A 67,224-nucleotide genomic window follows, 5' to 3' on the forward strand; every position below is an offset into this window, starting at 1 on the left:
GAGAGGCTTCTTCCGTCTGGCCACTCTACCATAAAGGCCTGATTGGTGGAGTGCTGCAGAGATGGTTGTCCTTCTCCACAGAGGAACTCTGGAGCTCTGTCAGAGTGACCTTCGGGTTCCCTGACCAAGGCCCTTCTCCCCTGATTGCTCAGTTTGGCCGGGTGGCCAGCTCTAGGAAGAGTCTTGGTGGTTCTAAACTTCTTCCATTTTTAGAATGATTGATGCCGCTGTGTTCTTTGGGAGCTTCAGTGCTGCAGAAATGTTTTGGTACACTTCCCCAGATCTGTGCCTCGACACAATCATGTCTGGGAGCTCTACGGACAATACCTTTGACCTCATGGCTTGGTTTTTGCTCTGATATGCCCTGTCAACTGTGGGACCTTATATAGACAGGTGTGTGCCTTTCCAAATCATGTCCAAACAATAGAATTTACCACAGGTGGACTCCAATCAAGTTGTAGAAACATCAAGGATTATCATTGGAAACAGGATAAACCTAAGCTCGATTTCGAGTCTCATAGCAAAAGGGTCTGAATACTTATGCAAATAAGGCATTTTTTAAATTATTTTTTTACAAATAATTACACCTGTTTTCGCTTTTTCATTATGGTGTATTGTGTGTAGATTGATGATGAAAAAAATATGGAACTGTAACGGAACAAAATGTGGAAAAAGTGAAGGGGTCTGAATTCTATCCGAATGCAATGTATGATTGTTTTTTTATGAGTCTCTCCCTTCTCATGTAAAGCTGAACTTTATGAGATACCCTGTAAGAGCTCTTGTGCACAAGCCCCTCCAGTGTTATGAATTCACAAAATATTTGGGCATGTGTCAAGTGTATGCAGATGGGAAGACTATCGTATGCCAGCTGAGGTTATATGCTCCAACTGTGGTGTTGAACACTCTACACCACAGTTTAAGGGCTGTCCAACATGTCTCCTATTTGGAGGTGGTGAGAAGAGTGGAAGGAGCGAGTGGCATTGAAGACACAATGGTATTTGGGACTGCACAAGTGAATGTTTCTCAGTAATCAAGGGATTCTAATATGTTACATGTGAAAAGGGTGGACTTTGTAGCATTTATTTTAATGGTCACAAACTGCACAGCACAAACAAATATGAAATCAGAGAACATTTGAATTACTGGTCAGCAGTACGCTTTTTGGGACTCAGTGAGTTTACAGCCGGGGCATTGCAAGAAATCCTGTCAAAGGACGTTCCGCCCTCACATTCCCCAGAGTCTGTGTAGGGATGTGATTTGAATGGTAATGTGACTGAAGGAGTGTCTATTTTTATATTTTGTATGATGTCGGTTTTTCCTACAATGGTTCTCAACTGTACCGCAGAACTGGAGCGTAAAAATCAGAAAAAATGGATTTGTTGTGGTGTCAGCTGTAGATAAGTACTTGGGTGTACGGGATTTTATTGCAAAATAGTTACAGGGTGTGCTGAACGATCGTGTCCTGTCCTCCCAGGCCGCCGGACTGGTGTAGGATCAGATAGGACCAGTGGAATAGTGGTGACATTTTTAATGGTTATTTTGTCTTCCCTTTTCTCCATCCCTTCCCTTTTTATGTTACAAAGTGTAATGAATTCACATTCCAGAACAGTAGGCAGAAACACAGGGCTAGATAACAGAAATAGATTAACACGATGGCCGACCGTTTTTACATATATATATATAGATTTTTTTTTTACAGTAATGATTGACGAGTGTCGAGGAGAAAGAGAGAAGGGAGAGGTCGTGCCACTGCTCATGTTCTCAAAATGTCAGATTGGGCCCTTTTTTCCAAGTTTCGCCTAAAATGACATACCCAAATCTAACTGCCTGTAGTTCAGGCCCTGAAGCAAGGATACACATTTCCTTGGTACCATTTGAAAGGAAACATTTTGAAGTTTGTGGAAATGTGAAAGGAATGTAGGAGAATATAACATATTACATCTGGTAAAAGATAAGACAAAAACAACAGTTTTTTTGTATTGTTTTTGTACCATCGTCTTTGAAATGCAAGAGAAAGGCCGAAATATATTATTTCGGGAAATGTTCTCGTTTCTTACAACCTAATCGTATTAGCTTACATTAGCTCAACCGTCCCGCAGGGGACCCACCAATCCTGAAGAAGTTTTTAAAGTAATGATGGCCTGTCATTTCGCTTTTCTTATTTGAGCGGTTCTTGCCATAATATGGACTTGGTCTTTTACCAAATAGGGCTATCTTCTGTATACCACCCCTACCTTGTCACAACACAACTGATTGGCTGAAACGCATTAAGAAGGAAAGAAATTCAACAAATTAACAAGGTACACCTGTTAATTGAAATGCATTCCAGGTGGCTACCTCATGAAGCTGGTTAAGAGAATGCCAAGAGTGTGCAAAGAGGAGGAAACAGGCACAAAAGTATCTATATCCACAGTAAAACGAGTCCTATATTGACATAACCTGAAAGGCCACTCAGCAAGGAAGAAGCCACTTAGCCACAAATAGATGGCATCATGAGGGAGGACAATTATGTGGATATATTGAAGCAACATCTTAAGACATCAGTCAGGAAGTTAAAGCTTGGTCGCAAATGCGTCTTCCAAATGGACAATGACCCAAAGCATACTCCAAAGTTGTGGCAAATGGCTTAAGGACAACAATATCAAGGTATTGGAGTGGCCATCACAAAGCCCTGACCTCAATCCCTTAGACAATGGGCAGAACTGAAATTGCATTGCGAGTAAGGAGGCCAACAAACCCGACTCAGTTACACCAGCTCTGTCAGGAGGAATGGGCCAAAATTCACCCAACTTATTGTGGGAAGCTTGTGTAAAGCTACCTGAAATGTTTGCCCAAGTTAAACAATTTAAATGCAATGCTACCAAATACTAATTGAGTGTATGTACACTTCTGACCCACTGGGCATGTGATGAAAGAAATTAAAGCTGAAATAAATCACTCTCTACTATTATTCTGACATTTCACATTCTTACCATAAAGTGGTGATCCTAATTGACCTAAAGACAGGGAATTTCTTTGCTTAGGATTAAATGTCAGGAATTGTGAAAAACTGAGTTTAAATGTACAGTATTTGGCTAAAGTGTATGTAAACTTCCAACTTCAACTGTATATATTGTTTTTGACCAAGCGTGCATGCACCAAATCCACCTCTTCGGCACCATAGAATTAAAAATGTTAATACTATAATGGACATGAACATGATAGGGTAATGGTCAGCCATTTTGGTCAGGGAGTTGGTCAACCATAGTTTGCCAGTGCTGTGATAAGATATTGTGTAAAATAATGAATTTTAAAAATTCATCTGCACTGTATGTTTTTTAGCAACCATTCAGTTTTATATTCCATATGATTTTTTATTAACTGCCAATACATTCCATTCAAATAATGCAGTCAATCCACAGCCATACACTGGTTGAAATCAGTTCATGATCGTTCATGATAGGATAAGTAAATGCAACAAGCAGGGTAACGTGGGGTAACTACCCCCCCTAAAAACAATGTCCAATTACTGACACAAGATGAAGGAACAAGGAAACCACACACTGCTCTTGATAGTATCACTGATCTTTAATAAGCTTACGTATCAGCCTCACGGCCTTAGTCAGAGCTTTTGTGAGTTTTTTTCAAATTAACACCTTTATGTAGACCTAGCCCCACCCACATCTGCAGGGGGTTAGACCTAGCCCCACCCACATCCGCAGGGGGTTAGACCTAGCCCCACTCACATCCGCAGGGGGTTAGACCTAGCCCCACCCACATCCGTTCCACGCATCGAAGGGGGTTGGAGGCAAAGGAAAAATAAGTGCTACCAAATATAACAATATGCATTTCATAAATATTCAAATAAAGTGTGTAAATAAGACGTTTTAAACACGTCTGTAAAACCACAACGAGGACATAGACCTGCCGAGCATGTTTTAAAAAAATCATTGGGTACATCGTACGAAAAACATCAAAGTAATCTTAAATAGGGGCATAATTCATGTTCAAATTCACAACATAACATACATAGGCATTTCATCATTAAGACCTTGAGGAAATAATGTCTGGAGGGTGAAAATCCCAAGACATTCTCTTTTACTCAGAGTATTATTAATGTCACCTCCCCTGTCTGATATCTTAACTTTCTCTATGCCACAAAATCTAAAAAAGTAGAAATGTCATGCTTTAGGTCATTAAAATGTACTGCGACTGGATAATCCCTGTCGTTTCTCCTGATTGAAACTTTATGTTCACTGATTCTCTGTTTGCTTGAACGAGAGGTTTTAAATAACATGGGTGGTGGAAACCATAATAATGTAATTTATTTGGAACCATTTTCAAGTATGTGGGTGTCAGAAATATTCACACTTCATCATATTGTTACACTGTGCGCATCCTCTGCATCTATAGCTACCATTTGGAAGAGGGTGTAAAAGAGCCTGGCTGATTTTCTTTTGTGACTGGCAGTTGGCATGAACCAATTTATCGCGTAAATTGCGACCTCTCCTTTACACAAATATGGGGTGGATTTTTAAATTCAGCCGGCAAAGCTGGGTCCGATGATAAAATATGCCAGTGTTTCTTCACCACATCTCCCACTTCTCGAGTTCAAAGTAAGTATATGTGGTTGTGAACATTACAGAATGTTCAGGTTCATTTCCCAGACCACACACACACACACACACACACACACACACACACACACACACACACACACACACACACACACACACACACACACACACGCACGCACGCACGCACGCACGCACGCACGCACACACACACGCACACGCACACGCACACGCACACACACACACACGCTGTGCTGGCTCACAGAAAGAGTGGGTCATTGTCATTTTGGTCAAGGCTCTCTAGAGCAGGTTCAGCAACTGAGGGAGCTGACTTAAATGAGTAAGCAGCTGATGTGCCAAAAAGCTGCAAAACATTATCAGGCAGCTGGTGCTCATAGCAAGCCTCACGAGACAGCTTCAGTCCATATTGAATGTACAGGATGGAGTTATGGGTCTTGCAAGGACATTTGGCTTGTCACCTAAAACCCTCACATACTTTTACAGATGCACAATTGAGAGCATCCTTTCAGGCTGTATCACTGCCTGGTACCGTTACGGCACCGCCCACAACTGCAGGGCTCTCCAGAGGGCAGTGAGGTCTGCACAACGCATCACTGGGGGCAAACTGCCTGTCCTCCAGGACACCTACATCACCCAATGTCACAGGAAGGACAAAAAGATCATCAAGGACAACAACCACCCGAACCACTGCCTGTTCACCCCGCTTACCATCCAGAAGGCGAGGTCAGTACAGGTGCATCAAAGCAGGGACCGAGACTGAAAAACAGCTTCTATCTCAAGGCCATCAGACTGTTAAACAGCCACCACTAACATTGAGTGGCTGCTGCCAACATACTGACTCAACTCCAGCCACTTTAATAATGGAAATTGATGGAAATTACTATAAAAATGTAACACTAGCACTTTAAACAATGCCACTTAATATAATATGTTTACATACCCTACATTACTCATCTCATATGTATATGTATATACTGTACTCTATATCATCTACTGCAGTTTTATGTAATACATGCATCACTAGCCACTTTAAACTATGCCACCTTGTTTACATACCCTACATTACTCATCTCTTATGTATATACTGTACTCGATACCATCCACTGCATCTTGCCTATGCCGTTCTGTACCATCATTCATTTATATATCTTTATGTACATATTCTTTATCCCCTTACACTTGTGTGTAAGGTAGTAGTTGTGGAATTGTTAGGTTAGATTACTCGTTGGTTATTACTGCATTGTCGGAACTAGAAGCACAAGCATTTCGCTACACTCGCATTAACATCTGCTAACCATATGTATGTGACAAATAAAATTGGATTTGATTGAACAAATATCCTTTTGTGACAGTGACATAAGATTCCCCCCCTCGCTTCTAATAGACTACACACAGAACAGAGGACAGGACAGCGTAACAAGCGGTGGTCCTTCTGTAGCTCAGTTGGTAGAGCATGGCGCTTGTAACGCCTGGGTAGTGGGTTCGATTCCCGGGACCACCCATACGTAGAATGTATGCACACATGACTGTAAGTCGCTTTGGATAAAAGCGTCTGCTAAATGGCATATATTATTATTATATTATTATATTATTATTATTATTATTATTATATTATATTACAAGCGTTCGAGGAGGCAATGATACAAAGACGGAGTGAAAAAGAAACAGAGATGGGTAGAAAAAAAAAAATAGATGAAATAAGTTGAAAGGGGCAGGATGAGCAAATACAAAAACTCCCCAGCCCTCTACCCCCTCTCTCTTTCTGCGTGATTGAATTAGAGAGAAAATATGGACATCAAACGGTTGTATCGTCATTCTCATAAGGGACACACCATTCTAAGAAAAATCCACCTGATTGGGCATAGAACCTGCCAGTCATTCCTAAACAGTTCCTGTCACTAGGGGCAGTGTTCTAATCAGTGAGAGAAGGGTGGGTGGGGCTATGTGCTCGATTATAATAGCGACTTCTCGGCAGTATTACTGTGTGCATAGTACCATTTATTTACAAGAGTGCAGCCTTATTTACATATGTAAAACACTGGCAGGCATAACAACAGAGTACAGTTTGACTGTGGAGACAGAACTTTTGTCAGAGAAGGGCAGAGGTGATTTACACTGTTGGGATTCCTACTGAATTTGATCCAAAAGGAGGTAAAATAACATCTGGCTATACACTACCAACCTAAAATCATAAATAAATGTTTGAAGGTACCAGTGGTTTGTTAAATTAAATCATGTGGTTGATTGTTTTTGCCATATTGAACTGAGCACCATTTCCAGGAATTTATTAAATAAGATACTTTTTAGCAAATCATGTGAAAATCTGAAGCTAACTTAACAGATATTCTAAACACACAAACAGTAGATACAATATTACAAAGTAATTTCCCCAGTTCGGCCCAGAGACCAAAACATAGACAATATAATATAATACAGCAAGCGGGAGGGTGGGTGGGGTCGGTCACCTTTAACCCTTGATCTCTAAACCAAGAATGACCCCAGAAATGAACGACGACAGACACTTGAATGCCGTGGTTTCCCATTTGTTTGTTTGTTAAATAGTCCGGAGATTTGATAGTCCTCACACAAGGTTGTGTACTCTGGGAGGAAGTTGCCTCTAAATTCTGATCTAAGATAAGCTCAACCTACTCCCAGATCCTAACCTAAACCATTAGGGGAGGAAACACATAACTGGTCCGAGTTCAATGTCTACATGCCACTTCCTCTTCAACACAATTCCATAAGAGAAGGAGAAGGCAGAACCAAGATTATCAATGACTTCACCCTAGTTCCCTCAGGACTCCATCTCGTCTCCGTCGAATGGCAGGGGCTCGAAGCTGCAAACCTCCTCATAGGTCAACCCTGAGAGAAAGAGAGAGATCAGAAGTGGCCGGAGTAGACATCTACCTCGTTTAGTGTGAGTACCATGTTATGTTAAACCTAAATGGTTTTATCATCCTCCCTCCACACACAGAGCCATTTCCCTCTCTCCCCCATCACATACTTTTCCACTCCTCTATCTCCAGCTCACGGCTCTCAAAGCTCTGGTCGTATGGCTCAGACTCTGGTTCATCGTCTGGGTCGTGGTACTGGGAGAAGTAGGGGTGGGCCAGGGCCTCGGACGCTGTGATCCGCTGATCAGTGTCCAGAACCAACATCTTCTCTAACAGATCCACCGCTGGAAGGGGGAGAGAGAGAGAGAGAGAGAGAGATTGTAAACGGAGTGTCTGTTAAGACAGTGTGAATGTGTGTGTGTTTGTGAGACACTAGACAGACTACCCCATTATTACCTAGTAGACTAGCCATTATTACCTAGTGGGTTAGCGCCAATGAACACATCAGCAAAGTTCCTCTTGGGCATCTGGGGAAGGGAGTTAATGTAGTTTCTGGCCTGTTCGAGAGATACACAGAACGGTTAAACACACATTGGCCAGGGAACACACAGGTGACTACAACACTTGAACTGCTTCTGAAATCAAGCGATACCCCATTTCGGCAGTGAAGACAGATTATTTCTGTACACTTAGGGCTCGAATCCTAACTTGAGATCAGAATGTGTAAATCCTGCATTGATGCCAATAGGAGACTCAGTTACGTGCTCTGTGGACTTATGTATCAAGCGGCTCAGTGTAGGAGTGCCAATTTATGATCAGTTTAGCCTTTTACATCACATTGAATAGGATTACATGGTCAGGGGGAACCTGATCCTAGATCAGCACGCCTACTCTGAGACGCTTGAGAAATGGCCCCAGATCTCAAGATAGGAATCCCATAGAGCACATCTAAAGGGTTATGAAGAATGCAGCAGTCTGTAGTTTGGAAGAGAACCACTGTACACAACGACCAAACACATCATATACCATGAGAACACTCCAGATCAGAGGGGCAAGGCCATAAAAAGCAGTCAGGAATTAGGGATTGCAAGGCACTCTGGGAAGTGGTTAGATTACATCAGAGATGCATGTCAGACAAAAAGCAATCGGGTGCAGAGAGTAGGGGAGGGTTGGAAGAGCTCTGTAGGGCCTAACAAAAGACTGGGGGCATCATAGAGATCCTATTAAATTACTAGAGGGGCTATGTCATAAACCCTCAAAATTCCAGGATGGGGTAGCCATAATGGTCAGGGAGAAATCCAAACCAATCTAATCGGAAAGGATGGCAGTAGAGGCATAATCCTGATTTTACTTATGCAGGAAAATAAAGTAAGACATGTGATATCAGAAACGGTGTAATAGAATTTGAACTAAAATATTGTCATACAATCATAAATACAGTTCATACGGTTTTATATGCATTTTCTGTATAAATAGTATCTAAAATATGAGTCAATGACCATAAATGTCTACATTTGTTTTCCTGGAAAACTGTGCGTGCTATTATATAATACAATATCAGTACTTGTTGCATTTATAATTTGGGCGACCCTGGGAAGGACATTTCATAGCGTCTCACCTCGTGGCTGGGCATCCGGCTAATGACAGAGGCCGGGGGTGTACCTGTCAGCCTCATGATCTGCTGCAGCTGGTTAATATCTACAGCAGCCCAGGGTCAAGGGTCATAGGGCATACTGTCACACATGAGAGGGTCACAGGGATGTCAAAGTGTCCCTAAACTAAATACTGAATAATTTTGTTTCGTGGGGAGAAGATAAGGTGGATGAGATGAAAGGGTAAAAGTTGACATGCTGTATGAGGTATTATTGAATAGACACACAACAACATGCTTTTAGAACAAAGCCAGCAGAGGAACGAGTGACAGAAGCAACAGAGCAACTCAAGACCAGAGGGCTCAAGGGGGCAGCTCTACTCAATGACAACTAGGTCAAGGTTCTCTTGGCTTCTGAAACAGCAGCCCATGTAGCTGTAAGTACACGGGAAGTGGTGTTGAGTTACAGTGGCTATATAAATGGCAGGACAGGAAGAGAGTATAGTAGTAGTAGCATCTCACTAAGGAGGTTGCTATAGAAACGCAGAAGCACAACCCAAAACGCAGGCAGGCAGACGGGCGAGGGCGGATTGGAACAGAACACGGTGGAACACGACGGAACACTCACAGATTCAGGAGAGTTTTCATCAAGAGCTCAGGTTCCGGGGTTCCCATGAGGAGCATTATAAGCTTCAACTGACCAATGTCTATACCATACCATACCAACATCAAGGGAAAACTAAGGGATGGGATGGAAGGAGGGTGAGAAAGAAGGGATGGGAGGGTAGGGAAAAGTAGGAGGGAAAGATGGAGGGAGAAGTAGGAGGAGGGATACTTCTATGAGAACCTCAGACATATACTACCTGGTTTGCCCATGCATGTAGTTAGTTATTTAGCTAAGTGCACACTTCAACTGGGTGTAGGGGATAGGGGTGAATATGGAATTGGGCCATGACAACAAGTGCTACACTTTTCTATGTCACCGTGATAACAGTGAAAGGAAGGATACGATCGGTGCCCGGGAATAACGTCCTTCCGGTTAGCAGCTCCGCCATTATGCAGCCCACCGACCAGATGTCAACTACAACAACAAAAACAACACTGTTAGTGTTCAACTAGAAACACATATCCGTAAAATAATTTGGTATAACCATTTACACCTGCAAAATTATTTTTTTGGGGTGTAAAAAATTCAATTAAACCTGGCCTATAGAATATACCGTATATTACTTATAGGTCATACCTGTCATATTGCAGAGATAGTGCAATATACAGTGGATTCGGAAAGTATTCAGACCGCTTCACATTTTCAACATTTTGTTACATTACAGCCTTATTCTAAAATGGATTAAAAAAGTTCTCATTTCTCAAACACTACCCCATAATGACAAAGCAATAACAGTTTTTTAGAAATGTTGGCAAATTTATTAAAAATTAAAAACTGAGATTTCACATTTACATAAGTTTTCAGACACTTTACTCTACTTAGTTGAAGCACCTTTGGCAGCGATTACAGCCTTGAGTCTTCTTGGGTATGACGCTACAAGCTTGGCACACCTGTATTTGAGGAGTTTCTCCCATTCTTCGCTGCAGATCCTCTCAAAATCCAATTCTGCATTGTCTTGGTTGTGTGCTTAGGGTTGTTGTCCTTGTGGAAGGTGATCCTTCGCCCCAGTCAGAGATCCAGAGCACTCTGGAGCAGGTTTTAATCAAGGATCTCTCTGTACTTTGCTCTGTTCATCTTTCCCCTGATCCTCACTAGTCTCCCAGTCCCTACCGTTGAAAAACATCCCCAAAGCATGATGCTGCCACCACCATGCTTCACCGTAGGGATGGTGCTAGGTTTCCTCTAGACGTGACGCTTGGCATTAGGGCCAAAGAGTTCAATCTTGGTTTTTGTCTGGCCACTCTACCATAAAGGCCTGATTAGTGGAGTGCTGCAGTGATGGGAGAAACTTCAACTAGTTTTTTCAAACATAAATTTGCATCCTGTAGCTCTAACTCCAAAAAGTTTTGGGACACTAAAGTCCATGGAGAATAAGAGCACCTCCTCCCAGCTGACCACTGCACCGAGGCTAGGAAACACTCACCACTGATAAATCCACGATAATCGAGAATTTCAATAAGCATTTCTCTACGACTGGCCATGCTTTCCTCCTGGCTGTCCCAACAAACAGCCCCGCACACCCCGCAGCTACAGCTACCTCCTCAGCTTCTCCTTCACCCAAATCCAGATAGCAGATGTTCTGAAAGAACTGTAAAACCTGGACCCGTACAAGTCAGCTGGGCTAGACAATCTGGACCCTGTCTTTCTAAAATTATCCGCTGCCATGTTTGCTAACCCTATTAGCAGTCTGTTCAACCTCTCTTTCGTATCGTCCGAGATCCCTAAAGATTGGAAAGCTGCGGCGGTCATCCCCCTCTTCAAAAGGGGGTGACACTCCAGACCCAAACTGTTAGACCTATATCCATCCTGCCCTGCCTTTCTAAAGTCTTCGAAAGCCAAACAGATCACCGACCATTTCGAATCCCACCGTACTTTCTCCACTGTGCAATCTGGTTTCCGAGCTGGTCACGGGTGCACCTCAACCATGCTCAAGGTACTAAACGGTATCATAACCGCCATTGATAAAAAACAGTACTGTGTGGCCGTCTTCGACCTGGCCAAGGCTTTCGACTCTGTCAATCACTGTATTCTTATCGGCAGACTCAATAGCCTTGGTTTCTCAAATGACTGCCTCGCCTGGTTCAGTGTGTCAAATCGGAGAGCCTGTTGTCTGGACCTCTGGCAGTCTCTATGGGGGGTACCACAGGGTTCAATTCTTGGGCTCTTCAACTCTTTTCTCTGTATATATCAACAACGTCAACGTCACTCTTGATGCGGGTGATTCCTTGATCCACCTCTATGCAGACGACACCATTCTGTTGTATACACCTGGCCCTTCTTTGGCCACTGTGTTAACAAACCTCCAATCGAGCTTCAATGCCATAGAACACTCCTTCTGTAGCCTCCAACTGCTCTTAAACGCTAGTAAAACTAAATGCAGGCTCTTCATCGATCGCTGCCCACACCCGCATCACTACTCTGGACGGTTCTGGCTTAGAACATGTGGACAACTACAAATACCTAGGTGTCTGGCTAGACTGTAAACTCTCCTTCCAGACTCATATTGAACATCTTCAATCCAAAATTAAATCTAGAATCGGCTTCCTATTTTGCAACAGACTCCTTCACTCACTCTGCCAAACATACACTCATAAAACCTACTACCCTACCCATCCTCGACTTTGGCATGTCATTTACAAAATAGCCGCCAACACTCTACTGGATGCAGTCGATCACAGTGCCATCCGTTTTGTCACCAAAGCCCCATATACCACCCACGACTGCGACCTGTATGCTCTAGTCGGCTGGTGCTCGCTGCATATTCGTCGCCAGACCCCCTGGCTCCAGGTCATCTATAAGACTTTTCTAGGTAAAGCTCCGCCTCATCTCAGCTCACTGGTCACCATAACAACACCCAACCGTAGCACACGCTCCAGCAGGTATATCTCACTGGTCATCCCCAAAGCCAACACCTACTTTGGCCGCCTTTCCTTCCAGTTCTCTGCTGCCAATGACTGGAACAAATTGCAAGAATCGCAGTAGGTGGAGACATATCTCCCTCACTGACTTTAAGCATCAGCTATCTGAGCAGCGAACCGATCGCTGCTGCTGTACACAGCCCATTTGTAAATAGCCCATCCAACTACCTCATCCCCATATTGTACTTTTTTTGCTCTTTTGCACACCAGTATTTCTACTTTCACATCATCATCTGCACATCTATCACTCCAGTGATAATTTGCTAAGTTGTAATTACTTCGCTACTATGGTCTATTTATTGCCTTACCTCCTTACGCCATTTGTACACACTGTATATTGACTTTTTCTATTGTGTTATTGACTGTACATTTGTTTATTCCCTGTTGTTTGTGTCGAACTGCTTTGCTTTATCTTGGCCAGGTCACAGTTGTAAATGAGAACTTGTGGAGCTCTGGTCAGAGTGACCATTGGGTTCTTGGTGACCTCCCTGACCTTGGCCCTTCTCCCCCAATTTCTCAGTTTGGCCAGATGGCCAGCTCTAGAAAGATTCTTGGTGGTTCCAAACTTAAGAATGATGGAGGTGACGGTGTTCTTGGGAACCTTCAATGCTGCAGAAACTTTTTGGTACCCTTCCCAAATCAAATCAACTTTTATTGGTCACATACACATGGTTAGCAGATGTTAATGCGAGTGTAGTGAAATGCTTGTGCTTCTAGTTCCGACAGTGCAGTAATATCTAACAAGTAATCTAACAATTCCCCAACAACTACATAATATACACAAATCTAAAAAGGAGTGAATGAGAATATGTACAGATAAATTGCTGGATGAGCTATGCTGAGCGGCATAGGCAAGTTGCAATAGATGGTATAAAATACAGTATATACATATGATATGAGTGATGTAAGATATGTAAACATTATTAAAGTGGTATTATTTAAAGTGGCATTGTTTAAAGTGACTAGCGATCCATTTATTAAAGTGGCGAGTGAGTGGGTCTCAATGTAGGCTGCAGCCTCTCTGAGTTAGTGATGGCTGTTTAGCAGTCTGATGGTCTTGAGATTGAAAAACAGCTTCTTTCTCTCAGCCAGCTTCGGTGCACCCATCCTGACCTCACCTTCTGGATGGTAGCGGTGAACAGGCAGTGGCTCGGGTGGTTGATGTCCTTGATGATCTTTTTGGCCTTCCTGTGACATTGGGTGCTGTAGGAGTCATGGAGGGCAGGTAGTTTTCCCCCGGTGATGCGTTGTGCAGACCGCACCACCCTCTGGAAAGCCTTGCGGTTGAGGGCGGTGCAGTTGCCGTACCAGGCTGACCCTTCGATGTGGATAGGGGGGTGCTCACTCTGCGGTTTCCTGAAGTCCACAATCATCTCCTTTGTTTTGTTGACGTTGAGTGAGAGGTTGTTTTCCTGACACCACACTCCGAGGGCCCTCACCTCCTCCCTGTAGGCTGTCTCGTCGTTCTTGGTAATCAAGCCCACTACTGTTGTGTCATCTGCAAACTTGATGATTGAGTAGGAGGCGTGCATGGCCACGCAATCGTGGGTGAACAGGGAGTGCAGGAGGGGGCTGAGCACGCACCCTTGTGGGCCCCAGTGTTGAGGGTCAGCGAAGTGGAGATGTTGTTTCCTACCTTCACCACATGTGCCTCGACACAATCCTGTCTCGGAGCTCTACGGACAATTCCTTCGACCTCATGGATTGGTTTTTGCTCTGCCATGCACTGCCAACTGCGGAACCTTATATAGACAGGTGTGTGCGCCTTTCCAAATCCTGTCCAATCAATTGACAATCAAGTTGTAGAAACCTCAAGGATGAGCAATGGAAACAGGATGCACCTGAGCCTCATAGCAAAGGGTCAGAATACTTATGTACATTCCAAAAATAATAATAATAATAATATATATACATAAAAAATTCTAAAAACCCGTTTTCACTGTCATTATGGGGTATTGTGTGTAGATTGATGAACATTTTTTTGTTTTATCTATTTTAGAATAAGGCTGTAATGTAACAAAATGTGAGAAAAATTAAGGGGTCTGAATACATTCTGAATGCACTCTATTACAGTATAAAATTACCTGTCATGTTGTAGTGCATCCAGTTAAGCATGATCTCTGGGGCGCGGTACCACCTGGTTGCTACGTAACCCGTCATCTCATCATCAGTGTGTCTCGCCAAACCAAAGTCCAGGATCTGACGGGTAGAAAGAGAGATAGGGCAAAAGTGAGTGTGTGTGTATGCATGTGTGTGCAAGAGAGATGGTTGTGTGTATCAAAAGGTGTGGACTCAAGTCACAGACTTTTTGTAATTCATAATGTGTAACTCAAGTCAGACTCGAGTGACCTGGACCTGGAATTTGAGTTACAAATTTCATAACTGCAAGACTTAACTTGATAGAAAATAAAATGACTTGACTTGAACTTGGAGCCTAAAGACTCGGGACTCGACTTGAATTGGCAACAGACAAACAGAGAACACAGGTATAAATACACAGGGAACAACACATTGCATGTATAGATAACTTTTATTACTTGACTTGAAGAAAAAAAACGTATGACTCAACTTGCTCTTAGAATGCATGGTTTGGCCTTGACTTGAGACTCAACCAGTTCTACTTGGGACTCTGACCTTGCTTGTGACTCGAATAATAGTGACTTCGTCCCACCTCTGGTATTTACAGTGCCTTTAGAAAAAGTGTTCATACCAGTTGGCTTATTCCACATTTTGTTGTGTTAAGAGTCTGAATCTTCACACAATACCCCATAATGACATAGTGAAAACATGTATTTATTGTTGTTTGTTTTGTATTTACACCCCTGAGTCAATACTCTGTAGAAGCACCACAGCTGTGAGTCTTTCTGGGTAAGTCTCTATGAGCTTTCCACACCTGGATTATGCAACATTTGCTTCAAGCTCTGTCAAATTGGTTGGTGATAATGGCTAGACAACCATTTTCAGGTCTTGACATAGATTTTCAAGCTGATTTAAGTCAAAACTGTAACAGCCACTCAGGAATATTCAATGTCTTATTGGTAAGAAACTCCAGTGTAGATTTGGCCTTGGGTTTTAGGTTACTGCTGAAAAGGTGAATTCATCTCCCAGTGTCTGGTCGAATGCAGACAACCAGATTTGTGTGGTGGTGTTTCTTTCCTATCCTGAAAACTCCCCTGTCCTTAATGATTACAAGCATAACATGATGCAGCCACCACCACACTTGAAAATATGTTGTGTTACTCAGTAATTTGTTGTATTGGATTTGCCCCTAACAGTTTGCATTCAGGACAAAATTGTAATTTCTTTACCATATTTCTTTTGGTATTACTTCAGTACCTTGTTGCAAAACAGGATGCATGTTGTTTAATATTTGTATTCTGTACAGGGTTCCTTTTCACTCTGCCAATTAGGTTAATATTGTGGAGTAACTATGTTGTTGATTTATCCTCAGTTTTCTCCTATCATAGCCATTAAACTCTTAACTGTTTTAAAGTCACCATTGGCCTCATGGTGAAATCCCTGAGCGGTTTCCTTCCTCTCTGGCAACTGAGTTAGGAAGGGCTACTGTACTTTGTAGTGGCTGGGTATATTGATACACCACGGAAAGTGTAATTAATGACTTCACCATGCTCAAAATGGTACTCAATGTTTGCATTTATTTTTATCCATCAACCAATAGGTGCTCTTCTTTGAAAACCTCCCTGGTCTTTGTGGTTGAATCTGTGTTGGAAATTCACTGCTCGACATAGGGACGTTACAGATAATGGTATGTGTGGTATAGAGTAGAGGTCGACCGATTAATCGGCATGGCAATCGGCATTTCTGAACGCTGATTAAGGCCGATTACAATGCATTCCACGAGGAAACTGCATGGCAGGCTGACCACCTGTTACGTGAGCGCAGAAAGGAGTCAAGGTAAGTTGCTAGCTAGCATATAAAAACAACAATCAAACTACACATGGCTGATGATATTACTAGGTTAACTAGCTTGTCCTGCGTTGCATATAATCAATTTAATTTATCATCAAATCACAGCCTACATCGCCCGGGGATGATTAACAAAAGCGCATTTGTGAAAAAAGCACAATCTTTGCACGAATGTACTTAACTATAAACATCAATGCCTTTCTTAAAATCAATACACAGAAGTATATATTTTTAAACCTGTATATTTAGTAAAAATAAAATTGTTAGCAGGCAATAATAACTTGGGAAATTTTGTCACTTCTCTTGCGTTCATTGCACGCAGTCAGGGTATATGCAACAGTTTGGGTCGCCTGGCTCGTTGCGAACTCATTTGCCAGAATTTTACATAATTATGACATAACATTGAAGGTTGTGCAATGTAACAGCAATATTTAGACTTATGGATGCCACCCGTTAGATAAAATAAGGAACGGTTACGTATTTCACTGAAAGAATAAACTTTTGTTTTCGAAATGATAGTTTCTGGATTTGACCATATTAATGACCAATGGCTCGTATTTCTGTTTATTATATTATAATAAGTCTATGATTTGATAGAGCAGTCTGACTGAGCTGTGGTAGGCAGCTGCAGGCTCGTAAGCATTCATTCAAACTTTACTGCGTTTGCCAGCAGCTCTTAGCAATGCTTGCTTCACAACGCTGTTTATGACTTCAAGCCAACTCCCGAGATTAGGCTGGCAATACTAAAGTGCCTATTAGAACATCCAATAGTAAAAGGTATATGAAATAAAATGGTATAGAGATAAATAGTCAACGTGTCATAATTCCTATAATAACTACAACCTAAAACTTCTTAACTGGGAATATTGAAGAACTGGTAATATTGAACCACCAGCTTTCATATGTTCTCATGTTCTGAGCAAGGAACTTAAACGTTAGCTTTTATACATGGCACAAAAATTGCACTTTTACTTTCTTCTCCAACACTGCGTTTTTGCATTATTTAAACCAAATTGAGCATATTTCATTATTTATTTAAGACAAAATAGATTTTATTTATGTATTATATTAAGTTAAAACATAAGTTTCATTGTTCATTCAGTATTGTTGTAATTGTCATTATTACAAATATATGTATAAATAAAAATGGCTGATTAATCAGTATCAGCTTTTTCTGGTCAAGTGGGACACAATCATGAAGTGGAACGACATTTATTGGATATTTCAAACTTTTTTAACAAATCAAAAACTGAAAAATTGGGCGTGCAAAATTATTCAGCCCCTTTACTTTCAGTGCAGCAAACTCTCTCCAGAAGTTCAGCGAGGATCTCTGAATGATCCAATGTTGCCCTAAATGACTAATGATGATAAATACAATCCACCTGTGTGCAATCAAGTCTCCGTATAAATGCATCTGCACTGTGATAGTCTCAGAGGTCCGTTAAAAGCGCAGAGAGCATCATGAAGAACAAGGAACACACCAGGCAGGTCCGAGATACTGTTGTGAAGAAGTTTAAAGCCGGATTTGGATACAAAAAGATTTCCCAAGGGGCTGAATAATTTTGCACGCCCAATTTTTCAGTTTTTGATTTGTTAAAAAAGTTTGAAATATCCAATAAATGTCGTTCCACTTCATGATTGTGTCCCACTTGTTGTTGATTCTTCACAAAAAAATACAGTTTTATATCTTTATGTTTGAAGCCTGAAATGTGGCAAAAGGTCGCAAAGTTCAAGGGGGCCGAATACTCTTGCAAGGCACTGTATATAAAAATAACCAGTCAAAAGTTGACACACCTACTCATTCAAGGGTTTTTCTTAATTTTTTACTATTTTCTACATAGTAGAGTAATAGTGAAGATATCAAAACTATGGAACACAAAAAAAAGTGTTAAACGAATCAAAATATATTTATATTTGAGAATCTTCAAAGTAGTCACCCTTTGCCTTGATGACAGCTTTGCACACTCTTGGCATTCTCTAAACCAGCTTCACCTTGAATGCTTTTACAACAGTCTTGAAGGAGTTCCCACATTCCTTAACTCTGCAGTCCGACTCATCCCAAACCATCTCAATTTGGTTGAGGTCGGGGGATTGTGGAGGCCAGGTCATCTGATGCAGCTCTTCATCACTCTCTTTCTTGGTCAAAAAGCCCTTACACAGCCTGCAGGTGTGTTGAGTCATTGCGCCCAAGTTTAATTCTCCTGGTATAGGTAACTAGGTTTTTGGCTAAAATGTACACTGATACTTGGTAAAGTTCATGATGCAATTGTCCTTAACAAGGGCCCCAGGACCAGTGGGCACAAAATAACCCCATAAAAGAAAAGATCCACCACCATATTTTACAGTACGGATAAGTATTTTCTGCATATGCATTGTTCCTTCGAAGGCCAAACCCACCACCGGTGTACGTGGCCAAATACGTATATTTTCATGTCATATGACCATAACACTGGTTCCAATCCAAGTGCCAATGCCGTTTAGCAAACTCCAAGCGGTGCTATGCTTAGATGACACGAAAATAAAGCCCTTTGGCCACGCACACAAATGGTTGGTTTGGCCTTCGAAAGAACAATGCAAATGCAGAAAATAACTAAATTGCAGTGGGCAGACTGTAGCATTCTGCACGTTGCAACTTCATGAACAGCCCACCACTTCAGGCGTGCATTTTTCACCAGTCTGAACGAAATATCTAACAGCTGTAAATGACTGAGCTTTACTGTATGTTTCATGTTGGTGACCGTCTGGTTGAAAATACTGTATTCAATCAAGACTCTTACTAGCTGGAGAGGAGAAGCAGTTCAGGGTAGTTGAACTATGCCTTTTAGTTAGGCAGACTGGTTTAATAAATCGAAAAACTTTCTCACCTTGAGCTCACAGTCCTCATTCACTGCCAAGTTACTGGGCTTCAGATCCTGCAGAGGGGAAGGAGAGAAGGGAGAATAAGGCAGGTATTGAGTATACATTAACACTGTCAGGTATTACAATTTCCACCCTCCACCAAATGCAAGCATCTTGACGTAAAGAATGATGTAAAGTACCAGTCAAAAGTTTGGACACACCTATTCATTCAAGGGTTTTAAAAAATATATATTTTTTAATATATATATTTTCTACAATGTAGAATAATAGTGAAAGACATCAAAACTATGACATAACACAGATGGAATCATGTAGTAACCAACAAAGTGTTAAACAAATCAAAATATATTTGAGATTCTTCAAAGTAGCCACCCTTTGCCTTGATGACATCTTTGCACACTATTGGCATTATTATTCTACAATGTAGAACATAGTAAATACATTTTTTTTTTTTACTTGAATGAGTAGGTGTGTCCAAACGTTTGACTGGTACTGTAAGTTTGATGTAACTTACTCTGTGGATGATGTCTGCTGAATGGATATACTGCAAAACAAAAACAGACAACTATTTACAACTGCAGAGCTATGAAAACCTATAGCTGCACCTATGGAAACACAACCTATAGCTGCACCTATGGAAACACACACACACACACACACACACACACACACACACACACACACACACACACACACACACACACACACACACACACACACACACACACACACACACACACACACACACACACACACACACACACCTTGAGACCCCGGAGGATCTGGTATATGAGGAATTGAACGTGGTCGTCCGTCAGTTTCTGACACTTGACGATATTGTTGAGGTCCGCCCCCATCAGGTGGGTCACCAGGTACCTGCCAATCACAACCCCAAAAAGGTCATGGGAAAATGTGTATCATTGCAGGAAATGTGCTTTAAAACAGTGGTGCGGTCAGAGACCCACAAACCCACACCGCTGCTGATAAAAATCCTAGGGGAAACACAATAGGTGTAGAGAGAGAGGTCTCAAATTAAACTACAAATTACAAGCAGTAAACACAGCTAAGTGCTTTACAGCTCATTTAGGGTGAACCAGGGATAGAGAAGGCAAGTCTAAAGAAGGTTGGTTCTTTAAAATCAGAATAACAGTTTTCAGCTGCCTTTTAAAATGATAAACTTGGAATAGCTAACAACATGGCATTGGAACACAATAGTGATGGTTGCTGATAATGGGCCTCTGTAGATTTTCCATTAAAAATCTGACGTTTCCAGCTACAATAGTAATTTACAACATTAACAATGTCTACACTGTATTTTTTATCAATTATTATCTTTTATAAACAAGGGCATTTTTTTAAGTGACCCCAAACTTTTCGATGGTAGGTAGTGAGTGAGAGTGTGAGAGAGAGATCCTATCCTAGCCCAATGAGAAATAAAGGTTAGTACTTCAGTATTCTACACACATTTATACTGGAAGCCACAGAGACAGTGGAATGCTTGTTACCATGGAAATAAGGAATAATGTGCAGCATGTGTGCAGTGGTAAACCTGCATGTGTCTCAGTGAGATAAATCACACGACCAAAACACATTAAATAGAGACCAGCAGAAACAGGTTTGTTTAAATATAATACGGCTGGGATTTGCCAGGGACCTCACAATACGATATTATCACGATACTTGTGCATAGATATGATATTGCGTTTCTATATTATCACGATTCTATATGTATTGTGAGTCGATACGGCATTTGATTGTGATTTGATGTTCCAAACATATTGGAACATCCTATAGAACAAGCTATAGGATGAAAAATAACAGAGTGTTGGAGCAGGTACAGCAGACTCGCGCAAGCTAACAAAAAAAAAGTAGAAAATACAATGTTTTACAAATCGACACTTAAGAGTCACAGGGCTCTCTCTATAAATAGGTGCAAGTGTTGAATGCACCTTAGTTTGCAAATTTGTGATGGAAAATCTGGCGCACTGGCATTTTCACCCCTTACACTAGGTTCTGCAATTTACCTGTCCAATATCAGCCCACTTGCACAGAGGTGTGAGGGGTGGCAAGATTTGATGTGTGTCCTTTAAAAAAAACGTGCAAAAGTGGCAATGTCATACAGTGCAAAATGAAAGTTAAGACCCATCAAAAGCAGGTAACGTATTTGGTAATGGCATGGATTTTAAGAGCGGAAGTGCAACCTATCCAGCCGTGACATACAGTGCCCATGGAATCTCGTATTTAAAAACATTTAAAAAACGATTGCTGCCCCCATTTTGTTTAATTTGATTAAAACCAAGCATATCCTACCCCCCCCCCCCTTTGATCAAGGCAGGTTTAGCAGCTTTGCATGGGTGCGTCATTTTATCCTGGCCATGCATTAGCCAAGTAGCCTACAAGTTATCAGGGTTTTCAAAAATGGCTTAGTGAGAGTGCCCTGAAATATTTGAGGTTTCATGATTCACAATTCACATACCTGCATACTTTATTTCGCTTGTTCAAGTAGGCAATTCCATCCCCATTTTCAAAGAGCGCCCCTCGTCCGATTACCAAAGATGCGTTCCTCCAAACTATTCAGTCTCCCTATAATGCCATATCAATAGCCAAAATGTTTTTTGAGAATGTGCCTCGGAATGACACAAATTACAACTCTCCTGTCAATTGTATAGACGTGCAAATGTTGTACGTAAAGACATTTAGGACTGTGCGCACACAGTGCCATGGAACAAGAGAGGTTATTTAAGATATCATGCTTCTGACTCCATCCGATTTTGAAATACTGTCATTTTATCAAATGAAACGAAAAACAAGAATTCATGGCCTCCCCTCAATGAAGGCTGTTTTTTTTGTCATGCTCAATAAAGGGTTTGGCTCGTGAGAGTGCTGTGAAATAACTATCAATCACCAAAGCTTTAGTGAAAGATCAAGTTTGGGAGCAGCAAAACAGTGAGTGGACCTCCCCTTTTTATCATTATTTTAGTCAGCTCCCATTATTATTTATTTTTGATGTGCGTAAAAGCCTCAATAGTCTTCATTTTTATATGCCCACAGGGAGCAATTATTGTGCCTGTAACTATATTTAAACATAGACCATTTAAAAGAAGTTGTTTTATTTTGATTAGAATTTCATTCAAATTATTAACTCTCATTTTAAGCCTCATCAATTGTGCATTTAATCTTGCTTATTCACAACGTTTGGCATATCCATGGCTCAGACATTAAAGACATAATGCAATTTCAAGTGAATTCGGAAAGTATTCAGACCCTTTTACTTATTCCACATTTTGTTACGTTACAGCCTTATTCTAAAATGGATTACATAAATATTTTTCCTCCTCAATCTACGCACAACAACCCATAATGACAAAAGCGAAAACAGGTTAAGACTTTCTCGCAAATGTATTCAAAATAAAAAAAACATACCTTATTTACATTAGTATTCAGACCTTTTGCTATGAAACTTGAGCTCAGGTAGATCCTGTTCCAGTTGATCATCCTTGAGATGTTTCTACAACTTGATTGGAGTCCACCTAAATTTAATTGATTGGACATGATTTGGAAAGGCACACGCCTGTCTATATAAAAGGTCCCACAGTTGACAGTGCATGTCAGAGCAAAAACCAAGCCATGAGGTGGAAGGAAGTTTTTCTGAGCTCTACGGACATGATTGTGTCGAGGCATAGATCTGGGGAAGGACATCAAAATAGCATTGAAGGTTCCCAAGAAACTCCATCATTCTTAAACAGAAGACGTTTGGAACCACAATGACTCTTCCTGTAGCTTGCCGCCCGGCCAAAACTGAGCAATCGGGGGAGAAGAGCCTTGGCGTCGGGGAGCTGACCAAGATCCCAATGGTCTCTCTCAAAGAGCTCCAGTGTTCCTCCGTGGAGATGGGAGAACATTCCAGAAGGACAACCATCTCTGCAGAACTCCACAAATCAGGCCTTTATGGTAGAGTGGCCAGACGGAAGACACTCCTCAGTAAAAGGCACATGACAGCCAGCTTGGACTTCGCCAAAAGTCCCCTAAAGACTCTCAGACCATGAGAAACAAGATTGTCTGGTCTGATGAAACAAAGATTGAACTCTCTGGCCTGAATGCCAAGCGTCACACCTGGAGGAAACCTGGCACCATCCCTATGGTGCTGTGGGGATGTTTTTCAGCGGCAGGGATTGGGAGACTAGTCAGGATTGAGGGAAATGGATGGACCAAAGATCCTTGACGAAAACCTGCTCCATAGTGCTCAGACTGGGGAAGGTTTACCTTCAAGAGGACAAGGACCCTAAGCACACAGCCAAGACCATGCAGGAATGGCTTTGGGACAAGTCTCTGACTGTCCTTGAGTGGCCCAGCCAGAGCCTGGAATTGAATCCAATCAAACATTTCTGGAGTGACCTGAAAATAGCTGTACAGTGACGCTCCACATCCAACCTGACAGAGATTGAGAGAATCTGCAGAGAAGAATGGGAGAAACTCCCCAAATACAGGTGTGCCAAGCTTGTAGAGTCATAACCAAGAAGACTATGCTGTATTTGCTGCCAAAGATGCTCCAACAAAGTACTGAGTAAAGGGTCTAAATACTTATGTAAATGTGCCATTTCAGCTTTTTATTTTAAATAACTTGCAAAATTTCCAAAAAACTGTTTTTGCTTTGTCATTATGGGGTATTGTGTGTAGATTGCTGAGGATTGTTTATTTAATCCATTTTAGAAAAGGCTGTAACAAAATGTGGAAAAAGTCAAGGGGTCTGAATACTTTCCGAATGCTCTGTACAGTAGGCCTAGCCTCTAGATCACAGCGAATGCTATGTTTAACAATATATTTCCATATTGAAGTCATGCAATTAGACATCTTACAATGTGGATTTAGCAAAGATGGGATAGGCGTACAAACATTTTGTTATTTTTGTTTCTGTAGGTTATTTAACAAATTAGGCTACAATGGACTAACATTCAAATTGGAGTTGACAACGCAATTCATAAAATACTGTAAATATACACAACTTGAAGCAACCAAATATTTAGCCACGGAGCACGTTCTGATTGGCCAGTGAGGGGGTCAAGCCTCGACACATCTACAACTTTATATTAATCAAAACCCAGCACTTGCACACCGCCAGCACACCGCCAGCATCTGTTCCCATAATTCCAGTTGTGAAAATAGCACAAATATTTGACACCCCCCCCCCCGAACCTATGGCACTACCACCCGCGCATACATGTACCATTGCGTTAAGTTTGTTAAAACGCAATACTCTGTTAGCTTGGGTGGTATACTGTATAAACCGTATACAGGGGTATTTGGGAAAAGCCACGGAATGGTTTTTCAATTACAGTCCAAAGTTTTCCAATATATTTGAATATTTGTAGCTACTTAAGTTATTACCTTGCAGTCCACTTGTGCAATACCTTAAAAGGAGATAAAAACAGATTGCGTACTTCATTTCAACAGTCACATTATTTTAAATGATTAAGCTTACTGTGGATCCCCAAAACAGTTGAGCCAGTCACTGTGTTTGCTTTTAAATAGCACCACGGGAGAAAGCGAGCTGCTGAGTCCATAGCGTTCTATATATATATATATTGGAGAGTCTCTCTGTGTGGCGCACACGAGGTGATAAAGTTACAGTTGTACTGAATTCACTACTAAATGTTTGCCATCAGATATCTTATAACGGCTTCCTGCCAGAAGACAAAGAGTTCTGGATGAGTTATTTTTCCCCTGTGTGTTTCCTACTAGCGTTCCCCCCCCCCCCGCCTCAGTTCTTCTCCATGTACACATGCTGCACTTCCTTCAGAAAAAGCGTGCGTCACAACTTTGTTCATTTGCACAATTTATCTCGTTCACTTTCGCGTGTAGCTATGCTTGTATAACTTTATGGAGCTGGATTTGCCCGTCTTTGCAATTTGTTTCTTAGCTAAATGCTAACGAGCGAAAACTAACAGCGTCTATGTGATTTCGTTATTAGTTTGTGCCAAGTTTGTTAGCAATCTGGTAACGGAGGCCCAATGGGCTTTTACTGTGTTTTTAGTGCCCACTTGTGTGCAATTCTAGTAATACCACAAATTCCGGTATGAGAGAAGGACAGTTCAACAATATTAAAATCTGGAACCGCCCAAGCCTACTGTATCGATCCCACCCCACATCCCTATAACATATACATTTGCATGTGTTCTGCTAAGCAACTTAAACTCCTATACAACAGCTATTTGAAATGCCAGAGTGAGAGGTTTAGACATGGCGAGCAAGAGAGAGAACAAGAAAGATGGTACTCACACATCGTTGAACTCCTCTAGGCTGGTAGCGGGCGTAAACACATCCAACAGGCCGATCACCTGACAGAAAGAGGAAGTCAAAGGTTAGACAACATTCTAAATACAACAGACAACTCACATTGCAAACATAACTCATACTACAGAAAAAGCTCACACTACAGACAAAACAATAACAAACACCACAACATGTGGTCTTCTTCCAACTGCTAAAATCCCTCAGGGGGATTGAGGCAATGTGCAGAGTGCACAAACAGAGGAGAATGGTTTATGCATTTGTCTTTGTGCAAAGAAAAGTAGAGCCTTCTTAGTGTGAGACTGTGCTAGCGCCCGTCGTCCTTGACATGGTCTTTCACTGTTTTAATAACCATCAGATAAAGGTCGCTTTGACAACAAACATCACGTTTCATCAAACAAACTTTAGGGATTTTTGGATGCAGTCATGGCAGGTCGTTCTACAGCTTTGGAACAGAGTCTAAACCACTGTTCTGCTCTCAACACAACACAGGACAGGACAGTACACAGTGACAGTCGGGGCTCTGTGACACAGGCTAATGCACTCATAGTGTGTGTGTGTGTGTGTGTGTGTGTGTGTGTGTGTGTGTGTGTGTGTGTGTGTGTGTGTGTGTGTGTGTGTGTGTGTGTGTGTGTGTGTGTGTGTGTGTGTGTGTGTGTGTGTGTGTGTGTGTGTTGCAGGAGAAAGTGATGACTGAACTCCTTACAGGAAATCATGCAGAATACAATAAACAGAAAGAGAGAGCCAGAGGGAGAGAGAACAAGGGAATGAGAGGGAAAAGGAGAGAGAAAGAAGAGCTAGCATGCAGGCACTGTGTGGGTGGCTAGAGAGGAGTTGAGGAGAGCGGACCGAGGGAGGAAGCGGACATCGGTGCCAGACCCAGTGTGCCCCCCTCTAGAGAAACTGACTGATGTGGGTGGGTGTCATAACAACACGACTCAACACCGTCCACGCAGGGCAGAGCCCTCTGCGATTGGTGGATTCGAGCCAAAACAAAAAGTGATTGGCTGACTCAGGCTTTCCAAGAAACATAGCCTGCAGTGTAACTAGGCAACAGCGGGGAAATTCACTCAGAGAATAACAGAGAATAAGTGGGTCAAGACTCAAGAGCTGTGATCAAACTGACACGTGTATCTACTCTACTGTTCCCTTACCTGCTGCTAAGCGCTAATTGTTACCTGAACTCAAAAGAGAAGTTTAAACAACTCAAACCCACACACTCCCTGTGGCAGGTGGATCCTACTGTTGCCTGAGCGTTACCTAAAGTCACAGAGGGATAACATTTCGTTTTCGAAAAAAAGACCTTGTGCACAATCACCACAGTCAGCCTTGTCCGATAAATATGAATGTATTGCCATTTACCACACACAACCACAGTTTGGTGGTATTTGCTTACGGTGCAGCAGCATGGTGACTCTTAAGTTGGACTCTGGGTCAAACCCCCTATCATCTTCAACTTGACGATGAAACACAGCAGTTGACCTCGTGTGTTCAGCTTCACCACTACTGAATCATTCAGTGAAACCCCACACCCCTGAAGGAAGACATTTGCTCCAGTGTTGTTTACACCACTGGTTTATGGAGAGTTGACCTCCCTTCACACCGCAAGCATAACAGGCGTAATATTGGATGTAACCAGGGGTTGTAAAGGTGAAGTGTTGGGGTTTGCAGCACCATACCACAGTGAGAGTGAAATCAGTGAGCAGGACTGATGTTTGAATAAGCGCTGAGGGGCCTCTTCACATCCTACAACTTAGCTCTCCTATGGTGACTCAATGTTAGAGAGGGGATGTGACCATAGAATTAGAACGACTAGAATATTCTAACATTTCCACTTAAGTCAAGGTACTCCGTAGCACTCACTGCTGTCATCATAAAGCGCTTTGAGAGGCTAGTTAAAGATCATATCACCTCTACCTTACCCGACACCCACTTCAATTTGCTTTCAGCCCCAATAGATCCACAGACGATACAATAGCCATCGAACTGCACATTGCCCTATACCATCTGGACAAGAGGAATACCTACATCAGAATGCTGTTCATTGACTAAAGCTCAACATTCAACACCCTAGTACCCTACAAGCTTATCATTAAGCTCAGGGCCCTGGGTCTGAACCTCACCCTGTGCAACTGGGTCCTGGACTTCCTGACGGGCCTCCCCCAGGTGGTGAAGGTAGGAAACAACCCTTCCACTTCGCTGATCCTTAACACAGGGGCCCCACAAGGGTGCGTGCTCAGCCCCCTTCTGTTCTCCCTGTTTACCCATGACTGGGTGGCCACGCACGTCTCCAACTCAATCATCAAGTTTGCAGACGACAACAGTAGTAGGCCTGATTACCAATAATGACGAGACAGCCTACAGGGGAGGAAGTGAGGGCCCTGGCAGAGTGGGGCCAGGAAAATAAACTCTCTCTCAACGTCAACAAAACTAAGGAGCTGATCATGGACTTCAGGAAACAGCAGAGGGAGAACGCTCCTGTCCACATCGACGGGTCCGCAGTAGAGAAGGTGGAAAGCTTCAAGTTCCTCGGCGTACACATCACTGACAATCTGAAATTGTCCACCCACACAGACAATGTGGCGAAGGCAGCGCAAAAGTACCTCTTCAACCTCAGAAGGCTGCAGAAATTCAGCTTGGCCCCTATGACCCTCAGAAACTTACACCAATGCCAAATTGAGAGCATCCTGCCAGGCAATATCACCGCCTGTACGGCAACTGCACCGGCCGCAACCGCAGGGCTCTCCAGAGGGGGGTACGGTCTGCCCAACGCATCACCGGGGACACACTGCCTGCCCTTCAGGTCATCCAGCACCCGATGTCACAGGAAGGCCAATCATCAAGGTCCTAAACCACTGCCTGTTCAACCCGCTATCATCCAGAAGGCAAGGTCAGTAAAGGTGCATCAAAGCAGGGCCCGAGAGACTGAAAAACAGCTTCTATCTCAGGGCCATAATGTTAAATAGCCATACTAGCCAGCTACCACCTGGCTACACAACCCTGCACCTTAGAGGCTGTTGCACTATATACATAAACTGGCCATTTTAAATAATGGAACACTAGGCACTTTAATACTTTTTACATACATATGAGATGAGTAAAGTAGTATCTACTATAATCTACTGTATTTAGTCAATGCCACGCCGACATTGTTCGTCCTAATATTTATACATTTCTTAATTCCATTCTTTTACTTTTAGATTTGTGTGTATTGTTGTGACTTGTTAGATACTACTGCACTGTTGGAGCTAGGAACACAAGCATTTCGCTACACCCGCAATAACATCTGCTAAATACGTGTATGTTACCAATACAATTTGACTTGACATTGAATGTCATGGTCCAAAGGGCCAAAGGCCTTTTGCCTGTTCAAGTGAACGTCGTTCTATGGATGTGACACTGACCTGTTGATCCCTTCAGAGAGAAGCTCCAGTACACTTACCACAGGAGCCGGAGGATCTTATGAAAACACATACTTCGTCCACTCGACTCCCTTCACGCGCACTCGTGTGCGCACACAAAAACAGACACGTCTACTCCATCTGCTCTTTAGATTAAGAGATGGCAATCAATAGGCTTTCATAGCACACAGATACAGTACCACAGTCAGTAACTCTCACTCGAGGTCAGGTCAGCTTTCCCCAGAGTGGAGGCAGATGGCAGCAACACACACATGCATGGACGCGTGCACACACACACACACACACACAAGATTTTTCAGAAATCTGAGTTGAAGGATTATTGGAACTTGAATAAGCAGCGAGGGAATCCTCTAGGCTCAAACTGGGACTCGTGAAAAATCCGGTAACTTCTGCAAAGTTGGACTGATGGATCAGTAAAAAGGTCAAGGAAAGGTTAACTCGCATGCTCCGGGAGGTGTGTGTGGGGACGGGGTTAACTCACGTTCTCGTGTTTCATGTGTTTGAGGAGTCGTAGTTCTCTGTAGGTCCTCTTAGCGTGGATGACGGACTGGAACGGCCTCGACAGCTTCTTCACCGCTATCTTCAGCCCCGACTTCACGTCATACGACGAGCTGCTCAGTGTCAGAGAGCACACACACACACACACACACACACACACACACACACACACGCGCGCACACACACACACACACACACGCACACACACACACCTTGGTAATTATAACATTCATATCACATAATATTACTGATATAACATAACATTCCTGTTATCACAGTAATGACGTTACATCAATAATTCAACACTACATTCCTCTTATTTCGATTGCATGCTACTTTCAACCGGACATTTAAATAAACCATTATTAAATGTAATATTGTGTGAAGTGGTCCTTGGGACCTGGAGAGGCGCTGTACACAAAGGTGTTTTATTAAAACACCATGATAGTTGTAGCCTCGGTAATTCTGCAGTACTCCGTATCAATGCAGTAGCCCTCCCTTCCTGCCGCATGTAACACAGCATAGTTAGGTCAAATCTACAGCAAGGCAACAGTACACGTCGTCCCCCACGAATGATGCAGCGCATCATTTGACTTCGATTACCAGTCTTAGTATCACGATACTCGGTTACCACAGCAAAAAAAAAGGCGTATTAGCCAAAGTCACAGTCAAAATGGCACTTGATCCAGACAGATCCCTTGAGATCAATATATCATTACATTTTAAATGTTTTTCTGAGATACAACCAATTTGTTTTTGTTCTAACCAATCTACATAAAAACATAACGGTTATAATTTACTTTAAAATGTTAAGTCTCTATTGATAAACTGCGTAAATCAAGGCCAATTCACAATAGAGGTGAATGCGTATTCAATAGGAATGTGTGCATGCATCGAGGTATATGGAGCTTGTTTTGGCTGATTTCATGGTGCTACAGATGAAAAACAAATCTGTTTCCCTTCCATTTGAGACTTATTTTATTGTACTGATCAGAAACATTTGAATAGAAGAAGCCATCTCTTTTAGAAAAGCGCACGCTGTCTCAGCCCTAATGATGTCATTCACACACACGGACAGAGAGATGTGACTGATGCGAGGGAGACGAAGTGAATTAATCAAGTTTTGGCAATGACTATTGTTTTTGGTGACACTCAGCTTTTGAAATAAGGAGATTTTGCATTATTGTTTGCATTTTATGACAAAGTACTAGGGTAGTGAATTGATGTTAGCTTCAGCTGTGAGCTAGCCAGGAAAGTTATCCTACAAAGCTGGAAGCTACCTGTATTTCTTCCATTGTAAAGTGTTCTAGCCTATAATGGACATTGTTTTGAGAACAGTAATTAACAGTTGCAACATTTCTACATGATGTGTCGCATGTGTCGAAGTGAGTGCAGCGGTTCCTCAGGACAGGCTAGAGCTAGCATTGAGTAAGTGTAGCAGGCACGGTGCGCTCGCTCTATAAAGGGGACATCCGCTGCGCTGATAGACAGACTTGATCCTCTCAAATAAGTAGAAGACGTCAGACACATTTAATAGAATTACTGAAAGTAACAAATTCTGTTATCGAACCGTTTCAAGTTCTGGTATTGGAAAAAGTACAAAAGTTTCAGTATACCGTGCAACCCTATTCATTTGGTTTTCTTATGGGAAACGTTTTACTCATGAGGGGCTGTATATATAGTGCTTTCAAAGTATTCACACCCCTTTACTTTTCATTAATCTTATAAAAAACAATCAACGACTGTCGTTGCGCCAATGTGTACTTTACCATAAACATCAATGCCTTTCTTAAAATCAATACACAAGTATATATTTTTAAACCTGTATATTTAGCTAAAAGAAATCCAGGTTAGCAGGCAATATTAACCAGGTGAAATTGTGTAATTTCTCGTGTTCATTGCACGTTGAGTCAGGGTATATGCAACAGTTTGGGCTGCCTGGCTCGTTGCGAACTAATTTGCCAGATTTTACCTAATTATGACATAACATTGAAGGTTGTGCAATGTAACAGGAATATTTAGATTCATGGATGCCACCCGTTAGATGAAATACGGAACGGAATAAACGTTTTGTTTGAGGTGATAGTTTCCGGATTTGACCTAAGGCTCGTATTTCTGTGTGTTTATTATAGTTAAGTCTATGATTTGATAGAGCAGTCTGACTGAGGGGTGGTAGGCAACAGGAGGTTCGTAATAGTCAAAGGTATATGGTTTAGAGAGAAATAGTCGGCGCGTTATAATTCCTGTAATAACTTGCGGCTGAACTTGAAAGGGGTTCCTTCGTTATTTTACTGTTCATGTCTTCCATAGAGGATGTCTTGATCTACTTCAAATAAGGTCTGTTTCGTGCAGGCTTAAACCGCCTCGGCGTTTTGATACCCGGGTAAATCTCACTAGGATAAGGTAACGTTTGTCAACATTTTTTCATAAATCAACTCTACAAAAAAAATGATATTCACTTGTATTTAGCCAATATTGATCAGAGTTACCTTGTCCTATGGATTTCTACACAGTTATAAAATTGGCAAGGTGGTGTAAACCTACACGGAACACAGACCTTATTTTAAGTACAAGAAGGTGCTAGAAGGTGTCATGGGAATTATGACTCGCACTTTGGTAGTCAATTCTTACCATGTCCATTATTAAATTAGGATTTCCTGCATATAGAAAGTACAGTTTTTGTTTTCAACATTCATCACAGGGAACTTAAAAACAGGTAACTTGAGAGTATTTGTCTCCAAAGCAGACTCTTCAGTATCAGTGTCACTTCAGAGCTGTGTCTATGTGTTTTACAGATAGCAGAGCACCAGTGTGGGACTGTTACATGGAATTGGCACCAGGGAAAGCAAGGTGTCTTATTTGTGATAAAGATGTAAGCATGGGGTCAGCAACGGCTAAATCATAAAATACCACCAACCTGTGGAATCACCTTAAGAACACCCATCCAAAAGCCCATAATGTATTATATTAAGTTAAAATAAGTGTTGATTCAGTATTGTTGCAATTGTCATTATTACAAAAGTGTATATATAAAAATGTTAAATAAAAAAAATTGTCAGATTAAGTCGGTATCTGCTTGTTTTGTCCTCAAATAATCGTTATCGGCATTGAAAAATCATAATCGGTCGACCTCTAATTCAGACCCTTTGCTTTGAGACTCTGTTTCCATTGATCATCCTTGAGATGTTTCTACAACTTGACTGGAGTCCACCTGTGGTAAATTCTATCGATTGGACATGATTTGGAAAGGCACACACCGGTCTATATAAGGTCCCACAGTTGACAGGTCATGTCAGAGCAAAAAACAAGCTATGAGGGGAAAAGGAATTGTCCATAGAGCTCCGAGACAGGATTGTGTTAAGGCAAAGATCTGGGGAAGGGTAACAAAATATTTTTGCAGCATTAAAGGTCCCTAAGACCACAGTGGTCTTGATCATTCTTAAATGGAAGAAGTTTGGAACCACCTAGACTCTTCCTCAAGCTGGCTGCCCGGCCAAAATTGAGCAATCGGGGGAGAAGGGCCTTGGGAGCTGACCAAGAACTTGATGGTCTCTCTGATAAAGCTCCAGTGTTCCTCTGTGGAGATGGGAGGACATTCCAGAAGGACAACCATCTCTGCAGCACTCCACCAATCAGGCCTTTATTGTAGAGTGGCCAGACGGAAGCCGCTCATCAGTAAAAGACTGCTTGGAGTTTGCCAAAAGGCACCTGAAGACTCTCAGACCAAGATTCTCTGGTCTGATGAAACCAAGATTGAACTCTTTAGCCTGAATGTGAAGCGTCACGTCTGGAGGAAACCTGGCACCATCCCTACGGTGAAGCACGATGGTGGCAGCATCACACTGTGGGGATGTTTTTCAGCGGCATGGACTGGGAGACTAGTCAGGATTGAGGGAAAGATGAACAGAGCAAAGTACAGGGAGATCCTTGATGAAAACCTGCTCCAGAGCGCTCAGAACCTCAGACTGGGGCGAAGGTTCACCTTCCAACAGGACAACAACCCATAGCACACAGCCAAGACAATGCAGGAGTGGCTTCGGGACAAGCCTGAGTGGCCCAACCCAACGTGAACCCAATCAAATATTTCTGGAGAGACCTGAAAATAGCTGTGCAGCGATGCTCCCCATCCAACCTGACAGAGCTTGAGAGGATCTGCAGAGAAGAATGTGAGAAACTCCCCAAATACAGGTGTGCCAAGCTTTTAGTGTCATAACTCTTTTTGGGTGAGGCAGTATATCGCTGCCAAATGTGCTTCAACAAAGTACTGAGTAAAGGGTCTGAATACTTATGCATATGTGAAATCAGTTTTTGATTTTTTTTTTTATACATTTGCACACATTTCTAAAACCTGGTTTTGCTTTGGCATTTTGGGGAATTGTGTGTAGATTGATGAGGGGAAAAAAACTATGGAATCCATTTGAGAATACTGTGGTAACGTAACACAATAAGGAAAAAGTCAAGGGGGCTGAATACTTAACAAATGCTTTGCATGTAGCACGGAGTTCCAATATGATGAAAAACATCTACAGGCGGGTTATACAGACCGCTGAATTTTTTTGTATTAGTCATCACAGGGATCCTACTTGAAAACGCAACAGAGAAGCAATTTGCAGTTTCGCAAATCACTAAACAGTCAATAGACATGAAATCATAAAATTACTCAAACTGTGGTAGGACACTAAATACTTCATAATAACAACCCAAATGTTATAAGTGGTGGAGTTGTCCTTCAAGTCATATAATTAGTCTCCCATTGACAGCAATGCATGACTTAGGACTCACCTCATGTTACTGTCTGTCTGTATGGAGCTAAGGGCTGATGTGTATGATAGTCAGCTTCATCAAGTGGTAGTCCTTGAGCTGCTGTGTCCACATGTATAACAGTAAAATGGCTTGGCTGGGACACATCCACACGCACGCAATGACACATCCATGCTACAGTGGTTCCTCAGCAGCACATGCCATGTCCACACCCTGATACAGAACAAAGAACATGGAGCGCAGTGGGTGTTGAACATTCCCTGCCCTTCTCTGCCTAGCCCTATCTGAGTCACACACACACACACACACACACACACACACACACACACACACACACACACACACACACACACACACACACACACACACACACACACACACACACACACACACACACACACACACACACACACACACACACACACACACACAATGTTTATCAGTGACATAGCCTATTGCTGCAGTGACTGCTATGGCATTTCCCGACAAACATTTTCCTATACCATGTAGCTTAAAGTAAGACTGAGCAATGTGACCAAAATATCATATCACAATATTTCTCTCATTTTTTATCCTCTCATTTAGCTAGCTTTGATGTAGCTAAAATATGAATGCTCACCTATTGTTCTCTGATTTAGAATATACCATTGCACAAACAACATGCTGATCTAGGCCTAGACCAGAACTGGTGTCAGGCTGTATTAGCTAGCTAAACTCAGCAAAAAAAGAAAGACAGTGAGAGGACTCTCACTGTCAGTTGCGTTTATCTTCAGCAAACTTAACATGTGTAAATATTTGTATGAACATAAGATTCAACAACTGAGAAATAAACTGAACAAGTTCCACAGACATGTGATTAACAGAAATAAAATAACTTGTCCCTGAACAAAAGGGGGGATCAAAATCAAAAGTAACAGTCAGTATCTGGTGTGGCCACCAGCTGCATTAAGTACTGCAGTGCGTCTCCTCCTCATGGACTGCACCAGATGTGCCAGTTCTTGCTGTGAGATGTTACCCCACTCTTCCACCAAGGCACCTGCAAGTTTCCGGACATTTCTGGGGGGGAATGGCCCTAGCCCTCACCATCCGATTCAACAGGTCCCAGATGTGCTCAATGGGATTAAGATCCGGGCTCTTCACTGGCCATGGCAGAACACTGACATCCCTGTCTTGCAGGAAATCACGTACAGAACGAGCAGTATGGCTGGTGGCATTGTCATGCTGGAGGGTCATGTCAGGATGAGCTTGCAGGAAGGGTACCACATGGAGGAGGATGTCTTCCCTGTAATACACAGCGTTGAGATTGCCTGCACTGACAGCAAGCTCAGTCTGATGATGCTGTGACATACCGCCCCAGACCATGACGGACCCTCCACCTCCAAATCGATCCCGCTCCAGAGTACAGGCCTCGGTGTAACGCTAATTTCTTTGACGATAAACGCAAAGCTGACGATCACCCCCGGTGAGACAAAACTGTGACTCGTAAGTAAAGAGCACTTTTTGCCAGTCCTGTCTGGTCCAGCGACGGTGGGTTTGTGCCCATAGGCGACATTGTTGCCGGTGATGTCTGGTGAGGACCTGCCTTACAACAGGCCTACAAACCCTCAGTCCAGCCTCTCTTAGCCTAGTGCGGACAGTGAGCACTGATGGAGGGATTGTTCGTTCATGGTGTAACTCGGGCAGTTGGTGTTGTTGCCATCCTGTACCTGTCCCACAGGTGTGCTGTTCGGATGTACCGATCCTGTGCAGGTGTTGTTACACATGGCCTGCCACTGCGAGGGCGATCAGCTGTCCGTCCTGTCTCCCTGTAGCGCTGTCTTAGGCGTCTCAGTACAGACATTGCAATTTATTGCCCTGGCCACATCTGCAGTCCTCATGCCTCCTTGCAGCATGCCTAAGGCACGTTCACACAGATGCCCAGTGACCCTGGGCATCTTTCTTTTGGTGTTTTTCAGAGTCAGTAGAAAGGCCTCTTTAGTGTCCTTAGTTTTCATAACTGTGACCTTAATTGCTTACCGTCTGTAAGCTGTTAGTGTCTTAACGACCGTTCCACAGGTGCATGTTCATGAATTGTTTATGGCTCATTGAACAAGCATGGGAAACAGTGTTTAAACCCTTTACAATGAGGATCTGTGAAGTTATTTGGATTTTTACAAATTATCTTTGAAAGACAGGGTCCTGAAAAAGGGATGTTGCTTTTTTTTGCTGAGTATGTTTGCTCTGACTAAGTACATTTAGCTAGCTAACTAGCGGTTAGCATTAACAGCTAACACAATTTATTTTAGCCACAACTTACTGAGAAAAGACAAACTAGCTGTTTGCAGACAGTAAGATACAAAAACTAATAGTGTAATTATAGACCTCTTGTGGATTTATATTAAGAAGCAAAATGGAAAGCAGCATCCGTGTTACCAACACCTTGTTGCATCTTCAGAATTGACCATGCAGATTGCAAGTGGTTGTGACTCCTGGTCGAGCAGAAAAACTGCTCACCTTGTGTGTGGAAGAAGAGGAACGAGTCAAGTAGCATAAAAACTGACATTTACATGCGGCGGAGTGGTTTAACATATTTAACAAATCAAACATTGAAATACTGTTATACAAGGTCAAGTAAAAACCCAAACCGGTCCTTGCATAAATACAGGTATTTAGTACAATACGGTACTAAAATACCAGTATTAATAAACAGCACTAGCCCAAAACAGACCTACTAAACATATTATAATTCACACAGGTACTACTGATTTGATGGCAATGAGAGGGTGTGTAGCTCCTGCAATGCAGCAAGTGGCAGCCAGAGAGCAGCAGGGAGATTCCCTAACACCAAAACTATGTCCACCCTGTTGCCATGTGGAGATGTGCCCCTCCCACATTATTCAGACCAGCAATGCAGCACTTTAAGTATTTGTAAAATTATTCTTGACAAAAATGTTGACCAACATGTAGCTGCTAAAAAACTCACTGAGAACTGTTAGAGCCCCCTGGATCGATGATGAATTTAAAAATTGCATGGTTCAAAGGATGAAGGAAAAAAAGAGCATTCCGGCTGCTCAGCTGATTGGTTGACATTTTGTCAATTGAAAAATTGTGACAAAAAAAAAAAAAAAAATCTATAATAATAATAATAACCAAAACAATATAAATGGGAAAACTTGAGCACCTTACACTATGGGCAGAAAATCATTTAATCTCCATCGTTCATTGCAGTTGATGGGTCTTTTATAACAAAACCTATTTATATAGCCAATCATTTGAATTAATATTTCACTGGTTAAGTGGACAAACAGAAGTGAAATGACAACATTGACCAATGAACCATTATATTTGATTATTTAAGAACTAATAATGAAAGAGAAGGATTGCCGTATTGAATTTGGGTGGAAGAGGTGGAAAAACAGTTGTTATCCATCAATAATGATAAGCCACCTGGTATAGACAACCTAGTTGGGAAGTTATTGAGAATGGTAGCGGACTGTATTGCCACCCCGCCATATATTGAACCAAAGCCTAAAGGATTGTGTGTGTCCACAGGAGCGGAAGGAAGTAATTCCACTACCTAAAAATAGTAAAGCACCCTTTGCTGGCTCTAACAGCAGCTCAATCAGTAAAGCTGACTGTTCTTAGTAAACTGATGGAGAGAATTGTGTTTGAACAAATACAAGGGCATTTTTTAAAGAACAAGTTAGTTACTGACTTTCAGCATGACTGCACTGACTTAGATGACTGATGATTGGCTAAAATAAATGGATAATCAGATGATAGTTGGAGCTGTTATTGTTAGATTTCAGTGCAGCTTTTGAGACTATTGATCATCACTTATTATTGAAAAAAATACTTGTTATGGCTTTACGTCACCCGTCATCACATGGTTGGAGAGTTATTTATCCAATTGAACTCAAGAGTATTCTTTAAATGGAAGCTTCTCTAACATAATAAATGTACAGTATGGTATTCCCCAGGGCAATTGCCTTGGGCCATTACTCTTCTCTATATTTACAAATTATTTGCCACTTTTCTTACAAGCTAAAATGACTATATATGCTGATGATTGCACACTACACATCAGCACTTAGAGCCAGTGAGCTCACTGAAACTCTTAGCAAGGAGTTACAGTCAGTGTTAGAATGAGCAATGAACAATAAACTGGCCTTAAATACATCTAAAACTAAAAGCATTACATTTGGCTCAAAGCATAACTCTTAGACCTAAACCTCAACTGGAGTTGTGTATGAAAGGTGTGACCATGGAACAAGTTGAAGAATCTGAACACCTAGAAGTAACACTGGCTGTTCCGTTAATATGGTCAAGTCATATTGACAAAGTTGTTGTGAAGATGGGGAGAGGCATGCCTGTTATAAAATGATGTTATGCGTCGTTTTTTAACACACCTGTACTAGTTGTTCAGGCTTTGATCACAACGTGATTAATGTCCGGTAATATGATCAGGTGCAGCAAAGTAAGAGCAAAGAAAGCCACAGCGGGCTCAAAACAAAGCAACACGCCTTGCCCTTAACCGCACACACAGAACTAACATCAACAACATGCATGATAGTCTTTCATGGTCGAGGAGAAATTGACTGCTTCCCTTCTAGTCTTTTTAAGGAACATTTGTGTGTTGAAAATGCCTAACCAGTTGTATAGTCTATTTGCATACACTTCAGGCATACATACCCCACTAGACCCGCCACGATCGGTTTCTTCACAGTACCCAAACCAAAAAAAGATTTAAAGCGTCACATTATATATAGTCATGTCATCGTGGAATGCTCTGACACCAGTGGTTACTCAGGAAAACAGCTAGTTTAGCTTAAAAAACAAAAATATATTGTATCACAGTGCCTCTCCTCTTTCGAAAGACCTCATTTAACTGTACTGTATATAAGAATATGTACAGTACCAGTCAAATGTTTAGACACACCTACTCATTCAAGGGTTTTTCTTTATTTTCTACATTGTAGAATAATAGTGAATATATCAACCTATGAAATAACACATATGGAATCATGTAGTAACCAAAAAGTGTTAAACAAATCAAAACCCTTGAATGAGTAGGTGTGTCCAAACTTGACTGGTACTGTATAAATGAAATGTGTAAATATTATTTTTGTTGTCTTCCCTATATATACACTTTTTAAAAATGGTATAATTTAATGTATTATTATCTTACGTTGTTCTTGTCTATTACTGTTCTGTAATGTATTTGTACATTTTATGTGGACCATAAAGAGTAGCTGCTGCATGTGCAGTAGCTAAATGGGATCCTGATAAACTAAACGACTACGTGTAGAGTTTGCCCTCTAAACACCAAGGAATAAGGAAACAAGTTCCTACGAAGTCAGATAAGTATAGAAGCTGGTTTCCCCTCAGAGTAAACTTGTTACCACAACTACATATGGTCTTATCAAAGAAGGCAAACTTTTCAGTGGTCATCTTAGTACCATTGTTTTGTGGTCCTTCTGTAGCTCAGTTGGTAGAGCATGGCGCTTGTAACGCCAGGGTACTGGGTTCGATCCCCGGGACCACCCATACGTAGAATGTATGCACACATGACTGTAAGTCGCTTTGGATAAAAGCGTCTGCTAAATGGCATATATTATTATTATATATTATGTATTATAAATGCATTTGTGTTTCTGTAAGCTTGGCTTAGTGGCCGGCTCTGAGGGCACTAGATACCATTAGCACTCCCGACTGTACCAACACCAGCAATCTACTCTAATGAGGCTGAGGCCATATCTGTTTACACATTTGTTTTTATAAACTTCATATTTAACCAATTATTAACTGTCTATGAACTACCTTCAATAAAACATTTACAACCCACCTCTTAAAATGTCTTAAAGTAAAGTCTTACCAATATATATTATTAATAACTCTGAACACTCTTTGCATAAACACTCTTAGCATGGAACTCCAGGATGGCTTCCATTCTAAGAACCAATTCTAGGAACAAGAGCAGGAATAGAGTGAGGTCTGTGATGGGAGTGGTTTTCTCAAAAAGGCTTGGAATGACAGATGGGGTAGAATCTAGAATCCCAAACATGGTGCTTACAATCCTTTATTAGGCAGAGTTCACACTGAGGACTGGGAGGGAGGGACCGCCTGGTGGCAGGAACAAATACATACATTAACTCGAAACCGACTGGCTGAAAGGTTGGCATCCCAGCTTGTCTTTCTTTGCAGTCCTGCTGGGCATATGATAAGATCCATTCGCCGTATCAGGAACCACTTTAACATGATATGCTAGACATTTCTCCGGGCGATGTGAGATCTGATCATCTGAGTAGCGGGACTGCAAAAAATAAAACCAAGAAACGCAGCCACTGATTGACTGACTTCCCTGAACAACGGTCTGATTGGCCTGACTGGCCCAGACAACCAACTGACTGACTGCATACAGGACTACAGGAACTGACTCATGGAATAGCCAAGACAACTGGAACGACAGACTGTGTCCCAAATGGCACCCCATTCCCTACATAGCGCACTACTTGACCATGTGACTCTGGTGAAAAGTAGTGCACCATCTATAGTGCCATTTCAGGCACATATCTAGTCTATGAATACCCCACAACTCTCCCATTATAGAGTACTGCACTGCCACGCTCTCTCAACGTTGCTTTTCTCTCAACAATGTCAACACACTGTCAAAGTATGTTTCACTGTACCGCCCAAGAAGGTACAGTACTTAGGCCTATAGAGTATACTCTGAGGCTCTGAGAGCACTGAAATCCTATGACAACGTTTTAGCTCATGCCTGCCAGCACTATAAGTCTAATTTAGCCTAGCGCAGTGTCCCACAATTTACTGCAACTGCACTGTCCAGGAGACCAGTGAGACGCAGCAGCTCATCAATATTCGGCTACAATACAGACAGAAGTTCAGAGCTTTCAACCGCTGACACTAACTTAACATTAACCCTTACCACTAACCCTAACCACTAACCCTAAATGCAAATTAATCAGTGGTATAAAGTACTTAAGTAATACTTTAAAGTATTTTTTACTTAAGTAGTTTTTTGGGGTAACTTTTACTTTACTACATTATTAAACAAAATAAGGTACTTTTTACACAATTTCCCCTGAAATCCAAAAGTACTCATTACATTTTGTATGGCTAGCAGGAAAGGAAAATGGTCAAATTCATGCACTTATCAAGAGAACAACCCTGGTCATCCCTATTTCCTCTGATCTGGCAGACTCACTAAACACAAATTCTTCAATTGTAAATCATGTCTGAGTGTTGGAGTTTGCCCCTTGCTATCCTTAAAAAAAACAACGATGCTGTCTGGTTTGCTTAATATAAAGAATTTGAAATTATTTACACTTGTAGACATTTACTCAAGTATTATTTTACTGGGCTACTTCCACTTTTACTTGAGTAATTTTCTATTAAAAGGGTATCTTTACTTTTACTCAAGTAGGACCATTGGGTAATTTCCCCACCACTGCTGATGATATTGCCATTGTCACCTTTGTCCTTTCTAGCATGGCCATCTAATGACAAAAGGATCAATTCATCACTTTCCAACTGAAAGCAAAATGATGCATCAACAGCTGCTACTGTACAAAACAACTTAACAGTGAGACACACACTTAAGCATGTCCAGAAGAATAACTATTCTCACAGGACAGGAGCGGCTGTGTTATAATTACATTATAATGAAGTCTTCTTGTCAAAGGGAACCTTGAGGAGACTACAGCAGGATGACTCAATCGAAACAGAGCTGAAGAGACTAGGCTACCTAATCTCGCAGTTATGACTCATCAGTGTACACACACAATGGGAAAAGATGACATCATTCCAGGCTCATCACCGGCAGGGCAGCAGATGCCTATAGAATAGAACGCTCATTACTCTGACTGGGGAGGTGGGGCTGCTTTCTGCCCGGCAACCACGTGACTTTCTATCCGTCACACTGCCTGCTGGCCTGGGTTTGAGTGCGCTACTAGAACATGCAGGGATGTAAAGGGAGCAAGGGGCTATTGGGCACAAGGTGATGTAACTAGAAACTTCCGTACCGTTTTAGTCACTTTCTGATTACATTCAGATGTAAGCATAATGATTCAGCCAAGTTCAAGCAACATCACGTGGGACCATTGGAATACCCACCCCGTATGCCTAGCCTACATTGTTATCGTCATGCATAAAATGTTTTTCATTCAGTAGCCTAATCATGACCATGCATGCCAAAGACGTCACATTTTGATTTGGGATAGGCACAAGAACCATACACAGTCGGGTTTCTACAACTGACAGATGATGCATTAACGTTGTTGTATATGTGCCGTTTAGTTGAGAGGCAGTAGTGAATAGGCGACTGAAGTCTTTCGTCTAGACTGTTAAATTCTCGTAAATGAAAAAGCTATCTAATCAATTTTTGTATACAGGAAAACCATCCTGGGAGGCACATTTTCTTTTCTATCTGCACAAAAACAAAGTTAATCTGACGTTTGAAAGACAGTCAGACCCAAATCACTCAGAAGAGTACGTAGCACAGCAATCTGGTTACAGTAACCTCATTTTTACACTGACTGACACTTCGTAGGCAGCTATCGTAAAATGCTGAGAAACAAATGATCCCCTGGCCTGATTTTGTGATTTGAAACATTGCAGATTGCTACACTCTGCAATAGTTAATTAAAAAAATTGAATACAATTTTATTTGTCACATAACATCTGCTAAACATGTGTATCGCGGGTGTAGCGACATGCTTGTGTTTCTAGCTCCAACAAGAGTGTGCAAAGCTGTCATCAAGGCAAAGGGTGGCTACTTTGAAGAATCTCAAGTTTAAAATATATTTTTTGACTTGATTAACCTTTTTTGGTTACTACATGTGTTATTTAATAGTTGATGTCTTCACTATCATTCTACAATGCAGAAAATAGTAAAAAAAATAAATAAAAACACTTGAACGCATGTAAACTGAGTTTATTTTTCACCAAACTGAACATGTGTAAATATTTGTATTTACATAACAAAATTCAACAACAGACGTAAACTGAACAAGTTCCACAGACATGTGACTAACAGAAATCGAATGATGTGTCCCTGAACGAAGGGTTAGGGTTAGGGTTAGGGGGGGGGGGGCGCAAATCAAAAGTAACAGTCTGTGTCTGGTGTGGCCACCAGCTGCATTAGATAGTGCAGTGCATCTCCTCCTCATGGACGACAACAGATTTGCCAGTTCTTCCTTTGCCGCTCTTCCACCAAGGCACCTGCAAGTTCCTGCAACAGGTTCCTGCAACAGGTCCCAGACGTGCTCAATGGGATTGAGATCCGGGCTCATCGCTGGCCATGGCAGAACAATGTCTTGCAGGAAATCACGGGCAGAACGAGCAGTATGGCTGGTGGCGTTGTCATGCTGGAGGGTCATGTCTGGATGAGCCTGCAGGAAGGGTACCACATGAGGGAGGAGGATGTCTTTCCTGTAACGCATAGCGTTGAGATTGCCTGCAATGACAACAAGTTCAGTCCGATGATGCTGTGACACATCACCCCAGACCATGACGGACCCTCCACATACAAATTGATCCCGCTCCAGAGTACAGGCCTTGGTTTAACGCTCATTTCTTCGACGATAAACGCAAATCCGACCATCACCCCTGGTGAAACAAAACTGTGACTTGTCAGTAAAGATCACTTTTTGCCAGTGCTGTCTGGTTCAGCGAAGGTGGGTTTGTGCCCATAGGCGACGTTGTTGCCAGTGATGTCTGGTGAGGACCTGCCTTACAACAGGCCTACAAGCCCTCAGTCCAGCCTCTCTTAGCCTGTTGCACTGATGGAAGGATTGTGCATTCCTGGTATAACTCGGGCAGTTGTTGTTGCCATCCTGTACCTGTCCCGCCCGCAGGTGTGCTGTTCGGATGTACCGATCCTGTGCATGTGGTGTTACATGTGGTCAACCACTGCGAGGACGATCAGCTGTCCGTCGTGTCTCCATGTAGCACTGTCTTAGGCGTCTCACAATAAGGACATTGCAATTTATTTCCCTGGCCACATCTGCAGTCCTCATGCCTCCTTCAGCATGCCTAAGGCACGTTCACGCAGATGAGCAGTGACCCTGGGCATCTTTCTTTTGGTGTTTTTCCAGAATCTGTAGAAAGGCCTCTTTAGTGTCCTAAGTTTTCATAACTGTGACCTTAATTTCCTACCGTCTGTAAGCTTTTAGTGTCTTAATGACCGTTGTTTATGGTTCAATGAACAAGTATGGGGAACAGTGTTTAAACCCTTTACACTTTTTACGAATTATCTTTGAAAGACAGGGTCCTGAAAAAGGGGTGTTTATTTTTTTCCTGAGTTTATGTATGTATGTATGTATGTATGTATGTATGTATGTATGCATGTACACACACTACTGTTCAAAAGTTTGGGGTCACTTAGATATGTCCTTATTTTTGAAAGAAAATACATTTTTTTGTCCATTAAAAAAACATCAAATAGATCAGAAATACAGTGTAGATATTGCTAAATGTTGTAAATTACTATTGTAGCTGGAAAGAAATATTTTTTTAATGGAATATCTATTTAGGCATACAGAGGCCCATTATCAGCAAACATCACTCCTGTGTTCCAATCACACGTTGTGTTAGCTAATCCAAGTTTATCATTTCAAAAGGCTAATTGATCATTAGAAAACCCTTTTGCAATTATGTTAGCACAGCTGAAAACGGTTGTTCTGATTAAAGATGCAATAAAACTGGTCTTCTTTAGACTAGTTGAGTATCTGGAACATCAGCATTTGTGGATTCGATTACAGGCTCAAAATGGCCAGAAACAAAGACATTTCTTCTGAAACTTGTCAGTCTATTCTTGTTCTGAGGAATGAAGGATATTCCAAGTGAGAAATTGCCAAGAAACTGAAGATCTCGTACAGCGCTGTGTACGGGACTCTTTTGTGTATGTCCATTACATGAAATCCAAATAAAATACATTAAAAAAATTAGAGGTTGTAATGCAACAAAATAGGAAAAACGCCAAGAGGGATGAATACTTTTGCAAGGCACTGTAAGTCATGGCAAAATGTGTAGAATTGCAGGAAATTAACTTTAAAAATTAAATTTCTTTCTGCTGACAGAAAGTCAGACCCCCCGGGTCACTAAAAATGTTTTGCTACAAGGTGGGAGCCCCCCCAAAAAACTTACTTACGCCCCTAAAAGGCTCGAGTGCGTAGTAATTTAATTTTTTTTTTTAACTGATATGAAAATTATGTTCCTTATCTCTCCCAAACCGTACCGCAAGGGAAAGCAAAACTTCGTCAAAATATTTATACCGTCAATAGGGGCATAAGCATTTAGCGTCTATGAACAGGGTAACTCTATAGTATCTGTAGTTTATATACTTGTAATATGTATGGTATATATTTCGTAGGACGGAGCAGAGTTCACTAAGCAGGCTCTAGTTCTCGTAGATATAGTTGATTTACTGGAAAGGTACCTACCAGACGGACCCGTAGGCTCCCGAGCCGACCGGGGACAGGGTCTGGTACCGCTCCGGGACCTCCCATATCGTTTTGTTGAGCTCCTGTCGGTAGAAAGTGGGTCTCTCCTTGGGAAACATTCCCTGCAGAATGCAGACAAACAAGCCCGTCGTAACTTCGGTTTCCTCGTTTGCGTGGTACTAGTGATGCTGGTGGTGCCTAGAACTCAATACAACGATAACTATTGTTGACCCAACCAATAGACGAATTTGGTCTCGCGCATTCCGGACCGTGCAAACTTTATCCAGTGCACTACATGAGAACAGCAGAGCCTGAACACGGTGAGCTATTACTGAACAGCAGAGCCCGAAACACAGTGAGCTATGATTGATTTCTCCTCTCTGCAGATTGCTATCCTGTTCATGGGTACGTTCAGCGGATCACTTTTGTCAAGTCGACTTTCAAAAAAGCATTGCATTAAGTGGTTAAAAATTGTCCGATTTGCGCCTACATGTGGACAACATGAATTTCACAAAAATTATGCGATCAAAGGTCATGACGTTTTGACTGCATTCAACTGCACGTTTTGCAGTTGCTCTTCACCATAGATAATAATAGAGTCCTCTAGTGGCCAACGGGACGCTTTGGCATTGTCAGCCCCATTTTTGTTTTATTTAACCTTTATTTAACGAGGCAAATCGGAACAAATTCGTATTTACAATGACGGCCTACATTGAGGGCTTCCACCATGCTTCTGCCATTTTAAAGTATATGTACAAAAACTAAATATATACAAATATAAGTCCTCTATCTCTATGCTCTTCACCAACTTCATCCCGAAGCCACCCCTGCATTATTAATTAACCAACGTTGCTGCCATTCATGTCGAACAGTGGATATATACAAATAACGGTGATAGTTGGGTTTCTCTCTCAATAATTGACTGTACAATGTAAAACATTTTTATAAACAATTGCAACACTGCCATGTTGAAAAACCACATTAGTGTCTGACTGCGGCTATCACCGCTGCACCTTCCCCAACTTTACTCCTCGACATTTGTCTACTGTCCTTTGCTTCAGCCACTCAAACGCGCCCCTTGACTGTGTTGAGAGGGACCGTGAACTGGGTGTAATCATTAGTCCAAACGGTTGAAAAAAATATACGTTTTTCTATTGAACAAACTCAGGTAGGGCCCTCAGGTTGCTTCCGTTTAAGAAACGTTTTGCAACAGAATCGGTTTTAATAAGCCCCTGAAGTGCTACCCCCTCCCTATTCACACATCTCACGTGATTTGAGTTTGGCCAACAGGGAAATCCCACTGAAATATGTAGTAATTCCTAATGTCCTTTGCCTTTCACTGTAGGCTACATGTTGAAATCAAAGACAGGTTTAGAAACTGTGTTGAAATGTTGAGAAAAAAAAAAGTATTTATGCAATAGTGATTGACCCGTTGGGCTTATTTAACATATCACAGTGGTATGATGGCCTTACTATCTTGATGTTTCCCCAATATTTTGAATTGCCATCTGGACGAGCCTGCTGCATACATTTTTACTTGCAGTAATCATAGGCCTAGCTTGTTAGTTTAATTAGGTTGCAGCTAACGATTAGCATACGCATGCTATACATTTATATCAAAGACACTCATTACACCCTATTTGTTTAGCTTTATATACAGTATGTAGAAAATCCACACATTTCCTGACTGACATTTCCACCAATCACCCCCATTTCCAGGTTTCTACAGGGGCTGTATGTCCTCCTGGCCTCATACAAACTATCCTGATCTCGCTAGCTCACATTCCATTTCGAATTAAAAACTTGAACGAATTCTACAAGCCTCTTGTTCGCCATAGGGGGCTTATTGGAGCTGTCATTTGTGAATGAGAATCATAAAAGTGTGCTTCAAACAATGTACATTTCTGATCTCTATGCATAGCCTACAAATAAGACTATTTATTGATACGTTTCAAACAAGGTCTATGGCCACAACCGGACTAGAATGTGAACGACTCTTGGCGGAATGCAATTGCTTGACTGCCACCAGGGAGATTAGCACAATATTGTTTGCAAACTGCAGCCCCCCAAACGATTCGTACTAAAGTTCGAGTTGAGCTGTGTATGCCATGTTTTGGTTCTACAAAGCTGTGTCCATCGATAATAATCAATTCATTGCATTAATTATTGCACCATGCGATCAATTATCAGTTCTAAATATGTATTTTTCTTCTCTACATTGCCTGCAGCATGATTTATTTTTCTGTGCGCATAGTTGGTCGGATAGACAGTGGGTCAGAGCAAGTGCTGTATCCTGAGCCACTGAGCCGGAGGAGCGCATATTAATGCTGCTGTGGAATTCATTGCAGCCACAAGGTCAAACAAACTAACGACCAAAAACGCATCAAATCGTTTGCGAACTGCACATCACTACTTCCAATCAATCAGTCTGGCAACCGCATAGACTGGAAGCATGTAGTGTTTGAACATGTTGAATGTGTAATATAGTTCCTAGTCCTTACCTTCTGAAGTTCATCCCCTGTTTCACCTGGATGCATTCTTGCTTAAAAATAATCCATCCATCTTTATGGGTTCTACTAAACTAAGATATGGAAAAACAGAGAAAAAAAATGTATCATAAGGAATAAGGTTTGGAATTGTCTGTCCTATATCTAGGAGATATAAGAAAGATGAGGAAATATTAGTTTTTTTAACAGATATTTAACCTCCATACTTCCATTAATTTTTTAAACCGGTACCAGGTTACCTTCATACCAGTCCTACTGGGCTTTGTGAGAGTCTCATCTTTCCATAGAGGGGTCATATTAGTTAGTAGGCCAAAACATCCACCACATATGTGGAAGGCCAACATAGGCTGATTAAGTGGATTGAGACGCAGCCCATGCAACAAAACAGATATCTCTAGCTTAAACTGACAGATTTTTTTATGGGTGCAACAATAGTTAGTCAAATGAGAACTGAGATCCTAGTGTTCTTACAGACACTCCACTGTGAAGCTCCATAACCCTCCAAGAGTTTCAATATAATGTATCTTTCCTTGATACACAATTGGCTGGGGCATAGATCACCTGACCAACTTTGATTTTGGTGTGAATTGTCCCTTTCATGTGGAGGAGAACGTAGATTAAAAATACAAACATTTAAACATTTAAGAAAAATACATTATTAACCCAGTTTGTCCACAGAGTTTCTAAACCATCTTTGGTTTGGCTTTGTTACTCACAATATCTGAGTTCCATTGCTCTGTCCTGATGAACCCGGATATGTCATTTGTTTTCCATCCATTAGTTGTCACTCGATTGGTCATGCTGGCTGCTGACTAACACAGGGAAGGAGGACAACATTTGACAACAACATGGACCTTTGAAAATAACTGAGACTTCAACACAGTCTTGGACAACAGCAAACTGCAAACATGACAAATGGTAAGTTTGATGTGACGTTTTATAGGTCATCTTACAGGAGATGCACTGTTTTCAAAGTAAAGAAGTAGACGTTAGCGATATACTGTAGCTTTAGTTAGCTAGCTCTCCCTTTGTGATTCGATTAATTATCATTGTACTTTGCTAGCTAGCTACCATATGGTTCTGTAGACGTGGCTACAGACCGTACTGTAGCTAGCCAACATCAATTTGCTAACATTTTGATTTATGAACTGAAAAGTGCATCGTCAATTTGCATTATAATACGCCCATCTGGAAGCTAGCTATCTATGTGTGACATGTTTGGTGGGACGTTTATAAATCACCTAGCTATTACTGGCATCAACCCTGCTTTTGTAATTGATGTTGACATAACTAGGTATCTAGCACGCTAATTACGCAGGTATCAAGTGTAGCCTAGCTGTCAAACTGGTTTCACTGGCAATGGTATTTTACCATTGCTGTCGACATCAAGAAGTGATTGTGTGCTAGCTTCAACAAGATACAATCTGTCAATCTATTGTTGTCAATAAAATTATTAAAATATCCAAGGAAATGGTAGTTCATCATCGACAATTGAACCACCATCCATATCTCCAGATGTCATCTTCAGACCAAATTATGTGGTTTTTTTCTCCTCTCCTCAGTGTACTCGTTGGATGGGATTGTGGTATTTGGGATTCTGTTCATCTGTACATGTGCATACCTCAAGAAGGTGCCTCGCCTCAACACCTGGCTGCTCTCAGAAAAGAAAGGTGTGTGGGGGGTGTTCTATAAAGGTAAGCCATCAATCAATCAAGTAGTCATTTCCATCTATGTAATAGAATAATGGGATATAAATACTGGGTTTGTGTTTCTAACTACAGCCAAAAAGCTATGCAACAGTTTCAGCGTAGTCTAAAGCAGAGGTACTGTTTTTTTTTCACCCTCATTCCCCCATTCTATTTCCTCCCCTATCTGTCCATCCCTCCCCTCTCTGTATCTCTCTCCCCTCTGTATCCCTGCCCTCTCTGTATCCCTCCATCTCTCTCTGTCTTGCACCCCCATTCTCTGTCTCCCTTCTGTCTTCCTTGGTCTCTTTTGCTCTCTCTCTCTCTCTCTCTCTCTCTCTCTCTCTCTCCCTCCCTCTCTCTTTCATCTCTCAGCTGCAGTGATTGGGACTAGACTCCACCATGCTGTGGCGATAACCTGTCTGACGATGGCATTGTACCTGGTCTCCTTAAAGTGACAGTGTCAGGCTGTGATGGACCAGACTGGACTAGGGTGGACTGGAGTGGACCGGACATGGCCAGGCTTGGCTGGGCTGGATTGGCCTGTGCTGGTTTGCCACCCATGGACACTGTTTGGACAATGTGTGCTCAACACTCCCAATTTATTCACCCAGGACCTGTAAAGGATAAGGATACGCCAATAGTGCCCCACATTAGGTAAATAAGATCCCTGTAGCTCACTGCACTCTTCTAAACCTGACACAATCCATCCCTGCATGACACAACTGTCATCCAGTTTACCCTGAGTTTCCTGTACAGATCTTATAGAACAGTGTTTCTATTATTGAGGTGCACATTCTTTGTTCTAGCTCAACACTAACACATCTGATTCTACTGTTCAATTGCTCAACCAGTCACCAAGCCATTGATTAGTTGAATCGGGTGTGTTAGCTCTGGGCTGAAACAAACGTGGTCCACCTGGAATGGATTAGGGATCACAGTGATAGAGATGTCAGCATGCTAAGTAGTGTCAGCATGCTGATGTACTCAGCACGCTCATGTGTTGAGTAGTATCTTTATTTAATACTGTTGTTTGCAGAAATAGGTTTTTTATTATTTTTATTATCAACTAATTACCATTCTCAACAGTTTATTAGCCTAAAAAAATGTGGAAAATATTAATTCCTGTTTAAAGTCAGACTTCGGTTGTATATATTTAGGGGGGAAAGTCAGTATAATAGATTTGAAAAAGCTGTTTTCTGTAGAGCACCATAGAGAAGAGCATCACATGCATTGTTGTTAAGTCTAAATATCTCTTTGTTTATTCAAAGGTATTTTTTTAACGTTAAAGTGGTTGTACGCTGTCATGATTATTGTCACTATCATTTTTCAACAACCAGGAATAACCCTGGGCCATAGTTAAAAGCTATAAGGTCACATGTTCAGGTAAACTCTTGGTTCCTTGCGAAATGTTCACAAACAAAACTAATATAGGAGAAATGTCTTGGTGTCCAGCTTAACCTCTTATTTTCTTTCAATCTCTGTTCTTCTTTTTTTTGCTCTGTAATTTATGTATGATTTCCCTGTTTGGAAAAACCACTACAGATTTCTGCACCAGTGCTTTGTGACTGGCCCGCTGTATGTTGTGTGACAATAGCGCTCATCATCTTTGGGGAAAATAAATGTAAAAAAATTACTTAAAACAACTTAACAGTGCTGTATGTTACATTTTAGTGAAAGATGCAATGAGAACCTCTGTCAATGAAAGTGTGCAACTCATGACCACAGCTCAATAACATGTACATTGTGGCGTTGTCTTAATCCAATCACGGCTGTTTGTGATACAGCCTGGATTCAAACTAGGGTGACGCCTCTAGTACTCAGATGCAGTGCCTTAGACCGCTGCGTCACTCGGGAGCCCATTGTTGGAGAGATAGCAACCCTTAAAGCACTCTTGTATGATAATGGTGGGTTAAATTGTGGATGAGGGTAGAATAGACTGACAATATCCCTATTCATTGCTTTCACCATTATGTTTTGTATACTTTAGAAATTATTATGTTAACTGGTGTTGATGATCCATTGACTGGGATTTTTTTTTAAAGTCCAATGAAAGATCTCCTTTGTTTCTTTCTGATTGTTTTACAGAATTATGTTCACACTCCTCAAACGAAACAAACCTAGGGCTTGATTCAATCCGTATCGCCGAAATTGCGCGTTATTGTGCGTTTGCAAATTGAAGGTAATTTCCGATTAAGCTGACATATGCAGCGTTTACCGTGAATGCAGTCTCCGCAAACGCGGGAATATTACCTTATGTAGGCCAGGGTTTCTCCAAGAATCTCAATATACATATTTGGTTAACTCTCTTGAAATAGATGTCAACTGCTGTCTGCGTTCTCAGGTGGATAATTCCCCATCTGCTCTCTCTTGAGCTGAGCAGCTGTGACACCAGTTTCTCCTGCCGGAGGGAGAGTGGGAGGGAGCGACAATTAGACAGGGAATCAGATTTGACCTGCATAGAGCTGTAAGCTGCACCTGTTCAACATAACACCACATTCACTTACACCGCTGCTGATTCAACTCCGAGTGATGGGATAGCTTGACCTGGAAACAAGACCAAGATTTTACTTTGGCGTGCATGTCTGTGTGTGTGTGCGAGAGCTTCTCCCTCAATCAAGATTCATCCCGAGAGAGCACAAGCTTCCCTCTTTCTTCAGAGCAGCAGTTCAGCTGTTATGTGACTATCCCTGCACACAGGTAAGGCAGGTTTTTTTTTTTTTGTGAAGTGGGGGTTTATCATGATACAGTGAGTGTGTTTCAAGGAGAGTTATAAAAGTTGACTTCACTTTAAGATAAATGTTTTGACATCACTGCGAGAGATATCGTGATTTCCCTACTGTTGTGTGAATTCCTATATATTGCTTATCTTCCACTCTCAACAGGTGTTTACAGGAAATAGATATCAGAAGCCACAGGAGGTGAGTTCTTTATTGTGCATTTTGTTGGCAATAACATTTAATCTTGCCAAATAGCATGAATAGTAATGGAAAACAATCATTTATTACATTAAAGATGACTTGTACAATACCTCAATGAAGTGTCCTATTCCTTTCCCCAGCAATTACTACATAATAACCATTTACTTTGTAATCTTCAGTAAATACTAAGGCATTTATGGTTAACAAAAAAATAGGGCTGTCAGAGTTAAAAGGTTAACTCAAGTTGACTGGTTATGTAATTTTAGTGCAACATATTTTTTTGCCGTGAATAATCGTATTGTCTGAAAGCATTTTAAATACACTAAACATCATTTTGAGCTAAAAACAGTTGACGTTGAGGTTAAATAAAGTGTGCTTTATCAATGTATCTGATTTTGGACCAAATCAATACAAATGATTGCAATGATTTTCAATCTTAAATAACAGCTTACTTTTAAGTTAATTCTGAATTTGCAATAAATCGGGATTAATAACAGCAAATCCTGCGATTAATCCGATTGCATTTATCGTTTGACAGCCCTATAAAACATTTAACAATCTCCTCTTCCTCTGTCAGGGAGCTACGTCTGTCAAAAAGGCCCATTTAATCGTCTCTGCCTGTCAAGGACCACGATGACATTATCCATGACCTCATCCATCCTGGAATCCGACCAATCCCGTCCTGGAATCTCCCATACACCGTGACCACCAGTGCGAGCTGATGCTCAGTCACAGATGGTGGAAACAGTTAACAGTCAACACGACCAGGTTATAATGGGAGACCAGATTTAACTGTCATATTAGGCCCGCTGAGACAATGTTGTTATATAGCTTACAGTAGTAGAATAATACTATTTATTCCTAAATTACAGATCTACAGTACCAATAAGTATAGGTGTATACATATTGATATGAGTACCATCTCAGTTCCCGGAAAACTGTGCCAAAACTGCTCTAAGTCTGCTGGCGTTTGTCTTAGTAACAAAGGTAGATGGCATTTTATTCCAACAAATAACTGCTTAATAAAGATTTTATTACAAAAATACACTTTTCAAAAGCATTTTAACAAAATGCTCAATAGGTCTAAATGTTTTAAACAAACGATGAGGAGAGGACAGTCATACAATTTCTTTCAACATCTTTAATGGAAGCAGTTATTTTTTCGTTTGTTGAAAAGTAACCAAATGCCAGCTGGAAAATTGCCAATACAGAAGCTCAGCTGAAAACACACACAGCTCTGTTGGGCATCACTGGGCTTTGCAAATACGTCTACCAAACACAGACAGCAGGTGGGTTAAATCTCCCAGCAGAACAGAATAGGCTCTCAATAATCAGGGGAGAGGAGAGAGGCCAACATTATACATTTTTAACATCAATACAACTCCAAACACCATCAAGCTCTGAATGTATAATTCTGGGCCATTGTTCCTCATCAATAGGTAATAAGCACCATATTCATATCAAGATAATCACTTTCATCACATTCACCAATAGGTCCACTTTCACTCAGACAGACCCAGGAATTTGTAAATATAGACAAGAATGAGGTGGATGAAATTATACCTTGAAGACAGAACAAAGTGTGTCAGTCAGTTAGCAATGAGCTGTCGCCCACACTATGATGTGGGCGTGCCCCAAGGTTCGATATTGGGGCACCTCCTATTCAGCCTGTACATTAATGATCTGCCTTCTGTCTGTACTTGGTCTGAAGTTCAAATGTATGCAGATGTTATAGTGATATGTGCCTGCAAAGAGCAAACAACAAGCTGCACAAGAACTCACTACTGTAATGGTCCAGGTTACAAAGTGGCTCAGTGACTCATGTTTGCATCTCAATGTGAAGAAAAAAAAACAGTCTGCATGTTCTTCACAAAGAGGGCAACTGATGCTACTGAACCAGATGTCTATGTGTCAGGGGAGAAGCTCCAAGTGGTGTCAGATTTTAAGTGCATTGGCATCATACTTGATTCCAAACTTTTAAAAAGCAGGTGAAAAAGGTAACTCAACCTAGCTATTTTTCAATTTATATGAAATTGTGACTACTGAGGTAGCAAAACTGTACTATGATACTCCCCTACTTAACATACTGCTTGATTAGTTGGGCCCAAGCTTGCTGTACAACATTAAAACCCATTGTCTATCTACAAACAGTCTCTCAAAGTGCTTCATAGGAAGAAAGCATGAGCTCCTGAGTTGGAAAAATCTTGTGCAATGCAACGACACGTCTTGTATTCAAGATCCTAAATGGCCTGGCTCCCCCTCCACTCAGGACTTTTGTTAATTCAGAAAACCTAAACACATGGCAGCAGATCCACAAGGTCTGCCATGAGAGGTGACTACAGTTGAAGGAAAAACACATTACATTTACATTTAAGTCATTTAGCAGACGCTCTTATCCAGAGCGACTTACAAATTGGTGCATTCACCTTATGAGATCCAGTGGAACAGTCACTTTACAATAGTGCATCTAAATCTTAAAGGGGGGGGGGTGAGAAGGATTACTTATCCTATCCTAGGTATTCCTTAAAGAGGTGGGGGTTCAGGTGTCTCCGGAAGGTGGTGATTGACTCCGCTGTCCTGGCGTCGTGAGGGAGTTTGTTCCACCATTGGGGGGCCAGAGCAGCGAACAGTTTTGACTGGGCTGAGCGGGAACTGTACTTCCTCAGTGGTAGGGAGGCGAGCAGGCCAGAGGTGGATGAACGCAGTGCCCTTGTTTGGGTGTAGGGCCTGATCAGAGCCTGGAGGTACCGAGGTGCCGTTCCCCTCACAGCTCCGTAGGCAAGCACCATGGTCTTGTAGAGGATGCGAGCTTCAACTGGAAGCCAGTGGAGAGAGCAGAGGAGCGGGGTGACGTGGGAGAACTTGAGAAGGTTGAACACCAGACGGGCTGCGGCGTTCTGGATGAGTTGTAGGGGTTTAATGGCACAGGCAGGGAGCCCAGCCAACAGCGAGTTGCAGTAGTCCAGACGGGAGATGACAAGTGCCTGGATTAGGACCTGCGCCGCTTCCTGTGTGAGGCAGGGTCGTACTCTGCGGATGTTGTAGAGCATGAACCTACAGGAACGGGCCACCGCCTTGATGTTAGTTGAGAACGACAGGGTGTTGTCCAGGATCACGCCAAGGTTCTTAGCGCTCTGGGAGGAGGACACAATGGAGTTGTCAACCGTGATGGCGAGATCATGGAACGGGCTGTCCTTCCCCGGGAGGAAGAGCAGCTCCGTCTTGCCGAGGTTCAGCTTGAGGTGGTGATCCGTCATCCACACTGATATGTCTGCCAGACATGCAGAGATGCGATTCGCCACCTGGTCATCAGAAGGGGGAAAGGTACACCTTTCGTCAATCTGCTTTTTTCTGTGAGAGCTTCCCATGTCTGGAATGTACTGCCATCAGACACACACAACTGCACCTATCGCAACTTCACAAAAAACATGAAGACATTGCTCAAGGCCAATCACACTTGTGAACATAATCACTAGCTGTGTATGGCTGCTTTCCATGTTATTTGTAGCTTTTGAGGTGTGAAAACACTTTGTTGCTATTATGTATTTTGTTGCTTTTTGTGCTATTGCTCTGTCTGCATGCTACGTGTTGCTTGTCCTATGTTGCTCTGCGTGTGTTTACTGCTCAATGATTGTCTGTATTGTTATTGTTTTGAATAACCTGTCCAGGGACTGCGGTGGAAAATTAGCTAAAAATGGCTAAAATCGGCACTTTCACTGAAACGTCGATTATGGATATGTAAAAAATAAACAATCTTGGGTCTCTTTATTGTCCTACCAGTAAGCTGAATACCAGTTCCTTTATGTACACTCACTCCCAACATGCTGTTAATAATAAATACATCGACTCCTGTCCTATTCTGTGGTACCATTTTGCTTCAGTTTAGTCCGTGAGGGCTCCAGAATAAATAAACAAGTAAACATATAAAAAGGGAACAGTGTTTTCCTCAGGTAATTTCATAGGCGGGCTGCCATAACAGACACCTTCTATGGATGTCAACTGAAGGCAACAAATGTTTTAGTTGAGGAGGGGCAACAGAACAAGAGGGGAGGTGGAGGACGACGGCAGAGCAAGGCTGAGGGAGAACACCATACTGCCTGGGGAAACATTGGTGAGGATGGACAGGGTCAGGGGTTATCAGGGTACTCCATCCTTCCTCTGGCAGCACTGGGATGGCGGGACGCTCCAGTCGTATACATAACTCAGTCTGAGTTTAACCTCTTCTTTACACAACCTCCCATCTCTCTGCAGTGTCTGCTGTTTCTCTAACATATCCTCCAGGCTCTGCTTGTGGGTCACCAGGTACTTATTACTACAGCCCCTTGACTTGAACTCCGTGTCGAAGCGTGGATCATGCGTCCGTTTGACGTCCACGGGGGCCAGCCAAGCCCCGAGCGACACGTCCTCGCTCTGCCACACCTTGAGGAAGGCAGCGTTGATGCGCACGTAGTGGATTAGGTCGCAGGAGAGCAGATAGCCTCCACCCTGGGCATAGGGTAGGTAGTAGTCACACAGCTCCCAAGCCGACTCCCTCCACTTCTCTGCAGTTTTGACACGACCGCAGCCTGAGAAGAACCCCCAGTACAGCCGGCTGGGTTCTTTAGTCTTCAGCTCCTCCTTTAGATGAGAAGAGATGATGTTATTGTGTGTTTTCACAGAAATGTGTTTCTATCCATATCACACAATATAGAAACGTTTTAAAAAAGGCAAAACTGTAAAGAAAATCACATAACATACAACACCCCAGGGCTGCGTACCAACACCAGGGTGGTGTTGTCCCATATCAAAATACACACCTTCAGCAGGTCCAGGCGAGCGAAGGTGTCGTCATCTGCTTTTAAAACAAACTTAAAGTCTACATTGTGATCCAGCCAGGAGTACATGTGCAGCAGCTTCAGGGTCAGGTTCTCATACGAGTCCCGCAGCTCGGGGAGTAAGAGCAGGTCTTTGTGTCGGCCCTGCTCTGTGTTGAGGTTCTGCATATCCTCGGCCGGTAGACCCTCTGTTCCCACCACAAACATAGCTAGAACCTCCGGGTCCTTCTTAGTCAGCCATGTGCTGCGGATAATGCTCCGCCGCTCTGTGTACTTGGGTCCTGTGGTGATGAGGACCACAAGGAAGGCTGAGAGGTCTTTGGGGCGTGAGGGGGGCTTGGGATGCTCTGCTCTGGGCCGGGAGTGGGCAGCGTGAGGTGCTAGGCCTGGAGGGTCAACCTGGCCCTGTTTCAGGGTCTCGGAGGTACACTTGGCGAGGAAGAGGACGACAACAGCAAATAGGCAGACTCCTGCAATTGCCAGAGCCGTCTTGTGACGACACAGGAGGCGAACCAGTTTCATGGTGTGGAGACTGAGTAGGGGAGAGAGAGACAGGGGGAGAGAGAGATCTGTAAACAATATGTCTGTGAACAACAGCAGTCAATGAATGTCTCCCAGAGAAAGTAGCTAAAGAAGTAGACATTCTAGAGTTGATCAACTGTATTGAACAGCTAGCTATTAATCTGGGCTAACCAGACCACCAACAGCTTGCAACCTGGCTAACATTACCTGACCAATCTAATTCCAAGCGCCCGAGAGAAAGCATGCTTATTCAATCAAAATCAAAACAAGGAACAAAACAAAGGAGGGAATATGGGCTACAGTACCTGACAGTGTCACACAACGCTAGGTGTCGAATGCATTGATGACAGTTACCTGGGCATTGCTTTTGTCTGTAGCTAACAAATGCGAAACGTTAGCAGACTGGCTAGCTCAACAGCTATCGAGGAACAATGATTTGCTGCTCACAATTCGCTTGCTAACAAACAACGCGAGCCATTTGGTTCAGTATAACTCCCTGAGCTCTTTGGTCGGTGGAAATGAATCAAATCGTTAACTGAAACAAACGAGCAAATCATTGTGTGTAGCCTCTACGTTCATTTCGCCCCTGTTCACACGCAGTCAAATTATCATGTAATTTTTTAAAAATATCAAATTACAATACAATAGCAAATAAACATAGGATATCACGACAAATATCCTTTCTTCTTATGAAACATAATAAAAAATAAATATAAAAATCACAAGACATGAATTGCCAGCATGGCTAAATCTAGGATTAGAAGCAAATATAGGGCCAAATCCGGTAGGGGGTTCCGGGGGCATCCTCCCACGGGAAAAAAAGAGCAGAATTTCAACAGAAATGAACATTGAGAAATTACAACATTTTCCACTCAACATGGTGGGTTCGGGCCTATTCTATTTGAGAGTCGGGCAACTCGACATCGACTCGTACACAGGGGGCTTCATACTCCCGAGTACGGCAGAATCATATTACTCTCGGGTTCCGGCTAATGGTACTCAAGTCAACTTCAGCATATCTGGCCCGATTAACTTTTTCAGAAGTAGGGACATCTGAGGTTTTTATTCGGAAGGTGATGGAAGAATAAAAAACAAATGAATGTAATAATTTCACCTAAAATTTTCAAGGTAATTTGCAAGCTAAAATTCAGTCCATTAGGCTATTAGATGGAGAAGGACACTAGAGAATCTATGATATAAATTAATTAGATTGTACTCCAGATTTTTTTTGGGGGGGGAACACCACAAAATTGTATCTGATCCAAATGGTTGTATAACCAGGGCTTTATTTCGGCATTAAATTCAAAAGGACATTTGAGCTCTTATCCAAATTAGTCTACATCACTGCAGTTTACCCAAGACAATAATTGTGTACTAACAATAATACATTCCTCATTGCACTGTGTTGTTGTAGCCTCGAAGGTAGAATAATTGTATTTTCTAAAACCATAGGCCTAATGATATCAATAGTGGAGCATGTCTGGGACCACAGAGCACAACTTGGAGGAACGCATAGGCCTATATTTTCCATTAGATAATCTGCTACCTAGGCTGAAGGAGTGATGCAGCCTACAACCATGCATGTTGAATTATTGCAATAGCCTATTAAACTGTTACATATTTAGTCTATAGCCTATTGGGCTCCTGAGTGGTGCAGTGATGCGTAATTAAGCTCCTGGTTCAAATTCAGGCTGCATCACATCCGGCCGTCAATTGGCCCACTGTCATCCAGGTTTGGCCGGGGTAGGCTGTCATTGTAAATAAGAATTTGTTCTTAACTGACTTTCCTTGTTAAATACAAAAATATATCAACTAAATAAGGACCACGATTGTGGGTTCAATCCCTGGGGCCACGAACAGAATATTAATGTCACATTTATTATTTTTGCACACCTCAATTATGAGACATCGAAAACATTTCTGCATGGAACTTTTGACAGTAGCAGGGCTGTCTGCACATTCTGATAAGATGAAAGGAAAATAAAACAGAGCATCTTAACTAGGTAAGTTATGAATTGTATCACCAACTGTGTAACTTTGTCATAGTGTTTGTCATAACCCAAGGTTGCATGCCACATTTTTGCTGAACCGGAACATAGACTAAGTTTAATTCAAGATTGAGACCTCATTGTTTTACAAATCTGTATTTGTAATTTTCAAAATTGTCTATTGCAGCAACCTGATGCCAACATCACGGATGCTCAAGCTGAACCTGCCATCACGGTTGACAACTCCATTGTGTCCTCCTCCCAGAGCGCTAAGAAGCGTGATCCTATCTCAACTAACATCAAGGCGGTGGCCCGTTCCTAGGTTCATGCTCTACAACATCCGCAGAGCATTATCTATAAAGGAACTGCAAAAACACAATCATCCAGCAGTGGTGGCCTGCTCCTCCGCTCTCTCCACTGGCTTCCAGTTGAAGAGCATCCGTCAAGACCATGGTGCTTGCTCGGAGCTGTGAGGGGAACGGCACCTCAGTACCTCCAGGCTCTGATCTTTACACCCAAACAAGGGCACTGCATTCATCCACCTCTGGCCTGCTGCCTTACCACTGAGGAAGTACAGAGGCTCAGCCCAGTCAAAACTGTTCGCTGCTCTGGCCCCCAATGGTGGAACAAACTCCCTCACGAAAACTCAATCAACCTTCCGGAGACACCTGAAACCCCACCTCTTTAAGGAATTGATAGATAATCCTTGTATTTAAGATTTAGATACATTTTGTAAAGTGCATGTCATAAGGTGAATAATTAGTTTGCTAAATGACTTAAATGTAATGTAAATGTAAATGTACCTTCATTTTTGGACTGGTCATAGTTGTTTCTCCGTTACCGTCAGTTTCTCCGTTACCGTCAGCTAACTCTTAGGGTAGAGGTGGCTAGCTATGTCATATTTGGTAGCTAATTGAGCTAGCTAGTATTTTTGTTTGTGAAACATCAGTAGTCTACTGTAGCTAAGACTAGGCAAGAAAGCACCCGGTTAACATACAGTGGGGAGAACAAGTATTTGATACACTGCCGATTTTGCAGGTTTTCTTACTTACAAAGCATGTAGAGGTCTGTAATTTTTATCATAGCTACACTTCAACTGTGAGAGACGGAATCTAAAACAAAAATCCAGAAAATCACATTGTATGATTGTTAAGTAAATAATTAGCATTTTATTGCATGACATAAGTAAAAGTACAAAGTAAAAGTAAATGCTATACATCAAATTCCTTATATTTAGCAAACCAGACGGCACAAATTCATTTTTTATTACTTTTTTTGACAGCTAGGGCTAACTCCAACACTCAGACATAGTTTACAAAGGAAGCATTTATGTTTAGTGAGTCCACCAGATCAGAGGCAGTAGGGATGACCGGGGACATTCTCTTGATAAGTGTGTGAATTGTAACTTTTTCCTGCAGTGAAAAGCATAGTACATTTGGGTGACAGGGAAAATGGATGGAGTAAAAAGTACATACTTTTCTTTAGGAATGTAGTGAAGTAAAAGTAGTCAAAAATATAAATAGTAGAGTACAGATACCCCTTAAAAACTACTTAAGTAGTACTTTGAAGTATTTTTACTTAAGTACTTTACACCACTGCCTGGAGGGCAGTTAGTTTTCCCCCAGTAATGCGTTGTGCAGACCTCACTACCCTCTAGAGAGCCTTACAGTTGTGGGTGGCGCAGTTGCCGTACCAGGCGGTGATACAGCCCGACAGGATGCTCTCGATTGTGCATCTGTAGAAGTCTCTGACTTATTATGCAAATAGTCTGGGTAGTCATTTGATTAGAGGTTCAGGAGTCTTATGGTTTGGGGGTAAAAGCTGTTGAGATGCCTCTTGGACCTAGACTTGGCGCTCCGGTACCGCTTGCCTTGCAGTAGCAGAGAGAACAGTCTATGACTTGGGTGGCTGGGGTCTTTGAAAATTTTTAGGGCCTTCATCTGACACCGCCTGGTGTACAGGTCCTGGATGACAGGCAGCTTAGCCCCAGTGATGTACTGGGTCGTTCGCTCGGTCCTCCTTTTCCTGTAGTCCACAATTATATCAACTGTAAAGAAAAATCAAGTGTCCGCATAACAGAGCAACACAACTCCAAACATGACTGATAAGAAGCCACATAGTCTCTAGGCCATATGACTATAAAGAGACATGAGCAAAAAAAACATATAGAATGAAATCAGTTATAAGACCTCTATTATTAATTTGTTCAGTTCTATCAGCTAATGTGTGATTTTTACATTTTGAGGACACATAACTTAAGGGCCTATGTATTTTCAATGTTTTGTTCACCTACAATCTAACCACAAAGCTCACCATCTTTTCCCCTCTCTTTCTGGCTTCCCTCCTCCTTCCCTTTTAAGTTCAAGTTTGTTTATTTGTCATATACACAGAGTACACCAAACATTAGGAACACCTTCCTAACATTGGACTCTACAAGGTGTTGAATGCATTCCACAGGGATGCTGACCCATGTTCACTACAATGCTTCCCACAGTTGTGTCAAGTTGGCTGGATGTCCATTGGGTGTCTGACCATTCTTGATGCACACGAGAAACTGTTGAGTGTGAAAAACCCAGCTGCGTTGCAGTTCTTGACACAATCCGGTGTGCCTGGCACCTACTATCCTACCCCGTTCAAAGGCATTTACATGTTTTGTCTTGCCCATTCAACCCCTGAATGGTACAGATATACAATCCATGTGTCAATTGTCTCAAGGTTTAAAAATCCTTCTTTCACCTGTCTCCTCCCCTTCATCTACACTTATTGACGTGGATTTAACAAGTGACATAAATAAGGGATCATAGACCAGGTGAATCCAGGTGAAAGCTATCTATGTCATGGAAAAAGCAGGTGTTCTGTATTCTTTGTATACTCAGTGTACACATGATATGCATGGAGTAAACTGCAATGAAATGCAATGAAATGCTTACTTAGCCTCTCGACAATGCAACAACAATAGAACAAGTAAGTAACTAAGTGAATAAAACTAGTAATACAAATTAAAGCTCAGTGAAATAATTTCACCAATTTCAATAATGGGAAGATTTCTACAAAAAGTTACATAGCCTACATGGAAATATAACAGACATGAGCCAAGCATGCTAACTGACAGGGATATTTATGTTTCTAAGAACTTTCTTTAAGCGTATATTCCCTTTATAAACTAGTAAATCAAGCACAAATGTATTTTTTCAAACCATTTAGAGAATATCTTTGTTCCGTAGAAGTGTTTTGCTGGGGGAGAAGTTGTGGACAGGCTGAAATGGCTCATTAGATATATTTTACTGGAGAATAGTTGCACTTCCACAAAAATTGAAGACTACACAATTTCTTAAAAATATGTCAAGAAATGAAGTACCATGTAGATTAAGAGCAAAGCATGCATATTTTTATCCTGTTTATTTTAAAGGTGTTGATATAAATTACACCTAACACGTCAAAAGCCCACAATCAGCTCTTTATGTTTGATATTACAGACTTAATTTGTTTATTTTTCCATAAAATCTAGAAAAGTTTTGACATCCTTGCTGGTTGTAATCTGCTACAAATAGGGTTAGAGCAGGGAAGACAACGCGACAGACCTTCTGATTTGGAGGATAAAACACTTTCAATAATAGAGGTCACGCTGTAGCAAGTTATTCAAGATGGATGTTGTTTTCTTTCATCTTGGAGAGACATTGAGATGTTCAACGACTATATGGTTCAACACCCGAAGCTGAAGAGGATGATTTTGTCTTAAGAGCAATAGTGATACTTGTGATTTAGTTGTATCATCTACTTATATATTATAACTTATATATTTTTGTTAAACTTATTTTCCAAATATAGAACTCAATGTTGTTTAAAATGCTGAGAGATAGTACTTCTGAAAGGCAATAAAGAGAAGACAAAGACAGTATGTCTTTGCAGGCACTGGGGAGACACATTTGGTGCCACCCAGTGGATAGAATTAGAATGAGCGTATAATTTACAACTAAACTGAAGCTACAGCAATGATTCTAAATTCTATATGGAAAATGTACTGTGTGGGAATAGAATGTGGAACCATAGAAATAGAATGAATAGAACGGTCTTGGAAGCTCTAACCCTGGAAATATGACTGGTACACTCGCAATGGCTGCCTGGTATTGTGACGCAATCCTTTCCATCGGTACTTTGGAATGTTCTATCAACTGACGCTGGATCGCCACGGTAATGTAGAATGTTCGTTCAAATGTTGCTATCTGATGTGGCTCATGCAATGGAATGTATTTTCTTTGTAATGTCAGTTGAGTTGATTCAACAAATCACAGCACAGATTGAAGTGTACACTTCCTGCTTTTACTTCCTGGGATGGGCACCCTCAATTTTTTTTATTTCACCTTTATTTAACCAGGTAGGCTAGTTGTCATTTACAACTGCGACCGGGCCAAGATAAAGCATAGCAGTGTGAACAGACAACAACACAGAGTTACACATGGAGTAAACAATAAACAAGTCAATAACACAGTAGAAAAAAAGAGTCTATATACATTGTGTGCAAAAGGCATGAGGAGGTAGGCGAATAATTACAATTTAGCAGATTAACACTGGAGTGAAATGATCAAATGGTCATGTGCAGGTAGAGATACTGGTGTGCAAAAGAGCAGAAAAGTAAATAAATAAAAACAGTATGGGGATGAGGTAGGTAAATTGGGTGGGCTATTTACCGATTGGCTATGTACAGCTGCAGCGATCGGTTAGCTGCTCAAGATAGTAGATGTTTAAAGTTGGTGAGGGAGATAAAATTCTCCAACTTCAGCGACAATGGCTGCCAGTCCATACAATATGCCACCATTGACTTGAATGTAGACAACCTTTTTATTCATTCTATTTCTATAGAACTCCCCCGATTCTGTTCTGGTTCTTTACTAGTTTTGTGGGTAAGAAACCACAGAGAATTTCTACTCCCGCTCTATCTCTATGGAAAAGGAATAGCCCCTTTTAGTTGGTTGCTAGGACACCACTGCTAAGTATTTCCTGACCAGGTATGGCCAAAACTACCCATTAGATAGTGCATGTAGTGATGTGACAGGAGTAGTCCACAGTAGGTGTCTTGTTGCTACCAGTAGCTGACACAGCCAGACTGACTGTCAGACATGGACGATAAAGAAAGGAGCAGAAGATCTGACAGATGACTTCAAAACATACTTTGGGAACAAACTTCAAATAAAACTGCTGTAAGGTCACAAATAACCTCATGACTTCCATGATGATCATTTTACTTTGGGATGGGGCTCCTTACCCATAAAAACTGAACAAGGTTGTAAATGTCAAAAATAAATCACACTGACATGTTATTGTTGTCCACCAGGAAGGCGGCCCCGTGCCCCGTCCACTGATGTCTTGGCTCCCTCGCCTTATTAGGAAGACAGGAGCTGAACATACACAAGGTCGTGGAGGCCCTTCAAGAGGTGACACACACCCGCACGCAGGCACACACATAATAGTTCTTACCCCATAACGTCTGAATCTCTGGCCTGTAACCTTTGACTTCTGCCCTCTTCTCCTGTCTGTCTCTGTCTGTCCGTCTCTGCCAGGACTTTAACGTGACCCTGATGGCCCAGCGTGTCAGCGATAAAGAACTGAAGGAGAGGGAGGTCCAGATGAAGGAATACCTCAAAGAACTTTGACACCTTCCTCAAGCTAATGGGTGCCTGCTTTCGATCCAGCCCTGCTCTACCACACCTGATTCAACCTTCCATAATCTTCAATCCTGGAGTCTGTCTGAAGTTTAGATGCATGTTTAGCTTTTTGTTTGTTCCCCATTCCACCAACCACCAAGAAGAAATCAGCGCAGGAAAGAGATCTAGCCCATCAGAATGCAGCGGACCTACTCATCATGAGACAGGAACTAAAGGCTATCACTGAAGAGAAAGATGAAATCTACCCCCTCTTTCTAGGTAAAGTGGTCAGAGCCAGTGAGCAGGTGATATATACAGTATATATACATAAGTATGTGGGCCTCCCTTGTGTGGATTCATCCATTTCAGCCACACCCGTTGCTGACAGGTGTGTAAAATTGAGCAACCACAAACAAACATTGGCAGAAGAATGGCCTTACTGAAAAGCTCAATGACTTTCAACATGGCACCGTCATGGGATGCCACTTTTCCAACAAGTTAGTTCATGAAATGTCTGGCCTGCTAGAGCTGCACCGGTCAACTGTAAGTGCTCTGTTATTGTGAAATGGAGAAGTCTTGGAGCAACAACGGCTCACAAGGCCACACAAGCTCACAGAACGGGACCGCCGAGTGCTGAAGCATGTAGCGTGTAAAAATCATCTGTCCTTGGCTTTAACACTCATTACCGAGTTCCAAACTGACTCTGGAATCCACGTCAGCACAATAACTTGTCGTCGGGAGCTTCATGAAACGAGTTTCCATTGCTGAGCACAAAAGCCGACCCAGCTAACACAGTGGATCTGGGCCAGATTCCGGCTGAGAGTCAGAGCATTTGGCTGAGAGTCAGACTTGGCTGAAGTTGGCAGTGTTAATGTTGGCAGTATTAATTATGGTAAACACCTTCTTTTAACAGTTAAGGGTTAATGCCACACGGTCAAGGTTTGGCTTGTACGGATCGGAAGGACCTTAGGAACATACCTGAGGTCGAATTGTGCTTCTCACCCTAACGGTTCTCTCACTGTCACCCAAAAGCAAATGACGTTGTGGGGCAGGCTTCATTTTGGGCCTACTATTCTAATGGTCGCTGCGCTCAGACCGAGCGAGCTACGGTCAAGCGGGATATCTCGTTGAACTCGGCACGGCCTAGGGATTATGGTAATGCCATTGCCTGCTCTCTGTGTCTTTAAGCACCGCACTTTGTCATTCCATCCTTGCTGTGTGTGTGTGTGAGAGAACTTTTCTTTGACATCTGTTGAGAGAAATGACTGATTTACAGTTCAAGAGGGTTACCTAGTCACACATATGACGTTTTGGAAAGATGTGACTTTTTTAACCCTTCAAAACAGACAGTGTGACCCAATTAAA

At 41.9% G+C, this 67,224-nt stretch overlaps 3 protein-coding genes across 4 annotated transcripts; 1 reads left to right on the plus strand and 2 right to left on the minus strand.

Annotated features, from left to right (window-relative positions):
* Positions 1–6,796: 6,796 nt before the first annotated feature.
* LOC118399916 (mitogen-activated protein kinase 14A-like) lies at positions 6,797–45,924 on the minus strand. 2 transcript variants are annotated; one of them, XM_035796137.2, is made up of 12 exons: positions 45,781–45,924; positions 29,562–29,691; positions 25,647–25,705; positions 20,135–20,246; positions 19,885–19,914; positions 19,376–19,423; positions 14,669–14,783; positions 10,009–10,080; positions 9,027–9,106; positions 7,887–7,965; positions 7,579–7,752; positions 6,797–7,436 (listed from the first exon to the last, which is right to left on the minus strand). In XM_035796137.2, exons 1-12 carry the CDS (start codon positions 45,897–45,899, stop codon positions 7,369–7,371), a joined length of 1,086 nt encoding a protein of 361 aa, XP_035652030.1. In that variant the 5' UTR covers positions 45,900–45,924; the 3' UTR covers positions 6,797–7,368. The 2 variants fall into 2 exon arrangements, with proteins under 2 accessions (XP_035652030.1, XP_035652031.1); XM_035796138.2 differs by lacking the exon at positions 45,781–45,924 and adding an exon at positions 34,361–34,573.
* Positions 45,925–45,950: 26 nt separating this feature from the next.
* LOC118399917 (protein kish-B-like) lies at positions 45,951–51,618 on the plus strand. Its single transcript, XM_035796139.2, has 4 exons — positions 45,951–46,100; positions 49,069–49,205; positions 49,850–49,981; positions 50,348–51,618. Exons 2-4 carry the CDS (start codon positions 49,196–49,198, stop codon positions 50,428–50,430), a joined length of 225 nt encoding a protein of 74 aa, XP_035652032.1. The 5' UTR covers positions 45,951–46,100; positions 49,069–49,195; the 3' UTR covers positions 50,431–51,618.
* A 5,023-nt stretch (positions 51,619–56,641) lies between these two features.
* LOC118399919 (beta-1,3-galactosyltransferase 6-like) lies at positions 56,642–58,999 on the minus strand. Its single transcript, XM_035796140.1, has 3 exons — positions 58,584–58,999; positions 57,690–58,239; positions 56,642–57,510 (listed from the first exon to the last, which is right to left on the minus strand). The coding sequence occupies exons 1-3, from the start codon at positions 58,589–58,591 to the stop codon at positions 57,031–57,033; spliced, it is 1,038 nt and encodes a 345-aa protein (XP_035652033.1). The 5' UTR covers positions 58,592–58,999; the 3' UTR covers positions 56,642–57,030.
* Positions 59,000–67,224: the final 8,225 nt, after the last annotated feature.

Source organism: Oncorhynchus keta, chromosome 21 (assembly GCF_023373465.1).
Source record: "Oncorhynchus keta strain PuntledgeMale-10-30-2019 chromosome 21, Oket_V2, whole genome shotgun sequence".
NCBI lineage: Eukaryota > Metazoa > Chordata > Actinopteri > Salmoniformes > Salmonidae > Oncorhynchus > Oncorhynchus keta.

Coding starts and splice junctions, on each gene's coding strand:
- LOC118399917 (XM_035796139.2), top strand. Junction 49,982..50,347: donor GTGGGGGGTGTTCTATAAAG/GTAAGCCATCAA, acceptor TTCATCTCTCAG/CTGCAGTGATTGGGACTAGA.
- LOC118399916 (XM_035796137.2), bottom strand. CDS start 45,899: ATGTTTCCCAAGGAGAGACCCACTTTCTACCGACAGGAGCTCAACAAA. Junction 29,692..45,780: donor GGAGCCTACGGGTCCGTCTG/GTAGGTACCTTT, acceptor GACACTGAGCAG/CTCGTCGTATGACGTGAAGT. Junction 25,706..29,561: donor AACACATGAAACACGAGAAC/GTGAGTTAACCC, acceptor TCTTTCTGTCAG/GTGATCGGCCTGTTGGATGT.
- LOC118399919 (XM_035796140.1), bottom strand. Junction 57,511..57,689: donor CTCGCCTGGACCTGCTGAAG/GTGTGTATTTTG, acceptor TCTCATCTAAAG/GAGGAGCTGAAGACTAAAGA.